This window comes from Lemur catta, chromosome 23, assembly GCF_020740605.2.
Source record: "Lemur catta isolate mLemCat1 chromosome 23, mLemCat1.pri, whole genome shotgun sequence".
NCBI lineage: Eukaryota > Metazoa > Chordata > Mammalia > Primates > Lemuridae > Lemur > Lemur catta.
Window position 1 is genome coordinate 30017323 of NC_059150.1, and position 61896 is coordinate 30079218.

Sequence of the window (61896 nt, forward strand, 5' to 3'; positions counted from 1 at the left end):
GGCACCAACAAAATGCTTCTGGAATGAATAAGCCATTGGTAGCAAGGTTGCAGGATACAGAGCTAATATATGCAATCAATTGATGAGTTAAATATCAGCAATCAAGAGCTGGAATTTCAAATTAATACACAATGTGATTTAAGGTAGCTCAAAAAAGACATTCTTAAGTATGAAGCTAATTAAATATGTATAAGGTCCACTGAGGAGTGGGGAACCTTGGGGCCACATGTGTCTTTCCAGATCCTTGAGTGTGGCCTTTTGACTGAATGCAATTTTACAGAACAAATCCTTGGGATTGGTCACCTAGATTTGGGTCCTTGGACACAACACACAAAAGCAAAACCCATGAAAAAAGAATTGATAAGTTCAAGGCCACGGTGCATCAGGAGGAAGGACAGAGTGGGGACATTGGGACCTCCACCCTGAGTATTCTGTCCTCTGCTCCCGCTGGCCAGCCCTGATCCTGTCGTGGCCATAAATGTGACGTGCAAACCAGGACAGCTGGGTGAAGAGCCACATTGTGAGTGGAGTGTCTTGCGAGCTGGCACCTGGGAGCAGCTCAGAGTCCTGAGGGCCTGTGGCCACTCACCTGGGCTGAGCGTGCGGGCGAGGTGCTCTGCCAGCCTGTGCCCCTCCGTCAGGTGGTCACGGAGGCCCTGGCCCTGGCAGCTGTCAGGATTGTCCTGGAGGAGGATGGCCTGCAGGTGCTGCTTGAGGAGAAATGAGCCGTCTCTCCCCTCTCACAACACCTGCCTCAATCGGGTCAGCTCTCGGGCCTGCTGGTCAATGAGCCTGTTGGCTTCCCTATGGTGGGAACAAAAGCAAATATGAAAAGGCACAGTTGACAATAGAGTATATGCACAGTAGCAGACAGTTCTGTGAAGGTGTCCCCAGGAAGCCTTCCAAGTGCAATTCCAGCACGTATTTGGTGACCTGCTTGTGGCAAAGAGAGAGAAGAATGTGCAGGGAAAGCCTCCCGTGCATCACAGTGTGTCCCTGTGAGATCCTTGATGCTCCCTTCCTGTTTCCTTCTGTAGAGGAGCCAGGTGTCTTCCTGAATCGGCTTCACAACGGTGTCGCTGGGGCCAGTTGAAAGCATGAAAGACAGAGGATAACCAGGCCAAGGGGACAATGTTCTTTGGGTAAGAGTCTCAGAAGCCACATTCAGTCAGGGTGAGTGTGATTCACAGTGAATGGGACGGTGACTGCACAACACTGTAAAGTTTTAATTGTATGTCTGTGACGGGTCCAAGTGCAGTGTTGTCACAGGGATATATTGCACAGTGTGGAGTCGGGGCTTTTAGTGTTTCCATCACCTGAATGCGCAGTGTGACTACACTCAATGCTGCTGAGTTGTCACTGTCCTTTGGTTACCTTTATGTTACGTGACTTTCACCCTAACAACTTCTTGTTTGGAAGGAGAAAACCTGGCTCTGAGTCACAGTTGTGGGCCAGAATACATCCTTAGTTTTGTTTTCATCTTGTTTTATTAATATCTGTGAAAAACATGCCGGCCTCGTGCATTCCTGCCATTGCCCTGGCAAGGTGGGCTCTTAGATGTCCCAGCTGAGCTGCCCACATCAGAGACTCACACGTCCCCCTGTCTGCCCCACACACAGCAGCCTTACCTGAGCTCGTCCTCCAGGGTCAGCATCTCTGCCCACTCCTCCTCCCAGAAGTCCAGCCTCACCCCCAGCACGGACTCCAGGACATCCCTGAACTTGCCACACTCTGAGAAAGATACACACGCTGGCCTCAGTGGGAAGCTGTGGCCACTGCCCACAGGGGAGGTGGCAGGGTCCCTCCAAGGGACCAAAGTGTCCGCAGTCCCAGGTCTTATGTGGGGATTTCTACACCTTTAATTCTCACCCTCCCGTCTCCATGGCATTGAGAATTCCTATTGCAAGATGAGGAAGGAGAAGCTGAAAGGCACATAAAGGTACTTGGCAAAAATCGAATTGGGATTTAAGAGTTCTCTCCCCCAAGGTCTGACTCTGATCACGGGCCTCGTGACCAAGCTGCAGCCTGTGACAGAAATCACTGAACTGGGCACGATGCAGTGACACCTGCACAGCTAGGAAGGCCCTGAGGACCCCACGATTTGTGGGTCCCTCGTGCTGGGAATGCAAAGAGTGCACCAGCCTCTCACAGGTGGAAATCGCATCTGGATGCGCCTGTGGGAAACATCAGGCGTTAGACCACGAGGACCCGAGAGAAAATTCCCACACGCTAGTGAGGCTCGGGTCACACTGGAAGTGAGAGACCTGCAAGCTCACAGTGGCTCCTCTTGTCAGGCTCTGCTGTAAAAGCGACACAGGAATTAATGAATGTATCATTGCAACTCCAATTAATAGGTGATACAATAGCACCATGTAAACAGAGGAGGAAACTGAGGCACACCATAGACAAACAACTTGCATTGGTGCCCGGAGACATTCCCAGGGTCCCTGCTGTACACGTGGTCTTCAGCCTTCTTCCATGTTCTTCCTCTTCACAGTATTTCACATGCTTATGTTATGATTAGATGGAAAGGTGTTAATAAAACACAGTTTGTCCTTTCCCAGAACTCATCTCTTCACCTCCATAACAGGCTTCAATTTTTAATCTTCTCTTTAATTCCTTTTGATTAAAAATAATCCTCTGATTTATTGGAAAATAATTTGGAGGAAAAGGATGCAAGCTCAGCCTCAGAGTTGCGAGGTTCCTTCCAATCCTGCTGCTGTGCGCGTGCCCTGCTCCCAGGACCCCTCAGTCGCTCAGGCTTCTCTTTCTGGGCAGGACAAGGGCTGGCAGTGGCCAGGCGCACTGGGGTGGGGGTGGGGGCCCATCCCACACACTGCTTTGCTTGTCACAGGGGCTGCTGCTGTCCTCCTCGTCCCTTGTTCACACGTGGGCCAACATCTGCTAGATCAGGCCATCATGGTCCACCTGCACCTGCTGGCTGTCCTGTGTCCCTGAAGGTTCCCCAGCTCAGGGGACACACAGAGGTGGGAAAGTGTCCCTGACATAACCAGAAGCACCATCTACCTTCCAGCTAAGTTTCAAATCACTTTCTTGGACTCAAAGTAGAACTGGTGTCCCAGGATGCAGAGCTTCTCTCCCACCAGGGTCAGCCCCCTGGACAGGGTCACTAAGGATTGTCACAACTGCCATTAGGAGCACGCTCCTCTGGAAGCTCCTCTGAAGCAGGGGCTGTGTCCATCCCAACCTTCCCCAGGGGGCAGCTCAGTGCTTTCCTGTTGGGCCTCACCACAATTGAACGGAAGCTCATCAGTCCCAGAAATTACAACCACAGTGACGTTATGTGACTGCAGGATTTTGTGCAGTACACAGGCTCCTAAGAAAAACAGGTGTAGCTTGTGCCCAAATCACAGGCACTTCCTTGGCAGCTGCAGAAATAAATAACTGACATTTTACCTCATGCCCCACCCTACTCCTCACCTGGAATCATGGCCAAACTCTGTGTGCCTCAGTTTCTCCATCCTCAGAAAAACAGGGTTAAAATACCCCCTTTTCCCTTCTTGGGAATATAGCAGGATGAAATTTATTTTGATAAAGGGAAGAGAAGCACCAAGTCTAGAAACTTTATTTCCTCAGAGAGAATACACACAACCATCTGTCACTGAACATGGTGAACCTACAGAACTTACTGTATTTCCGCAGCTGGTTGGCCAGGGAGAAAGCAGTTGATTCGGAAATGTCCAGTTTCTCCCTGAGGTCCAGAACCTGCTGTTTAGCCTCCACCAGCTGGGAGCGCAGTTCCCTGTTTTGTTCCCAGATGTCCATCTGTGCCCTCTGCCTGGACAGAGAGCAGAGGGACCCTGCCATGCTGGCCGCTGTGGCAGGAGAGGCACAGCCTGGGACTGGGGAGAAGAAACCCAAACACACGGTGGGTGAACAACAAATCAAATCCAATAGGTTTCATCAGGACTGAGGGAGGACCAACACTGGACTTCTTCACTTACTATTGGAAAAACGTGATCCACACCCCACAGCACTCAACAGTCCTTCACTTTGTAGTCAATCAGGCTCAGGACACCGGAGCTCAGAGCTGAAGTCACTGACTATAGCTCAGAGCCCAAGAAAAGTGAGCCAGTGGAGCTCAGCGAGCCACGTAACGGTCTTCAGTCGCCATAACAGAATTCTGTGCGGGTGCACGGAATGTTAGGAGCCCTGCCCCCCAGGTGCCTGGGCCATGCCGATGCACAAGCCAGGTGGTCTGGCCTAAAGGGGACACCACTGATGGGGACACCCCCTGAGCAGCCATGCTCCAGAGTGGTGTAGACACGTGCTCATGCCACAGACCCCTTCATTTCTCAGTAAATCTCAGCACGTTTCCTCTTGTCCATTCCCATGTCTGTATGGAAATATCTAGGTAGGAACAGTTTCCTCCCCAGTTTTATTTCCTTCATGGTTGTGTAGTCACCCAACCATTTCTTTACCATGAAAACAGATCTTATGACTTTTCCTAAATTAAATAACGTCAAACTTTTGCGATGTAAAAATGTAAATCTCTCGTGACTTTCTTCTCTGCATCTTCTCCCATCCCTCCAAATCCATTAGAAAGTATAGAACAAAATTCTGTCCTGTCTGAGTGTCCCTGCTGCATTCCAGGGTTACGTTGGCTTCAGTCGTCTCACAGGGGGCTGTGTCTCTCCTTGTACCTGCGTCACGTGTGACCTCCCACCACCTATGTCCTCCTGTGTGTGGGGTGCTTTGGGTTGTTACTTCCTCTCACTGAACATTAAACTTCATATTTGCTGCTAATGGATTTCTTTCTACTCCCTTGTGTTCCCTTTCCCAGCCGTCACAGTGATTAAACTAGTTCATGTGCAGGTGCTTGAATACACGACGTGACCATCTCTATTGAAAAGACTTGTCAACCTCATGGCAGGTTTTACATTTTTGGTCATTTCATTCACATGCTGCACAGGACAAGGATCCAGAGCACCTTTATGAAACCTTGTTCTGTAGCTCTGTGTGTTGACCTGAAACGGTTGAGCTGTGGTTGTGTTCCACTAACTGAACATGGGAAGGTCAAGGTCATGACTCTGGCTGGGGTGATGAGCCTCCATGGTGCCCACATGCAATGTGGTTTAGGGACACAGCAGGTGAGGCTGAGCTGAGAGGGACAGGCAGGCAGGGGAGAGGGACCCCTGCGCCACCTCCTCACATTCTTGGCTTCCAGTCCCACCCAGGTCTGGTGAGCCTGACACCTGGGAGACGCCCTGTGGCCCAGGTCTCTGCAGTTCACCTGCTGGACCTGCCTGAGTTGAGGGAGGAACTCATGTCATCGCGGGCCCCGAGCGTTCATGTCAGAGTGAAGGAAGGAGGACTGCTCGGCCACGTTTGACAGTGTCTCCCTCCACCCTAAAACACCCCCACACTACACTGTGGATGATGTCAGTTATGAGATGTATGTTAAGCCCCAGTGGCCACTGGGTCCCCATTTCAACCAAACACAGTTTTTGAAAAGATAATATTTCTGTTTCTCTAAGCAGCTCACTCACAGCTCCACAGCAGGCAGCCAGTTCATGTGCTGTATTGTGGCCACTGTGCTAAGTTCCATCTGCTTCCTGCTGTGTCATCCCCAGGAGACCCATGTCATTCCTTGGCCGTAGAAGCAGAGCCATTTTCCCAGCTTATTTGCTGCATTAAAGACCTTCTGTTCTGGTGTACAGGGCCACCATTTGGGGCAAGTGGAGAGTGTTTTTGCTCCTGAAGTCACCAGGTGCTGCGAGATGCAGTCAGGTGTCTCCCACCACAGGACACTGGACCCGGCTCATCCGTGTGTTCCGCAAAGCGTCACTTTCTGAGCAGGTTCTTGACCTTTGTAGAGACCCGTTGCCCAAGCAGACATCGTGCAAGGATTTCCAGTCCGTCACTGCGCTGCTTCTCTTCTTGCTGCTACAATCTAGACATGATCTGTGACGTACACACATGGAGAGGAGCCATGCTGAGGATGTGTGACACTACTGTGACACAGGAACCTGGGACACTCTCTGCAGGACGTTCTCCACATGGTGTGGGCATGAATCAGGAGGAGGGGCATAAAGCCCGGGGCTGTCCCTGCTCCGCATGATCCTCTTCCTCATCAGCAGGGGGGCGAGGGGGTGAGCTGTTGATTCCCCACCTACACACACCCCTGGCTGAATTCAGAGCAGACAACTCTCAGCTCCTTTCAGTGGGGACCGGAGCTCCTGTCCTCTGCCCCCCAGTGTGACGAGCACAGGACACTACCCACAGGGATCAGGAACTGCCCTCGCTGAGCTCAACTGACTTAGCTCAGCGTCCCTAGGTGAGCACAGATGTCGGATTTTTCAGACAGGGACAGGGTGGACAGACAGTGAAACAAGGGTGTGGGACATTTCTGTGTCTCTGAGCACAAGAGTCACGATGTTCCCCGAGCCTGTGAATGCAGAAAGCCAGTCCAGCCCCAGTCCCTGCGTGTCCCCTGCAAACACGGAAACAGCTTTATTCCCTCCACACTCGTTCTTTACTGCGAGATCTGAGAGTAAATTATGAGCTACTGAAATTCTAAAAATAGAGTCATCGTTTAATTAATTTTGATGGGATGGGAGATTAGGAAGGTGTGGAAACATGTAATTATCCACAAGAACAGGGACCAGCGTCACCTTTCTGGCAGACATGGACTTAAGGGTCCCACTGAACTGGCCTCATGGTGTCTCCAGGTGCCCATGACGGAGTCAGCAGTTCCCCCTGGAGACCTTGGCTCTGTTGACCTTGACACGACCTGGAGGCAGATGCTGGTGGTGTCCTGGGAGGTCAGGAGTGTTGTGTCACCCAGGGCCCACCAGCTGCTGGAAACAAACAGAAGGGGGACCAGGACAGCCACTGAGGTCACCCCCACACCCCATGGGACCCTCCCTCACCGTGACCACACTTGCCACGATGCACGGCCTACCGGTCTGAGAGCTCCGTGGATGCTGGGACACGGTTTCACCAACTCCGTGTTCACGGTTCCCACTCAGGCCCGGCACCAGGGGGCTCCCCGCAGTGGTCGTCAGTGACTGAATAAAAGTGGTTTCTGACTCCAGCACCCCGTCTACACTCCTTCCCCGAGTGTTCTGTGAGGGACACCCTCCTTCCTGCCAGGGAGCTGCACGTCTCCTTCTGTAGAGAGACCCCTGCCCTACAGTATCAGAACTCAGGGACAGTCCCCTGTGGGGGTCTGGTGACACCGGGACTGCTCTCAGGAATTCCCTTCCTGTTCACTGCGTCATGGGGATGACGTGTCTGTGACCTCTCCGCCCGTTCCCTGGGCTGCCACCAGACCTTTCTCAACTGAAAGGCACAGAGAATAGCCAAGTGTCACTACTTCATGTGCAAGGGTCCCCTGTCCCCGGGTCACTGGCCTAGAGCAGCATGTCCACCCTTCTCCTGCTCAGCCCACCCTGACCTGGAGGGCGTCCACTGCCAGGGCAGCCCCAAGGACGAGGCTGCTGGAGCTGGGCAGGGTCTCACGGTCACTTCTTCCTCCTCTTGGGGTTGGTGCTTCCCTCAGTGTGAACCAGCTCTGAGTCCAGCCTGTGGGTGTCCTTGGCCAGGTGCCCAGGACCCCAGTGCCCTGAGCTCCTCTCCCATCCCCACTGCTCTGTCCAGGCTGGCCCTGGAGGGTTTGGGTGATGACAGGCATCTCTCAGTGACTCCTGATCTCTAAACCCAATTTGTCCTCATTCTCACCCCGTGTGTGTCCACCTGCACCACCGTTCCCGTGTCCTTGTTTCGGTCATTCTCATCCCCCAACCTGCCGGCTCCCCTTCCTCCATCTGCTCCCTCAGTTCTGAGTTCTCAGGGTGTGGCCTCAGCTCAGGGCCCTGCAGGAGATAGTCACAGTAGGGACCAAGGTCAGGTCTCCACTGCGGGTCGCAGGGCACCTTTACCACAGCTCTGCCCACAGAGACTCAGAGCAAACCCGGCAGGAAGGTCCCTGGGAGAGGTGCAGTTGGAACCTTCACTTCCTGATGGGGAAACTGAGGCCCAGAAGGACTAAGAGATTCTCCCCAGCTCCCTCACCCCTTGCTGGCAGCAGGGCCACCTCACAAGCCTGGGCCTCAGCTTCCCTGTCCAAAGCACCGAGCTCTACCACCAGGAACTCACATCTCTGTTTCTGGGATTTGGGATCCAACATGGCTATTTCCACTGTTAAAACATCTCAGATGTCTCCATCCTGGGACATATCTTTTATCACAGTTCTATAGTTCTTAGCCCTATATTTTGTTCTTTAAGAAGAGGGTCTTGCTGTGTCGTCCAGGCTGGCGTGCAGGGCCATGAACACAGCTCACAGCAGCCCCAGACTCCTGGGCTCAAGGGATCCTCCTGCATCAGCTTCCTGAGTAGCTATGACAACGGGTGCCCACCAGTACCCAGAGCTCATTTATTATTATTATTGTTAATATTATTTGTAGAAATGTTGTGGTATTATGTTGCCCAGGCTGGTCTTGAACTCTTGGCCTCAAGTGATCTGTCTCCTAGACCTCCCAAAGTGCTGAAATTACAGGCTGGATCCACTATGCCTGATCCAGTTCTATTATTTATACTCAGTTTTCAATCAATGACTGGTCTCAGGTGACAAAGAAACACAAAGGATAAATTATATGTAACAGAATCACAAAAGAAGTATATTAGGTGATTATCTATAATCTCTTCAGTAGGAAGATGATCTTCAGCAGACCAGGGACTCTGTCCGCCCTGGTGATGACAGGTCTCCAGTGTCCCCACAAGCACCTGCTACGGTAAACAGTCAGTACTAATCAAGTGAATCATTCCCCGTCACTAAGAGTCATTCACTTTTACCAAAGACCTCTCATCCCAACCACCGTCCCAGCCAAATTCCATCCTGGGTCAGTGCGGAAGCAACAGCAGCACAGCCTCGGCTCAGCAGATCTGAGATTCAAATGCAGCTTCTCGCAGGCCAGGGATGCTTCAAAGGAGAATTTCTCTACCCTCTTTGAGGCTATAATCCTCATGTGGAAAATAGGGCAGCAGTCACCACTAGGGTTTGGGATGGTTAAATAGAATAACATGAATCTGAAAGGCATCCCGGACTTTACTAGACACAGGGCTAAAGAACATGCATGTGAGTCACTGGGACACTTGTTAAAACATCTCTGGAGATAAGGCCCAGGAATCTATTTCAGAGAAATATCCCTAGAGATTCTCACGTAAGAAAAAAGGCCACCATTAAATGCACATCCTGGGAAAAGGTCCCCAGAACTCTGATAGCCACAGGAACAACTCAGCTAGAGCAGACCACGTCCCATGTCCATGGTGGCCTTCCTTTGGGAACTGTCCCCTTTTCCACATAAGGTGTCCCACCTGGTAGGGGACACAAGTGGGAACCCCACTTCCCCAGCCTGGCTTTTAGCTCCTCCATTCTCCTTTAGGTTTCTCCCTCTGATTTAATTGCTGGGGAACCTCAGCTCTCATGTGGGTCATTGTTTTAGAAACATCCCTCTGATTTTCTCCCCCTTGGAGATAGCCCGGGCAGAGATTGGTTCTGGTTCTCTGCAGTCCTGGACTTTCCCTTAAACCATCCAGGTGAGGTGAAAGCAGTCGGGACTGGCAGAAGTCAGCTCAGCACAGAGGACCCCGAGGAGCCTGAGACCACGAGGGCAGCCCCCACGGGAGACAGTGGGAACCATGCCATGGTCAGTGTGAGACCAATTTGGGTGGGAAGCATGTCCCAAGCCATTAAGGGAAGGTGCTGTCGTGAGGATGAAGAGGAAGAAGCAATGAGTGTGAGAAGAAAGAGAAAAGTAATGATTCCAATGAAGATGAAATATGTGCAGAGCCAAGAGCCCAGAGGCAAAGCCCCACGTCACAGAGGATTCATCCAGGCTTTGACCTCAATCAAGCACTCACGCAACTATTGATGCTGTTTAATTATAGCCGTCCTAGTGGTGTGGACTGGGGTCTCATTGTTGGGTTCTTCCATGTTTCCCTTATATCTAATGCTGTTGACCGTCTACCATGTGCTTCTTTGCAATTCATGTATCTTGTTTGGAGAAATGTCTATATAATTCCTTTGCCCATTTTAGTTGGATGTTTGTGTTTCTGTACTTGAATTATAAGAGTTCATTATATTTTCTGGGTATAAAATCCTTAATAGGTTTATCATTTGCCAGTATTTTCTGCCATCCCATGAGCTGTCTTTACAATCTCTTGTGAGTGTCTTTTGAGACAGGAAAGTTTTTAATTTTGTTGGTGCCCCATTTATCTGTTTTTTTCTTTCTTCTTTTACTGCTAAAGCTTTTGGTGACATGTTTACAAAACTGTCAAATCCAAGGTCATAAAGATTTCCCCCTACATTTTCTTCTAAGACCTTTAGTTTTAGTTCTTAAATTTAATTATTGTATCCATATTCAGTTAATTTTTAATATTTTGTTTGGTTAAGATCCACCTTGACTCATTGATTGATAATTTTACATGTCTACATGTGTAAAGAGATCTTCCAGTCAGTGGGATAAACTTATATTTGTTTCTTCTACGAAGTTTTCATTATTTCCAAATGATTTAAAGCATAATAGCAAGTAAACATTTTTTTAAAAATTCTCTAAGACAGTAGAAGTCATTCTGAATGCTAGCTAACCTGTAAAAAAAGTATTGAAGTGGAACAATGGCATTGTCATAAGCAGTCCCACACTGCCCTCTGGTGGCTGCATGAGAAAATGGCAAGAAGCCGAGGGGCTCCCTGGTTCTGCTGGCAAAAGGGGAAGACACTCAAACTTAGATACCCCCATGTGTTCTGTGTCACCTTCCTGAGAGCTCACACTGTGTCAGACTCTCGTCATCGCCGCCTGGATTCCCCAGTGTCCTCCCGACTGGGACCCTGATGCTGCCACCTCCACACTGTCAGTCCCTCACCGGGCTCAGCCCCCACAGTCCTGCTCTCACCACGTCCTGCTCTGCCTCCAAGACCTTCCTCTCCACGGCCCACGACACGACGCACGTCACCCCCCCCACCTTGTGGTCCTGCTCACTGTGGCCCAACGTTCTCACCCAACCTCACTTCCCCCCAAATTGTCCTTGTGCAGATCGTCCCCTGGGGTCAGGCTGTCCCCCCCAGCCCTGCACCAGGGACCTTCTAGCATCCAGGTCTTTGTGCACAGGCTCCTCCCTCGGCCTGGTGGCCCCCATAGTGACTGAAGGCGCAGTTTACCACCGTGAACCGTCACTCCAGTGGGACACTCACTAAGAGCTGGTGAGAGTTCCTGCTGGGCTCCTGGGGAAACATTTCCCCCCGACACGCCTGTCTGCGGAAGGAACTGTGAAGCCCAGGGATGAGCGTCGCACACTCGGCGGGACTGAAGGGCACTGAGGCAGGAATTTCCCCCAGGACCCAGCACGTCACCTGGTCCCTTCTCTACTGTCCCTCGAGGTGAACTCACTCCCTCCCCACCTGCCTTTCCCTCCCTGCACGGTCGTGGTGGTCTGGAACCTTCCTGGGAACGTGGCCAACTCCTGACGCCCTGAAGTCTCCTTCACGTTTTTACTTATTTAGCCTCATGATTGTCACAAAGCTCATCTCCCCTCGGCTCCCTTAGGTCATTCAAATATTTGAGCTGGGCGTCACCGCACTATGGTGTCGAATGTCAAGGGTGATCATTGTCAGGTTTCTCCTGTGTCCAGCCGTGTGGCCCTCACGGATTCCGGACCCTCCTCCATAGACTGTTAGACAGGTGTCCCTAACCCAACCTCGCCCCGGGGAGTCTTGTCCTCCCGCCGGGACGTTCCATTCGCACCACTGCAGACGCAGACTGAGGGGCTGTCCACACAGCCTGGTCTCGCTGGTGGCCCTGAGCTGCGTGGACCCCCTTCCCGCCCTCCCCTGAATGGCTGCAGAGCCAGGTCTCCCCAGCCTGGTCCCACAGGGGACGGTTACAGCACGGCTGGGCACGTGGCACGTTCCTGCTGCTGCCCGGAGCCTCCTCCCTCCGGGCGGAGCCTACGCAACCCACGCTGCGGAGACGCTGTCCCAGCACAGGGCGAGGGACAGCGTCCATCACACTCCCGAATTCTGTGCCTGGTGTTGCACAGCTACGTGGAGAAAATCCTTGCTAAAACATCCACGTGTCATTTAGGTGACATTCGTGCTGTGTCTGCCGGGGTTCTCCCTGCAGGGGGAGGGTGGGCGAGGCAGACCACCTGTGCCACCGCTGCCGGGCCCGGCTGGGCACTGCACACACACACGGTTCACACTATCGCAGGGAGGCCACGCAGGAGGTGGCCTTCTGTGATTGTGACCCCACTGCAGACGAGAACTGGCCTCTCCTGGCCCGTGGTTAGTGACGCCTGGCAGGGCCGTCCCCTCCCACACTCAGCTCCCTTCTGAGACCTTTGTCTGAGCATCTCCCGTCCTGCTCACGGGAGCCCAGGCCTGGCGGGGTGGTTGTGCCACTGAGCCTGCAGCTTTCCAAGGGCCCCAGGACAGCCAAGGTGAGAGCAGAGACCCTGGGGACAGGGCAGGAGAGACAAGGACCTTGGAGCCCCTGGTTGATTGCCAATGGGTCTCATGGAGCTGCAGCTCCACCTGCAGAGTGGAGGCCCCGCCCAGGACATGCAGGGGACATGAGATGCCACTCACAGGGGAGACTCGGGCAGACCCTGCTGTGCACATGCTGCAGGGGCTGGGACCTGCCTGTGCATCTGCGGCCTGCACAGGGCAGTGGGGGCCGGGCTGGCAGAGACACGGCCAGGTGCTGGGAAGACGGCAAAGCTCTCAGACCCACCTCCCCTCTGTGCAGGAAACTCTGCCCAAGCACCTGACAGGAACCAACAGGGTCTCCTGAGTCAGCCTGCAGGGACATCGCTCAGCCCAGGCAGAGGACTGAGCAGAGCGAGGCCACCTGGGATGCCAGTGAGACTGACCAGCTTTATCACGGGAAGACTCACCTGCTCCATCCAGAACAGACTGGACCTCAGGCTCGGCAGACAGGGAGGCGGCGCTTCTGATCGGCTCTCGGCAGTCAGACAGGTCAGCACCACCAGGAGGGAAACCCTGCTCCATCAGTGCCTGTGACAGCCCTGCCGTCCCTGCATCCTCCTGCAGCTCACTGGGCCCACTGGGGAGAGGAAGAACCAAAGATGAAGGTAGGAGGGGTGAGACCCCTGAGCACCCCGTGGGGCCTGATGGGAAGCACAAGGGGGGGTCCAATGGCCTGTGGCCTCCCTTCGCAAAGGAGACAGGACACCCCTCCTCTGCCTTGGGCACAGCTTGGCTGCCTTGGGCATGGGGGTGACTGACAGACAGAGACAGAGAGAGAGACAGAGGTCACAGGGCAGTGCAAAGTGCACTGACAAGTGAGGAGCTAAGGAGGAAGAGATCCCCCCAGACGCCCTGTCAGGTGCAGGCAGGACACACAGCACACAGGGACCCATAACCCTGGGTCACCCCACGGCCCCAGGCAGCTCTTCAATGGATCCTGCATCATGTTTGCTGAATGTGCAGCAGTTTTTCTGAAATGTCTGCAAAGGTAGGTTTATATCTGGGGCATCGTGTGCCTAGTTGCTGTGCCTTCTTGACATGAACTTTCTTTTGTCTAGTTACGTTTCTTCCTGTGGAGACCCTGCCAGCAGGCTGGGCCGCAATGAGGACGGCAGGGACGCCTCCTCCCTGTTTTTTTTTTTTTTTTTTTGAGGCAGAGTCTCGCTCTGTTGCCCGGGCTAGAGTGCCGTGGCGTCAGCCTAGCTCACAGCAACCTCAAACTCCTGGGACTACAGGCATGCGCCATCATGCCCTGCTAATCTTTTTTTCTCTATATTTTTAGTTGTTCAGCTAATTTCTTTTTTTTTTTTTTTTTTTTTTTTTTTTTTAGTAGAGATGAGGTCTCACTCTTCCTCAGGCTGGTCTCGAACTCCTGAGCTCAAATGATCCTCCCGCCTTGGCCTCCCAGAGTGCTGGGATTACAGGCATGAGCCACCACGCCCGGCCCCTGTTGAGCTTTAATCAGTCATTTTTTACTCGCATTACTCAAAAATGCCTTAACTGATATCCTGGCCTCTAGCCTTATCCTCCCTTCAATCTGTCCTCAACATAACCACCTGCTACATGACTGATGTCAAGTCACAACCTGACCACGTCACTCACCAGCTGACCCCACCCCGCCACTGAAGTGATTCTCAGTCTTGGCCGAGCATTAGAATCACACAAGAGAACATGTAAAAATCCTGATGCTTAAACCATACTTCAGCCCAGTGAAGTTGGCGTCCCTAGAGGTGGGGCCTGGGATTACAGTTTCCCATGCATCCCAGCGACTCTAGCACCCAGCCCGCACTGAGAATCCGTAACCTACAGGAAAAAGTTCCAGATCCTCGATTAGGGCCACTGGCTGGCTCCTGCCTTTCTTCAACCTTCTCTCCTGCCACTCCCTCCCCCTCACTCCCTTGCTGGCTCACTCTTACTTATACTTTGAAAGTTTGAGCTCAGCCATCACCTCCTCCTGGAGGCCCCCCGAGACATGGGGTGGGGCAGGCCCCGCTTCTCTGTTATGCCAGGGGCCTGCACATCTCTCAATCGCTGCATCAGCCTCACAGGATTATCATTATCTTTTGATTGTCTCCCTTGAAAGATGGTTTCTTGAGGGCAAGAATTGTGATTAATTTTTGTATCCTAGCACTTGGCAAAGAATAGGCACTCAGATATTTGAATGATTAAAAAGTGAATACCCAAATATGTTCGGTAATATTTAAATAAAAACTCTAGTAAGGGACAACTACATAGCATTTCATCAGTCGCCCACATTAGAGTTATTTCAAGTTATTTTTACCAAAGCAACAAATATAACAACGAGGCATGTTACAATCGAGGCATGCTCAGTTAGCTTCAGAAATAAAATGACTCCTGACTGCACAGCTCCATGACGCCCCACCTGCAACTGCCAACATTCCAGGATGCGCTCATCGTGCCGTTACATGTGGCCCAGGCCCAACAGAACCGGCATGTTGCTGACAGAGAGTGAAAAAAGGCCTGTTCCTCCTCCTTTAAGCGAAGGAGCCCAGGAGACTGTGGCTCTAAGGGCAAACACTGGCTGAAACCTTGACTGCCCCCCCCCCAGTCGAGCTGGTCTCCCGTCCCTTTCATCGCTGTGGAAACCATCCTGGCCAGAGGGCGGCTTTCACCGCAGCCACGGGATGTGACCTGCAAACCCGTAAGTGGCGGTTTTAGGTTGGCAGGTGCAGAGAGAATATTCTTTGACCAAATTGCTCCTGAAAATATTAAAAGGTGATATTACTGAGCTAGAGAGTAAAAACACGCAGATGAAAAGTTTATTAATGGAAAGGCTTTTACCTTATTCAATTTTGTTAAGTATTTTTCTTGCACACTGTACAAAAGCCTCTTCCACATTCTCTCATCAGCGTACTTGTCTCCAAAAACATCAGCTCTGAAATTGATATCAAACAAAATACAACACCACATTTAGAAGATGAATCATAGTTTTCACTTACTAGGAGCCCATTTAGCATTCTTAGAACAGCAGACAAAATATGACATAAAACTATGTAATTCTGTAAATACAAAATCAACATGTGTCAGTTATGTTTTTTAAAATGTTAGAAGCATTCTAACTTTTTCTGAAAAGCAGCTGCCATCTTGTGTTAGCACTTAATCCACTGGAGAGACGGAAGGAGCAACGAGGCTTCTGCAGCCGGCACGACTGCCCAGCGGGAGAAGGCACCGGCCGCACGGCTCTGCCAAAAGCAGCAATTTCCTTCTTCAAACAATCTGTATGTTACCACAAGTACAATCTACACGTCTTTGTACTTTCTAGGGGACTGTATCGCAATTTGTCACTCTGCCCGTGGAGAGGCCTTATAGGAATGAGCGCTCCTTTTACCCAGCAGAGGGACTGCCGGTCCTCAGACAGGCCTGTTTCGCTGCTCTCCAGGCAAACCACGACCTCTCCAGCCTCTTGTGTCCTCACTTGTAAAGATGTGGACATTTCAGTCACATGAAAATTCCTTTTGTGCTTTTAACATTCTTAGCTTCTGTATTTCTAAACAGATCTTTGAAAACTGTCATGACTCTGGCTTATGTGTTTCTCTCATGTTTATTTTCTTAGCAAGAAACTAGTCAGCTTCCAAGAATGTAATACAGTAGTCCTAGAATCCCATCAAACACCGATATTAGGATATTGTAGTTCTTCATTGGTTCTAAAACTTAAAGTTATTTAAAATGTCTGAATTTTGGCCAGGCACAGTGGCTCACACCTGTAATCCTAGCACTCTGGGAGGCCGAGGTGGGAGGATTGCTTGAGCTCAGGAGTTCAAAACCAGCCTGAGCAAGAGTGAGACCCCGTCTCTACTAAAAATAGAAAGAAATTAAGCTGAACAACTAAAAATAGAAACAAAAAACTAGCCAGGTGTGGTGGCGCATGCCTGTAGTCCCAGCTACTCAGGAGGCTGAGGCAGAAAGATTGCTTGAGCCCAGGAGTTTGAGGTTGTAGTGAGCTATGATTACGCCACTGCACTCCCGCCACTGGACGCGTGTGTGTGTGTGTGTGTGTGTGTGTGTGTGTGTGTGTGTGTGTGTGTGTGTGTGTGTGTGTGTGTGTGTGTGTGTGTGTGTGTGTCTCCATTGCCCCCCCGCATATATATAAATAAATAAATTTCACTCTGCACTCCCGCCACTGGACGCGTGTGTGTGTGTGTGTGTGTGTGTGTGTGTGTGTGTGTGTGTGTGTCTCCATTGCCCCCCCGCATATATATAAATAAATAAATTTCACTTTAACCCAAGATCTCTAATATTCAAAGATCTAATACTAAAAAGTCATATGAATGTTAATAGATTTGCTTTTATCATCATAGTAACTTTTGTAGGCAGAATGCAATATACTGAAAATACACTAAATAAGTCTAAATTTATAGTAAAAACAATCTCAAATTCTACATTTCCTAAATATAACCTTGAAACTCCAATAGATGTTTTAAACTCAAAGAAATGTTGTTACCCCCCAAATTTGCCATTTGAAAAACAGTAAGAGATAAAAGGTCACTTGCCATTTTCTTGAGCAAATCTGGAGGCTTCTATGAACGTAACTTCGCGATCTGCATCCAGGTCCTTCTTGTTTCCACAGAGGATGATCACAATGTTCTGACTCGCTAGCGTTCTGGCATCTGTTAACCAATTAGTAAGTGCATTGTAGGTTTCTTGGCTGCATAATATAAGATTGTGAAAATAATACATGCATTTTATAAAGCTAGCAACTCTTTCTAGTCATTCTCACTACTCACACTGCTTTTCAACGTTTTGAGGTAATGGCAACAACACCTTTAAGGTAACTCAGATTACCTGAATGCACCAAGTACATGACACACTCCCAGGGTCTCTTTCATTTTGTTTCCAGAAAAATGAGACAATAAGCCAGAGAGTTTGTTGTTTTTTGTTTGCTCAAGCAAAAGGAAACAGAATTTCCTTCCTTTTTTTTATGAATATCTGTTGAGCTCTTAGTATGTGCCAGGCACGGTCCAGACACTGACTGGTGAGCAAGATGACAGCTGATGGCTGCCACCGAGTCAACCCTGCAACGTGCTGGCAGGGTTGTTTTGTAGGAATTTATCACACTGACGCTTTATAAGGACTCTGTGATGGACTGCTATTACCCCCCTTTTCCATGAGAAACCTGAGGCCCAGAGAGATTAATTAAGTTGCCTAAAGTCACACAGCAGCCAGTGGTAAAGCCAGGACCTTGCCGACTCCAGGACCCACTCTCAAACCTGCTGTTTCCAGCTCTCATGTGTCTAAGGACAAATTTCTGACCATGACACTTTGATACCCTGATTGATGACTTCACACTTTGGCAAGCTGAGCGTCTCACCAGGCAAGCGCAGCGCGGGCTGGGCCAGGAGCTGCCTGCCTTCTCGCAGAGCACCCAGCTCCGAGGACACGGCCTGGAGCAGGGAAGCAGCCGGGTGATGTCCCCTCACTGAACTGGTTCCCACCTGGAAGGAACCCCTGATGATACCGTTTAGACGACACCTTTCTAGGTCTGTGCTGGCAAACACTGAGGTCAGGGTTATCTGACGGAATTTCTTCAGGGCAGGAATGTTCTCTAACCTGCCCTGTCCAACACAGCAGGAACCAGCCACACGTGGCCACTGAGCACTTGAAACGTGGCCAGTGCAACTGAGGAACTAAATTTTTTACTTTATTTAATTTCATTTAAATTGCCATATGTAGCTAATAGCTACAATATAAATGTTTCACGTTAACTTAATTTAAACCTCCAATAACCTCACGAGGATGACATGATTATTATCACCTTCATCTACGGACCAGGGAACCAAGGTCCAGGCAGCTGAAGCACCTGTTACCAGCTAGTAACGGGACCAGGACTGGAACCCAGACAATCTCCGCCCAGAGAAACTCACTTCTAAGAACTCACCACACAGAAAGCTTCGTGAACCTTGAGGAAAGTGTCCAGGCATCATGTTAAGAAATGTAATGAAACATGAAGAATTGCTTTATCTACCTAAAACCTTGTGAACATGTTTCTCTACGTGGTAAAGTAGTGGTGGGGGCTCGTTCCAAGACCTCTCAGACCCAGATGGAAGTAAGGGGCTTCCTGGGTGACGGCCGCACCACCTGCCCCGGGCACCTGGGTGACGGCCGCACCGCCTGCCCCGGGCACCTGGGTGACGGCCGCACCGCCTGCCCGACACCTGGGTGACAGCCTCACTGCCTGCCCGGGCACCCACAGCACACGGCACACACGGCACAGAGTGTGCCTTGCCAGGGCCGGGCTGCAGACGCGGTGCTGGGCGGCCTCCTCTACCCTGGGAGCTGGCATCACCTGGTGATGTCGCAGACAAGGAGCGCCCCGGCTGCGCCTCTGTAGTAACTTCTTGTCACGGACCTGGAAGAGTGACACTGGCTTTACTTCCAACCAGCTGAGACCCTCACTACTAAATACCATCTTCCCACAAAAACACCCACGTTTGCTTTGTGAACCACAACACAGGGCAGACGTTGTTCTAATATAGAAACGTTTGAAAGACACTGAACACACGTGTGGGGAGCTGTGCTGTCTGAAACCAGGTCACAGGAACGACAGGAGGTGGGGAGGCCGGCCTGGGACAGGAGGACGCTCTCTCAGGGCCGAAGCAGCCACGAGTGGACCTCGCCCTGAGACTCCTGAGGAGGGCGAGGCGTCTGCAGGCAGAAGAGCCACCGCCAAGCCCAGGCGGGCTCCCCAGAGTCCCCTCCGCCTCTTCTAGGGAACAGGGATGTCCTCAGATGGGAACCGCCTCGTCTCCCGGCCAGGATCCACGGTCACCGCTGTCCATCACCAGACAGGAGACCGATCCCCGGCCCCGTGCCCTGCGCACACTCGCGGGACTGTTCTCTCTCAGTAACACGCTTTCTCCCCGCATTACCCATCTCTCCCCCTTTGCTGTATCTTTTTCCTATCAGCAAAATAGAGGTGGCCCTGGCACCTACCATCCTAAAACACCAACCAAAAACATGCTGGCGGTCCTTCCGGCTACTCTCCCTCCGGCTGCCCGGAGTCCTCAGCCCTGCCTCCGCCGCCTTCTCTGCTGCGCCCGCCCTGGGTCCGTCTCTGACACTCTCCGCAGCAGCCTGCCGAGGTCCCCCAGCTCCGTGTGCCCAAAACTAGTGGGCACTCCTGTCCTCGTCCACCCCGCCTTTGCGGCTCGTCGTCTCCGGGTCTCGCACCTGCCGGCCACCGCCACCCCAGCGCCGGACCCTCTCAATCTGCCCTGTGGGGACTGCAGCTCCACTGCGTGGGTCCTGGCCTCTCTTTCCTGGTGACATTCGACTCAAATTTTGTCTCCAGCTCAGACTGCTTCACTAAGACCCCACTGATGCCCCCACACGGCCATGAGACTGCCTGATAAACACGGCAGACTTCACATTTACAAGACAGAATTCCTTTTGGTCCCTCCCTCCAGGCCCATGCTGGCCTAGGAAGGGGCATCACTTCCCGCCCAGGCTCCACAGCAAATCACCCCCACGTTTATCCTCGACTCCTTTTTGTCCACCTCCACGTTCGATCTCCGGCCAAGTCCCATCCCTCACACCCCACACATTCTGCTCCAGGCATGCCTTCCCCTGTCACCTGCACCCTCCGCACCCAACCACCGCCAGGCCTCTGCCCCCACGCTGCGGTCGCCTGGCAGCTACCCCGCTGCCTCGCGGGCCTTAGTCCTTCTCCAGGACAGCCCAAGTCCTCAAAGCCAGCCCTGTGCTCAGGCTGTCCCCCCGCCGACTGTGCCAGGCCACCGGAGACTTAACCTTCCTTGGTGAGTCACTTCATTTTTTCTGGTTAGCAAAGAACTTGCGTTCTGCTTAGCACAGTAACCGAAGTGTTTAGGAGAACACCAACTCCCTCTCCCTTTCACTCCACTGCCGAGCCCAGCCCTCACCCACGATCCTGACTCACCACCACCAAGCCCCACTGCTGCCCAGCTCATTGTGTGGCCTGGAACATCCTGCTCCATGGTCCTGGCTCCCTTGTTCGCTCCTCCTTTTCCAGATCAAACACTCCCTAACCTTGGCTACCTTCCCTCCCCACATTAAGCTCCAATAGTCTGTTTCTTTCCTGACATTTGGCCCAGCCCTGTCACTCTGGGACAGTGTCTGGCTCTGCTGCCCAGGCTAGAATGCAGTGGGTTCACTGCAACCTCAAATTCCTGGGTTCAAGTGATCCTCCTGCCTCAGCTTCCTAAGAAGCTGGGATTACAGGTGCATGCCATCACACCTGGCTAATATTTTTTTTATTTTTTGTAGGGGATGGGGGTGGGCTCTTGCTATGATGTTCAGGCTGTTCTTGAACTCCTGACCTCAAGCAATCCTCCTGCCTTGGCCTCCCAAAGTGCTGAGATTTCAGGCATAAGCCACTGAGCCCTGCCTGTTTCTTAAGAACTATATTCATCATCACTCAGAGGTGAACCCTATTCAACTTCTCATGATATTCAGATGGTTACAGGCAATTGAACTCAAAGAATAGTGCTGTTAGGATTATGTCAGCAGGATGAATGGATAAACAAAATGTGGTATATCCACACAACAGAGTACTATTCAGCCCTAAAAAGGAAAGAAATTCTGACACATGCTACAACATGGATGAACCCTGAAGACACTGTGCTAAGTGAAATAAGCCAGTCACAAAAGGACAAATACTTAAATGAGAGTCAAACTCACAGAGACATAAAGAAGAACTGTGGTTGCCAGGAGCAGGAGGAGGGAGAGTGGAAAACTGCTGCCTAATGGGGATGAGCAGCAGTTTGGAAGATGAAAAAGCTCTAGAGGTGGATGGTGGTGACATCTGTACAACAATGTGACTGTACTTAATGCCAATGAACTGTACACATAAAATGTATATTTTATGTTACCTATATTTTGCCATAATAAAAATAAACAAACAAATAAATAATGCATGCCAGGCTTAATCATTTTCATTGAATACTTTTACAACCCAAGAAATTGAAGGGAAAATGGTCAAGCTCGTCAGACTAACAAGAATATTGGAATTTCTTTTTTTTTTTTTTTTTTTTTTTTTGAGACAGAGTCTCGCTCTGTTGCCCGGGCTAGAGTGCCATGGTGTCAGCCTAGGTCACAGCAACCTCGAACTCCTGGGCTTAAGCGACCCTCCTGCCTCAGCCTCCTGAGTAGCTGGGACTACAGGCATGTGCCACCATGCCTGGCTAATTTTTTTCTATATATATATTTTTTAGCTGTCCAGATAATTTCTTTCTATTTTTAGTATAGATGGGGGTCTAGCTCTTGCTCAGGCTGGTCTCGAACTCCTGACCTCGAGCGATCCTCCCGCCTCAGCCTCCCAGAGTGTTAGGATTACAGGCGTGAGGCACTGTGCCCAGCCCAAATATTGGAATTTCTGAGTTTTGTTCAATACCCTCTTCTATTTAAGAAATAAAGCCCAATACATTGTATAAGTTGTAAAGAGAAGAAGAAAACCAGGTCAAGAAGCTGGCAATATGTAGGCAATAGCAAGTCTTAAGAGAGAAAAAGAACAATGTATAACACAGTTTAAAGATTCAAGTGTTTCTGTACATAGGTACACAGAAAAATGAATTTCACAAATCCGTGTAATCCTGGAACTTAAACTATTCATATAGCTAAGCATGGACTTTAAGAAATATTTGTTCCAGGCCAGGTGTGGTGGCTCATGCCTGTAATCCTAGCACTCTGGGAGGCTGAAGTGGGAGGATCGCTTGAGCTCAAGAGTTGGAGACCAGCCTGAGCAAGAGTGAGACCCCATCTCTACTAAAAATAGAAAAAATAAGCCAAGTGTCGTGGTGTAAGCCTGTAGTCCCAGCTTCCTGGGAGGCTGAGGCAGGAGATTTCTTAAGCCCAGGAGTTTGAGGTTGCTGTGAGCTAGGCTGATGCTACAGCACTCTAGCCTGGGTGACAGAGCAAGACTCTGTCTCATAAAAAAAAAAAAAAATCATCATTTTCTGCTATGGTAATTTTGCTTAAATATACTCTATTATTATTACTATCCAGATTGCATCATAGTCTCAACTAGCCAAAGGGTAATATATTTATTGAACTGTACCTTCCTGGACAAAAGATATATAATTACCATATTTACAAATATGTCATGGAGCTCAGGCGGTGATGCGGGCACTGGGCAGTGATGGTTTGCTGCTGCAAATACAGATGGAGCTTTGCTGGCTCTTCCTCCAGCCAATCACCTCCTGCTGTGTAGCCTGGTTAGTGACAGGCCACATTCCAGTACCAGTCCATGGCCCAGGGGATGGAGACTGCAGTTGTAGCTCAAATGTTACACATTATATGTTTGTATCAAAATATCACATGTATCCCATAAATATGTGCAACTGCTTATTATATATCCATAATAATTAAAAATAAAAACTAATAAGCAAACAAAAAGATAATTATTTAGAGTAAATATAAAATCTTTTGGTTTGAAAACCTTTTGGGATCAAATATTAATACATAAAAATGCTAGATAAAGTATATCATACTTTAAAAATGCATAGCTGAGCTTTTAGGAAATCTTCAGACGCTTAGAACAGAGAAGAAACTGAAAAAAGCAATGAGGGCCTTGGGTGGGGGGCTGCTAGACTGAGATTGGCTTTAGTGTCAGTTTGGGATGGGACAAGAGCTGGTGTCCATGTGACAGAGAGAGTACGGAACTGAATCTGAGTTTTCTTCAGGGTTAGGCCCGAAGTGAAAGGGTGAGATGAAAAACAAAAGCACACTCACTAGCTCAGGCAGGCAAGGAATCTTCCCTGACTCTGCCTGCTCTCTCAGCAGAATGGGATAAACATTCCCCTTTGAAAATTAATTATGGGCTGGTACCACAAGTAAGCTTGGGATTCAAATTTAAATAACCATGTGGACAATGAACCCCCAAGTTAGGAAATTAGCAAAAATAAAGGTGGCTCTAGAAAGGAGTATCACTGAGATGCCCAGAAGAAGCAAACGCAGATCACTCTGGAAGGACATATCCTCACCCAACACACACAATCCCCACATGCACAGCTGCTTCAAAAATAAACGTAAGACCACAAAACACTCAAGGAAACAAGCCACCAGGAGTGAATCAGCCAGACTATACTTTAATCCTTCAAGATTTCAATAAAAGAACAACTCGATAGGCTGGGTGTGCTGGTTCACACCTGTAATGCCAGCAATTTCAGAGGCTGAGGCAGGAGGGTCACTTGAGGCCAGGAGTTTGAGACCAGCCTGGGCAACACAGCAAGACCTTGTTCTACAAAAAATAAAAAAAATTAGCTAGGCATGGTGGTGCACACTTGTAGACTCGCACCTGTAGACCCAGCTACTGGGGAGGCTGAGGCAGGAGGACTGCTCGAGACCAGAAGTTTGGGGATGCAGTGAGCTACGATAGTGGCACCACACTTCAGCTTGGGAGACAAAGACCTTGTCTCAAAACAAAGCAAAACACACAAAAAAGAACAACCTGATAAAGTATCTTCAATATGATCAATACCATAAAAAAGGAAGTGAATCCTAAAAAAAAAAAGAATAGGATGTCTTGAAAGAATTAATAGATTTCTATTAATAGAATCTAGAATATCTACAAATAAAAATTACAGTAATTAAAATTACTCAATGGATATGTTAGAAAGCAAAGTGGGCAAGACTGAGGAGAGAAGTAGTGAATTAGAATAGAAACTGGAGGAAATTACCAGGCACCAGTATAGAGAGTTCAAGATAGAACATATGATAGAGAATTTAAGAGATGGGGAGGATTGAAGGAAAGGGTCTAAAAGACATTTTGGAATTAAAAAAAAAAATAGGAGAATGGGAGTAGAGAGACAACATTAAAAGAATTAATGGGTGAAAATTTTATAGAATGAAAATGAAAGGATTGTTGGAATAAAAAATAACTCTGAATCATGTGAATAAATAAGAATCCATACATAAATACATAATTGTGAAACTGCAGACCAAAGACAAAGGCTGTAAAAGCAATTTAAAAAAAAAAGGAAAAATTCCCCACAAAGAAACTCGGTGTCTAGACTCCAAAGGTCAGAAGCAATGGGGCCCTATATGCACAGGCTGGGGGATGGGGGGCACGAAAACAACCTAATGTACCATTTGATGTACAAAAACTACCCTTAAAGCCAAGGTGGACTTCTGCTTCCAGGACGATGGATAAGTAGTTTTCCCTGTTTCACTCATTAAGTACAACTAAAAACCCTAGACACTATATATGTGTGTGTGTTTATATATTATAGAGAGTTGAAGACAGAACATGTGAAAGAGAGTGTAAGAGATGTGGTGGATTGCACATATACATAAAAAGATGACGCTGCATGGGAAAGAGAAAAAGGCAGCCGGGCCAGGGACTGCACAGCCCGAGGGATGCTATGGTGGTGAGTTCCCTGGGTTTTCCTTTTGCCTCATATATCTCAGACTTGAAGGAGAACAAGCTGGTAACCGAGAAATGCCAATGGGTACAGATGAAAAAAGGGCCAACAAAAGCCTGCTCTCTCTAGAAGCTACAGGACCAGGAAAGGGGCAGCTGAACAAGAGAGAAAACTCTTACACAATAACCACTCTCCTCTATCCAAACATCACAGCAAAAACTATGGCCCACACCAGTAAAGGCCAAATGGGTAGCCTAAACTTCCACCCTGGCAAGGCTAACAAGGCACACCAACACCCCCACAGAGGGGGTGTCAGAGAAGACCAAGTAGGGCGCTGGGGCTTTCTGCTGACTGGGTAGTGAGCTCTTCTCCTGCCCCTGCTACTGTGTCAGGGGAGACCACGGGGAAGGGCACTAGAACATGTTCATCCCCACCCAGCAGTAACAAGAATCCCTCTCACCTGTCAGTGGAGGCCGAGTGAGGAATCTGGACTTCTACCCCCACCTGCTGGTGATGAGGTAGTACCCAAGAAAGGAAGCCAATTAAAAGAGCTAAAAAAGATCCAAGTCTTGTAATGTAATACAAAAATGTCCACGTTTCAGTTGAAAATCGCTTCTTATACCAAGAACTAGGAAGATCTCAAAATGAAAGAAAAAAGATAATCAATAGATTCCAACATCAAGTTGACAGAAATGTTAGAATTACCTGACAAAGATTTTTCCTCACAGTTGATCAAGAGAAAATAATTATAGCTACTCATGTGTAGTGTAGTAGCAGCTGCAGCAGCAGCAAGAGTAGGAGTAATTGTAATATTTCAATTTTAAATTTTTTACAAAAAATTATGTGGTTCCAACCTGGTCTCCAAAGTCCTCTGGGAATTTCCACAAAACCACAGGATCTGTAAATAATTGACACACATCCTTAAACAGAGGCAAAAGAACACATTTAAAGCAACAGTCCTGGTTAAATACTCTTAAAATTGTCAAAGCTACTTTAATTATAATTTTTAAATTTCTCTTGAAACATTTACAGTTGATGAGGTTCACTTCTTTTCCTTGATTGAGTTAAATATGTTGACTTTTAAGGGTTTTAATGACCTTTGGAATATAACAAATGAAATTAGTAACTTAGGTCATCAAAAACCATTACTGTATTTCTTTTAGCAACTCACTTTTTTATTTACATGTCTTAAAGATTCTGAACTTTGAATTTTCAATTTTAACTATGCTTACAAAAATATTGGTTTTAATTTGAAAAGAAAATTTTAAATGTGGTAAACATGTAATCACACACATTATAGCCCTCAGGGACTAGACTAAAATATACAGCTTAAATTTCCATTTAAAATCCCCAATAAAAATTTACAAAAATTGTAATAATGTTTGCTTCATATTGGCTTTAAGAGTCCTAGACTTTGCAGTAATAGGTGAGTTGGCAGGCAGGTATAAGGCAGCTTATTTAAAATACAGTTGGTATTTGCAGGACAGTTCAGAGAAATTTTTCTAATATAGCTAGTAATTTGGTAATTTATATAAATCAATATTGCTTTATAAATATTCACATCAGCTTTTCGTTTTCTTTATTTCTCACAATACTTCTCTTCTGTTTAGCATAAGAAAGTGAAGTTTTAGTTGTAATAATCACTAATAAATATGTTGGTCATACACTTATTTTTTAATTTTGTCAAAAACTTCTGAATACTTTAAATGTCTCTTAAAAGGATAGTGTTTAATAATAGATTATTACTTCTGACAAAAACCTTTGAAAGCCCAAGATAAAATATGAACAACAAGTATGACCTATATGACAGGGTTCGAACTCCACTCCAAGGAAAAGGCCCTGGTGGACCAAAGATCCACACTCCAGGTACTCAACCAATGGAAATCTACAGCTTATTTCTACTACTCCATATTGCTTTTTAAGAAATATTATTTAAGGATGTATAATTTCAAAAGTTTTAATTCCAAACTTTAATAAATGTCTAGCAACATTTTTAGCATGAGCTAGTTCCTGTGTTTTTATTTAACAGAATATTTTTCAAATATTTTAACTTAAAAAAAAACATGCTTTCTAGAATTAAACTTTTTACTTATTAAGGAGTAAAAAGTTCCCATATAAGTTAACATAAATAAATCATTTAAAACATCTTATATGAAAATAATATATTACAAACTTATAAAGGTAATATTAAATGATTATGTCCTCATGTAAAACAAAATGTTTCCATTTCTAAAATAAATGTGAAATGCATTATTCATCACCATAAAATACTCAAACATTAATGTCCTGTGGATAACTATGTTCCCAGTTGGAAAAAATATACATATGTGGCAATTTTAGCAAAATGGTAGCTGCTAAGATCTAAATCTCATAAGACAAAAGTATATGATGGAATCTCCATCAAATAGGAAACAAAAGTTACTACCTTGATAAATTACTACAATAACTAATAGCCACGTAAACAAATCATCATGCAGAAATGTTGCATAATGTTCTCATAAACAATGGAATTAAGAGGTTTCACTGTGAATATTTCAAACAACCCTTCTAAACAACCTCAACTTTGTAGTTCTCATTTGAGAAAATGTTTGTGACAAGTTTCTTACACGTTGCTGTGCAGCCCTTACCGTCTGCCTGTACTGTTTGCAGCATTTACCTAAGTGTGTTTTCCTGTCTCACTTTTCCTCATCTCTTACTCCACCAGTTTTTTCTGTACACTCTGCTTTTCCACACAGGGAAAACAAGTAAATACATGAAAATAGCATCTACTGGTTTCATCACAAAGTGGAAAATATCCTTTTCTTCTCATTAAATGAATTTTATCCTTCAGCACTCAAAACTTTATTATAATCATGTGCATCCATATTTTGAGATGGATTAACTTGGTTCCTGCCTATGTGATTAGATTTAGAGCACATCTGATGCATCTTTGTGGCAACTTTTCAGAAGTACTGCAAAGGAAGAAACAAAAGAGCTCTGAAAAAAATAATCCGATTCTACAACTTTATGCACAAAGACCGAATTTTCTGTTCCCTGAGGATTACTTTCCAGATACTCGATCTGATCTGGCAATGTTAGGTCAATTTTATGCTGATTTTATGAGTGAAAGGATGAGAACCACTGGTGGGAATCATGGCTGCCAGTGATGACTGATACACACTGCGTTTCCTTCTTGCTAACGTCTACTAGTAATTCAAAAGAGACTCCATATTTTAATTTAAAAAAAAACTTTGCTGCCAACAATCTAGAAACCAAGGAACGATAAAAATATATAACTTCATTTTGACATAAATGTAATTTCTTATTTTAATAAGAAATGTTACAGTGTAGTAAAAAAAATACAAATTTTTATTAAATTAGTAAATTTGGAAGGTGAATATTTAAAGTATGATTTGTGTGCCACCATCACAAAGATTCCAAATCCATTAAGGGTTTTTTAAAATGTAAAGTAAGATAAATTCAGCAGTATTTTCTTTTCTTTCCCAATCAGATATTTCACATTTTCTGGCCCTTAATTAAAAACAAATGTTAAAATTACTTAGAATACTAATGTGATTCTACTTCACTATAAAATTATGCAGGAAGAAGTTTATAATTTTCATAAGTGAATAATATTTATTTAATTCTGTAGAATTCAATGATGAAATATACAATATCTTTAAAATCACACATTTGTAAAATTGCAAATCAGAGACTACTTTTGAAAAGGTAGAATGTATCCTATTAGTGTTTTGCATGATTATAGCTTTCTGTACTTGATTTACCTACATTGTAGAATCAGAACTTTAGTGTGAGGAAATTAAAGTCAAAACAATGAGGAGTTTGTCTTAGCCATACAGCTAGCTAATGTCAGAGCCTGGAGCTTTCTTAATTGAGATGTAAAGAATACTTACTTTAAATAATTTCCAATAATTCATACATTTTTGTGGCACATTTAACTTAAGTTCAATTTATTTCATTGAAAAAGCTATGCGGTACTAAAGAAACGGGAAAAGTCCCTGCCGGGCACTGACCTACGACACCCATGGAGGAAACCTAGTTGTTCAGAGCTTTGTCTCAGGCACGGTTATCAGGTAGAAACATTTCAACTCAACTTGAAAAGTCACCGGCTTAATAATGTCAAAAAACACGACTAATGAAGGAATGAGGTCTCCTAAACATAAATGAGCAGAAATCATTAAAGAAAATGTGTGATTTTTGTTCTTTCACCTGTAGGGATACCATGGTGAACAAAGCAGAGTCCTTACCACTCATAGAAAAGAGGAGCATCAAAACATATAATACAGTAAAATTTTATGGTACTAGCTGCATAGGATGCTGCAGGAGCACATAATAAGGAAATCTAACCTAATTTAGAGAGCCACTACAGGACTTCAGAAGGAAAGGACAGGAAAATTGACACTCAGGTTAGATAAGAAAATGATGATTTGTGCCATACAGTGGGCAAGGGAAAATGCTACTGAGTGGAGAACCAATATGCGTGAAGTCTTGGAGGTTACGGGAAAACAGAACACATTTTAGAAACTGAAAAAAAATCTAATGTATCTAGAATGTAGATTGGGAGGGAGACAGCGTCAAGAGATGAAGCCGGACTGGCAAGGAAAGCCACCGAAGCAGACATGGCACAAACCAGGTGAGGAAGAACCACCAGAAAGGTATGGTGAATGCAGCTGGAGTGTGTGTTGTCACGAAGTCAAGGGAACAGAGTGTATCTAAAAGAAATCTTCAAAAATACTGCAAACATTGAAAAGTGACAACTGAAGAACTGCAACTGTATTTAAAGAGATAAAGCCACAGTCAGATGGGTTTCAATTAAAAGGCAGGAAGAAGGATGCAGATTTAAGATTATGGAAAGAGTGTGAGGAAAGAGAGACTGTATGGAGGCAATTTATTTAAGAAAGGCTATAAAAAGCAGAAGAAAGTAAAGGTGGGTAGAAAGGTTAAGTTTGACAGATTTGTCGTTGCTTTTTAATTTTAGACGGGCACAGACTTGCACATGTTTAAAGGCTGACAGGAAGCAATGAGCTAGCAGAGCGCCAGAGAAAGAAAGAGCCTAAGATCCCCGAGAACAGAGCCAGGGCTGGAATCCTGGTCAGGACGGTGAGACGAGCCTTCGACAGAAGCTGGAGGACGTGTGCCATTGTTATAGGAAAAACAGAAGAGAAAGCCATAAATCTAAGTAAATCTGTCGTGGTACAAAAATAAGAGTTTTGTGTAAAAGTTGCTCATTTTTTTTGTTTAGTAGGAAGCTCTCTGCCAGGAGAGGTTGTTGGAGGTTTCAAAAGGAGGTGTGAGCAGCTGTCTCAGGAAAGCTGAGTACCTGATTTAGGTACAGGTCCAACCTGGCATTTAACTGCAACAGCCTGGACAGAAAAGATAACTGGTGGATTCAGTCAGGGTTAAGGTTTCCATCAGTCATGTGTGATGGAAAGAAAATTTGAACAGAATAGTTATAGATATGAATTACTTATCTAAACCTAATCAAGTAATTTTTTTCCATAAAATCTATTAATATTATGTTATACCAAAACATGCAAATACATTTTAAAACAGCTATTTTCAGTTGAAGATATACTACATATATATGAAGACTGTAGGATTGAGAAATAAGATGAAATAAATAAATGGAAGCATAAGTAGAATTATGAAATTAGGCAGCTTAAGTTCTGGTCTTCTACCTATGAGTAACACAATGCTTTCCATCTGTGATCAGACGCAGGTATTGAAAAATAGTGAATCAACTTCCTTCTCCACTTCTCTAAGTTGATTTTAAAAGAACAGTGTCTCATCTGCTTATCCAAGTATCCTATGTAACTATCATTTTCTACATGTGCTAGTATATGAAAAAGCCTGAAAAGCACGAAGTTTAATAACTACAGTTAAAATTATAATTTTTATTACATCTGCCAAAGTAGTTTTCAAACCCACTAATCATTGTAATTTTATATTCAGCCTGATTGCAAAAAAGGATTTCAGGAAGTATCTCAATCATTTAGGGCCACAAATGACCTTGGCGAAACCAGAAAGCCAGAGAACCAACACCATGCCATTTTTCCTTGCATGTACCCCAGCAAAACACAGATTTACAGCATTGATGGAAAAATATCACTCATTCTGACAAAGCAGTAATAAAAAAAACACAATATTACAGACTGCACAACATTACAAACGTTAAGACTACAAGCAATAGTGAAAACAAAAACAAATTCATTGCTGAAAAATCTTAAATTCAGACTAAAAATAATCTTGATAAAACATAATCAGATGTGTGTACAAATTATTTTAAAGCTAACATGTAGATGAGAATATAGAATTTTAGTATCTTTTTAAAGGTCTAGTTCAGCAGTTCTCAAACTTTAGCATGCAACAGAAATGTCTACACATCCACACTGTTGAGTCCTACTCACAGAACTTCTGAGGCTGGTCTGAGAACATGCATTTCTAACATGTTCCCAGGTGATACTGACACTACTTGTCTAAGCACCAGACTTTGAGAGCTAATAGCATAGATCATGTATCTCTCACAACGATTACCATTATGTGTCACATGTTAAGGAATTTAATACTTCCTGATTGTAAATATTCTTTCTAATATGGCAATAAATAATTAAAAATTCTCTTTATTACATATTTTTTTATTTGACAATAGGTAGATCTTCACAGGGCCAAGAAGAAACACCACCCAGAGCAATTACAGCAGGAAATATTTTTAGAAAGAAAGACACTACCAAAATGTTTTTAAAACCCTTTCTGTGCTAGTAAGTCTACTAATAGGATAATTCTACTTCCATATCCCAAAGAAAAGAATTTTATTTCAAAATTGAGTGTTTTATGACACTGGACCTATATAATTGATGGAGAACTTTAGTTATGTGAACATAAAGATATACTGGCTATTCATTTCCTCTATGTACGCCACATACAGACACATTGACAGTCCATATCTAAACAAGACAGACATCTGTCTGTACCTTTCCATGTCAGATATGTGAGGAAATATTTTTTGCTGTGGTTTCTTAGAATGCTTTGCTTTGTAGAATTTAAGCAATTAAGTTCCAATTTGAACAACAGAAGGGTAAATGCACAGTAGGTGTATCTGTGAATGTAAAAAAATTTAAGGCTTTTTTTTATTTTGTATTTTCACAAAAAGTTTCATTATATATGGATAGAATCTTAGAATTTTCTGAATGAGAAAGGACCTTAAAGGTACGTTTTACCACTCGGACTTAGGAAAGTTATATTTCATCCTGCGGTTCTGGAGCTAGTAACTATCGAAGCCAAGACTGGAATCCAGGTATCCCGGCTTCTAGCAGGACATCCTCTCTGAAACACGCCGCTACACGTACAGCATCACACAAGTAAACCCAGTTTGCTCTGGTTGGTTACCTTTGACTTTAATGGTCATTCACTGGACACTAGTTTAAAGTACATTCACACTTAATTATCTACAAGAAGATATTTTCAGCAAAACAAGTATTTAAATTTTTTTTTGTAAAACAATGGCCTAAATCTTACAGACTTCCTCTGAACAATACTTGGAAATCTGTATGTGAAGAAACCTTGTAAAGAATATTAATAGTATTCAAATTAATATCCTCTCAATCTGGAATTAAAATAATTCTTCATATAATCATGTTAAGTTTGACTTACATGCACAAAAACCTTATAGAAATGAAAACATTATTTCAAGATCTTTTACTTTATAACCAGTTGCAAAAATAGAGATCACACTTCTATTTGTTGCTTTACATGATGTACACATTTAAAAGCAAGCAAATTTGGAAATTTGTCCATTTGTTCACCATCCTAAAAATGTACATAAGCAGTGATAGAAATAAAATCTAATGTAATGATCCCATTGTGATTATTTTCATTCTAAAGAGTCATCTGGAAAATCAAACTGCTTCTACTACTGTAAAATAATTTTGGTGCTTTTGAAATGCAAACCATAGAAACAACTTAATGGATAATTCTAGTCGTTCTAAATATTTCTCCCCAGAATAACCTAAAATTAGCATCACAACTCAAAATAAGGAAGCTCTTTTTGCTCATAGATTAGCAAATTCTAACTAAGGTAATGAAAATGAAACTTCTAAGAATCTTATATAATCCATACCGTGTTAGATATATCATTTTACTACTTCCACTCCTTTTAAATAAGACCTATTATAATAAAATGAAAACTCTCATCAATCACCTGATAGAGTAATTCCAAACTTAACCAAACAGGGCTAATGGGTGAGAATTGAATTGAAAACACCTTGACAAAGAAAGCAATTTCTTTTCTTCTCACTCCTCTGAAGCTGTGGGTGATCATGGTAATCGAACCATCAACAGTGAGGGGCCATCTGTCCCAAGGGCCCTTCGTGAGAGTTAAAAAAAAAAAAAAAAAACAACAAAAAAGGGAAAGAAATGCTGTTCCACAGATGTTCAATTTTGATTAATCTATGACAAGGAACTTCCAACTGAGAATCAATGTTTTGACGTTTTTCAGATATCAATCATAAAAAGCCAACACCAAGTTTTTATAAGAACACAGGGGAAAAAGAAGTTAATAGGTTGCCTGCAGAAAGACGATCTGTCATACAAAACCTGATACACCTTTTAGTCAGCTAAGATGTGCATCCTATCCTAAAGCAATAGCTTTTATTATGATTCCCTTAAAGAGGAAGGAAGACAAGAGGCCATGTTTTAATTTAGCATGAGACAGTGTTTTTTAATAATTCTTCCTACAAGTATGTGATTAAACAAAAAGACAACATGTATTTTTATTCACAATACCCCTTATATTTAACTCTTTGAACTAAAACATTTTAAAGAAACACAGCCTTAGCTTGAAACTTCAGAAATGTAAAATTAACTGACCCTCTCATAAAACAGTTTCATTTTATTCATAACATTTAATTTTCATATTACACCAAAAAATAATTCTGTGTAGAAATGCAAACTTAGTGAAGGCTTTTCCCGTTTGACATAAAGATAGTTTGAAGTGCAACAGACTCCTGGCACTCCTAGATATAACACACAGTTTCAATAATTTGGAAATAAGCTAATATTTATGAGTAGAATCATACCTACTATTAAAATGACTCAAAGTTTACTAAGATGAAAATATTTGTAAGCTACATTAAGAATTACTAAAAATATTTTAAAATGAAAATACAATAAAACAAAATATTAAAGAACCAAATTAAGCCGTGTCACATTTCTTTCAGAATACATCCAAGTTAGGATCAAATTAAATGTAGAATATACTTAAGACTCAACAAATAAATTCACTAAGAAATTTACTGTAAATGCAATAACTACTTATCTTTTTATCTACAAAGCCTAGGAATTGATTTTGTAATCCCAGAGAGATCTCATATCAGGCACAGGACAGAGGCAAATATAAATATCCTCTGGAAGAAGAAATACTCAACTCAGGTCTTGCCAAACATAAATTTGCAATTCAAAATTACTATAGAAAATCTAAACACCTGTGATTATAACCCATCAGAAACAGAATTAAAATATTTTGTTTTGCTCCTGCCTCAAAGGCTTTTGATATTAAAGTTATCTGAAACAACATATATAATAAAAATATCTAAAATGTTTAAAAAAGAAAATAAGGATTCCAAGTATGAGCAAACAATAAGAGATTTTTAAAGACAGATTTTGAAAACTAGAACTTCAAAAATATAATTTTTGAAATTAAAAGCTCAATGGATAGAATAAATAGCAAATCTTATAAAATTGAGAAGAGAAATAGTGAAATAAATCAGACACAAAAGATAGTAAACAGAATGAGGCACAAGGATAAAAACAGTGAGAAACCTAAAGGAGGTTAAGAAAAATGGGGACCAAAATAATAACACAAATCTATTTAGAGTTCTAAAAGATCAGACCAAAGAGAATGGAGTGTGTGTAATGGGTGAGGGAAGAAAATAATATTAGAAGAAATAAAGACTGATTTTTCCAAAACTGGCAAACAACATAAGCTTCAGATTCAGAAAGCACAACAAGCCCAAGCTAGAGCTCAAGAAAGACATTTGAGGCCTGATAACGAAGTTGCAAAGCACAAAATGATGTCGATAACTTTAAAAGTATCCTACAGAGAAAAGAGATAACTAGAAAAATAGACACGTTATTACACTGACAGCAGACTTCTCAATAGCAGCAATGGAAGCCAGAAGACAGTGGAATAATATATTCAAAACCTTTAAGAAAGTATCCTTGTCATTTAAAACCGTGTAAACAGAAATGTAGGCAAAATAAAGATATTTTCAGAAAGACAAAAACTAAAACATGCACCAAGAACAGATTCTCACTAAAGGAGTGTCTAAAGATTGTAACAGCAGGAAAAAAGAATAATTCTCCCTAAGGAAAGTGTAAAATGCAAGAAATCATATATTTCATGTATGCAGACCAATATATACAACAATGTTTATTGAAGCACTGTTTGCAATTGACAAAGTTTTAGAAATAACCTTAAATGTCCATCAATATGAAAATGGTTATATTATTATTATTCTATGACATACTATACAGCCCTGAAAAAGATTACAGTCTTGAAAAAATTACATTTGCTCATATGAAAAAAAATGTACAAAATACAGTATTAAATGAAAAAAGGAGACTAGATGAAGCCAGAAAGATAAGAGGAAACAAGGAGAACATAACCTTAAGAGTCATAAAGAAGAACTTGCCTTGAACTCTGGGAAAGGAAGCCACAGAACAGTTTGAGCAGAGAGGTAACATAGTCTCACATATTTCAACAGGATCACTCTGGCTTCTGTGTTAAGCATAAACTGAAAAGTGACAAAATAATGAGCCCAGGTATGAGGCTACTGAATAATTCAAATAATATTTTAAATGAACATCCTGGGAAAAGAACTTTCACCTTATAGATACTAGGACTAGAATTCAGACATATATTGACAATCTGTGGTGAAATAGCAGGGAAGACAGCAGATAATATAAGATTTATAAGATGATCCACCCTCCTGAGACAGAATTCGTCCCAAGAGCAATAGAGGCCTACGAGTCAGAGGGAAACTCTCCCAGTGGATTACAGCGGGTGTTTATGAACCTGATCTAACTCAGGGACCTTGTCAGCAAGCGGGCACTGTGGAAAGTGTTTCATAGAATGACTAATGAGCTCTAGGTCTGCAGAACTTCAACACAGACCATGAGAAGCCGCCTCCCTACTCCGCAGGGACTGGACTCACAGTGCGGGCTATGAAGGATCAAGTGGCGCTGAAAGTACAAAGCCCCGGCAACGCCATCACGAATGGCAGCCCAGGTGACAAGAGCAGTAGCAGTGACAAAGGGTGCACTTCAAACAGTGCTCAAAGGTGATGGCACGCGTCCCTGCCAGCACCAGCCAGCGTCACCAGCATCATCCTGGTGGAGCACCAAGCAAGGTCTGGAGAGACGACTGCGTCAGTCATACGGAGACGACTGCAGGGACAGGCATGAGGCACAGCAGCTGAGGGAGACGAGCGATTCCTCCACCTGTGAGACGCCCCTGGGGGACCACGGACACAGGAACCAAAGTGAACACCTCAAACTGGACTAAGACCCAGAAGGCGCTCAGATAAAGGTCATCAAGCTGCAACAACTGAGTCTGAATTTCAATGTGTCATCTCCACCCTCAAGTTAGTGATGCCTACGGACTTGTGGGCAACACTTTTAAAATATCTATGATAAAATTAAGAAACTTGTTAATGACAAAGTACAATGATAAGCAAAACAAGCATAACCCAGGTATTATATTTCAGGTCTCTCTTGCTATACTATGAAAGAAGTAGAGATGTGAACAAATATTTCACTCTGTTACTAATTAAGCATTTTTTTAATTCTAAAATCTTCCCTGATAGCATCTTCCTTAGCTAATAATGAGTTTATACCATTAACCTTTGAGGTCAATATTATGATTGGTAAATATAACACTGATATTGGCAAAAAGAATCATTTCCTTGTAGGGACAGAAAGCTGTTAGTCTGAACATGCTTACCAATTATTAACTCCTAGAATAATTTTCACTCATTTTTCTTAAAACACATAATATCAAGTTATTGGGAATTATATTAGAAAGACCTTGCTAGGTATTGAGAATAGAAAACAGTGATCTGGTTTTGAGGCCAACTAGACTGAATTCTACTTCTATAATACACAGACTGCAAGAGCAAACACAATTTCACACGGATTATTTGTCACGTGAGTTTACCTATGAAAATAACCACGTACTGGAGATTATAGGCTAGAGGGGTCACAAGAGGCCTTGTTCCCTCTCCCTGCGTGTCCGGCTCCTTCACATTACACCAAACTGGGTGTATCCATTTACACTCCGCACACACACTACCACGAACCTCCCAGCTTCCCTCCTGCAGTGTCCAATAAATCTAATGGTTCAAAGTTCTTCCCAGTAGGATGGTCTGAGTGCAGTGGTATTTACAACTAATTGATCACAACCAGTTACAGATTCCTTTGTCCCTTCTCCACTCCCATGGCCTCACTTGACCAGTCTTAAAAAGTTCTTCCCAGTAGAACAGACACTGGAGACTCGGAGGGGCAGGGGGGTGGAGGGTGGGAGGTGGGAGAGGGGTGGGAGATGAGAAATTACCTAATGGGTACTAAGTACACTCGCTGGGTGAAGGTGACATAAAAAGCCCAGACTTCACCACTATGCAATATGTCCATGTAACAAATCTGCACACATACCCCACAAATCAATAAAAATTTTTAAAAAATAAATAAAAATTCTTCCCCATGTCCAACTAAATCTCTCACAAGAGAACTTAACTCTTTTCTCTCTTGTTGAAAAGCTGGAACATCACCACATGTAATTTAAAACAAACCCAAAAGCTGTTACTGAAACTCTATTTCCCGTATCTCACAAATTATTTCCTCTACATAAATGTGGTGGTTCTCAACCCTTTCTGTTCATTAAATTGCCTAAGGAACATCATTTAAAAAAGAAAAAGGTGGCCTCTTTACCCTATCCCATACCATACTAAATGTCTGCAATTAATTTTTGTTTAAAACTCCCCAGGTGATTCTAATGTGTAGCGTTGGTTGGGAACAACTACCTCAATCTTTCTGGAAAAAAAAAAAAAAAATTTCAGCCTTTTTTCAAGCTTTAGGTGTTTCAAACTAGACTCAAAACTACAACATAATACATAATTCCACATGTAAAACATTAGTGTTTTTTATAGATGTTCATAAGCATAAAGCAAAATTCTGAATCTTAAGCCAAATTTTTCCAATGACTTCATTACACCATTCCCTTAGTGTCTAAACTGATCATACCCTTCTCACTCTACTAATGAAACCCAGGCACCAAAGCTGAAAATCTCAGAATCAGCCTTAACACACCTTCTTCATCCTCTACATCTAATCGGCTGCTAATCATGTTAGTTCTTCCTTTGAAATGTAGTTCTCATCCATTCCTCTTCTGTCATATTCTAACCCTACTCTAAATTCTTACTAACTAGTCTGGCTGACACTTAGCTCTTCTCATCCCACTGCCACTAAATTAATTCCTTAAAATAGTGTTGTCCTTTGTCTTGCTTTTTAGAAACAGGGTCTCGCTCTGTTGCCCAGGCTGAAGTGCACTGGCACAATCATAGCTAACTAGAGCCTTGAACTCCTGGGCTCAAGCCATCCTCCTGCCTTGGCTTCCCAGGGTGCTGAGATTATAGGTATGAGCCACCCCACACCCAGCCTAAAATAATGTTATTATGCCCCTGTTCAAAGAAAAATATTCAGTGGCTTCTCACTGCTTACACTGAGAAAACCCAATTCCTCAATCTATGTTGGTATTTAATACCTCAAGTAGAATATTCAAATTTTAACACAATAAATAACTCTACATATTAAGACCAGTCAATGTAGCAAACTTGGCACTTCTGACCCAATTCCATCCTACCTAAAATTTATTTCCCTCTACATTCCAATATAAATTTTCTATTCAATCCAGGCATCCAGTCTTTCACATACATAAAATGACAAATTCCAAGGATTTACTCATACTTCAATACATGCTGTACCCCCTTCCTCAAATACTATGTTCACTTTTATCTGTATCTCCAAATTCTTTGCTCTGTTCTGGACCACTGCTGTGAGGCCTTCCCAAAACACTGCAACCTCACGGACGGTCTCGCTTCCAGGCAATACATATCACCTAAGCCAGTTATTTTGAAATATGTTATACTGCCTTACACTTCTACTTAACTATTTTATATTTCCTCACTTAAATAAAGATCCTGAAGGCAGAAATCATGTTTTTTATTTTTTCTGTATACTTCATAAAAGCAGTCTTTTCAATTTTTTTCATGGAATTTATTTTTCATTCCTTCCAGCCAATGGAAATATATAATGCATATAAAATTCTTCCCTATCATATCACTTTTTTCAGAGTAAATCTCATGACATTAATATACTTATATCAATGTGATTTTAAGTAGCTAGCCTACTTTAATATAAGTCTGATCAATTCTGATTTAAAGGCAATATAATGAATCAAATACTTGTTGATATCAACGAGAGTCAAGTGTTCCGCCCTTATATGTTTTCACTAAAGATAACAAGCAAATGAACAGGGTAAAGCCATCACTAATTAAGAAAGCACCACACTTCAAGAAATAAATGGTCAATTAAACAGTAATCACATAGAATAAATAGTAATTATGCAGAATTGTCCTTGGACATTGGCCGCTGATGTGTTTTAGTTAGCCTCCATAACGTTGAACACAAGTTCTCAAACTTTTTGGTCTCAGGAATTATTTATACTCTTAAATATCACTGAGGTCATCAAAGAACTACTGTTTAGGTGAGTTACTGCAAATGATGTTTACTGTCCCAAGTACACACTTCATCAGTCATTGGAGCAATAACTTCATCCCAAAGCCTATAGAAAAGTCCACCACCTACTTGTGAAAATGGGAGTAAAAAAGGCTAATAACATATCAGGATTATCATGAAAATAGTTCTGACCTCACAGAACCCCCGAAGGACTCCAGGGGATCCCCACAGCCCCCCAGACTCCATGTGGAGAAGCACAGGCATAACACAAAGAATTTAGAAAACAGCATAAAATCATGTTTAAATGTCGCATAAAGCTTTTAAAAAATTAAGATCTTCTTTAAAACCTATGAAAAAGTCGAGGTATAATTATTTATTTGTTACATAAATATATTCCCTCTTTATAGGTAGAAGGGAGAAAAAGATTTCAAGGTGAAATGCCTTTAGAGCACACAGGTGTACCCACACATATAGATGCAGGTGGTGTAAATCAGTGCAGTGAGCCTGCAGGAAACAACACAAGGATGCAGTAAAAAAGAGACCCCAGACCCCTTCTCAAGAAGGCAGCATCATCCAGCTCCAGCCACGTGGAAAGTGGGCCCAGTGTTGACAGACACTGTGATTTTTCAAGAAAAGCTAGAATTTTTATGAAAAAAAAAATCACCTAATTTTATATTGGGAAAAATAATTAAACATTTCATGAATACCATGTGAGCCTACATACACACATTGCCTAGAACAGTGCCTGACACTTCGGAAGCCTTACGTCATTAACTATCATCATATTCAGTACTGTCAGGCAAAAGGGGGAAATGCTAAGACACAGATGCAGACATTTGGCCATGGTGAATGGAGATAATGCATGAGGCAAAATGACTGGCTGTTATTTTTTCTTTATCTTCACATAAATCTACCTCATTCCACCCCCAGGACCTTCCTAAGTCTGGTCACTTGTTTTACACCATCCTTGCGTACTTCTGTCTTAAGGGATGATTCCTTATCAAATTTTCATCAACTATTTATTAGCTGAAAACTTAGAGTGCTGCACAGTAGCTCACCGCCCACTCCGACCTAACGTGTACATTTCACGTGTTTCACCTCTTGTCTCTTTCCTTCAGCTCACTGCCACCTTCTACTTTCTACCCTTTTTCTTCGCCCTTACCTCTTTATCACTGGATAGCCAGCACAATCTCTAGCCTCTGTTTCTCCCCCTCTTTCTCCTTTTCTGTTTTTCAGAGTAAAAGTGAAAGGAGGCAACCACGGGAACAAGCGCCTCATACTACCAAAGGGAGTCAGAGCAAGAGGAGAGTCATTACACGATGACACCACAGCATCCTGCACCTTAGAACAGCCGCAAACAATACAACACAAGCAGCTGCTCACCCACGTCTACACGTGGTTACTCTCAGGAATAAGTTACATACATGAACACAGCCAAGCAAAGAGCCCAAGTGCAGAAAACCTTAATTATTGTTCAAGACTGATATCTGATTGACAGGAGAAGGAGAAGCAATTGGTCCAGATCGATAGGTCCAAGCCAGCAGGTGACACAGGGATTAGCAACATAATTTCCATCAGTTCTAAATGGATAACTAAATTCTCAGTATTGATAACATTAATATCAATATAAGATCAGACAGAAATCTCCAAATTCTTTTTACACTAGAACTACAACCATCTCCTACCTGGACTTGTATACTATTTCATAACAACACTGACCACCTGAAGACCTGTATGTACTAACAGAATAGGCACCAAAATGCCACAGACCAAATGGGAGTCTTAGTATGTACCAGAGACGTGCTGTACCCAAATTTTCTATTTCTGCAGAGATACACGATCATATTAAATAAGGAAACTGGGGAAAAATGAATAAAAAGGATCCAGATTTTATTCTTGTATAATGAAATAAATATTCATACCTTGACAAAAGTCTGTAATGCAGCTTTTTAATTAGGGAAAAAGAGCAAAAGACAAACATTACATATCTATTGTTTCCTGCATTTATAGTGTGGTCTGCAACATATACTTTCCAAATTAAGAAGTTTAAATATATGTTTAAGTACTGTAAGTCAAAAGACACAGTTGGAAATACATGTGTATTATCAGAACTCAAGTATCCATCGCTGACAGTCATCTGCTTGACCTGTTTTCACAAACACAACACACAGACCTCGATGAGTGTTTCTCCTCCTGCTCTTCTACCTTACCCAACACTTTTCCCCTCTTACTGGCTTATTTTGCGGTCAGAGGTTAAACTGTTAACCCTTCACCTTCCAGGAAAGTTTTTTTTCCTCTCTTTATAAAAGGTTTTTCACAGTGTGCAGCAGTGGGATTAGCTCCTCTCTTGGAGAACAAAAGCTGTGTCTTTGTCTTCCTTGTTTGTGCCTGGAGCCCTACATCAGAGGAAGCTGCTCCTACTCAACACGCACAATGATGAGATTGTGAGGAAACGAAAGCCTGGCCTCTCGGTGTCTAGACTCTCACCCAACCAGCTAGCCAGAGAAAATCCTGTCAAGCACTCAGCTGAAAATTAACTAAGGTATCCTGCTGAGAACCTGATGAAGATGTTATTTGACCACACGGTAAAACTTTCTTTCCATTGTTGCACATAAAGATAAGAGAAAAACCTTTAGAACTCAATGCTTTAACAATCTTGGTCACCAGTTCACACATGGGTCAGTAAATGTATTTTACTAACATACAACCCCTTCCTCTATACGCTCTCTTAAAATAATGCACAGGCTTATTTATGACATTCTAATCTCCTGCACTTAAAAATCTAACTAAAGGATACATTCAAAAATATTACAATAGACCATTTTTTATTTGCAGTTTTTATATTAGATATTTCTCATTAGAAAGTTTACTATTGTGTTTATCGCTGCAGGAACTGGTCAAAATGCAGAAGTCAAAAGAAAACTGTCATATCTTTTCACATCCCTTAATATTTATATATTTTACAAGTTTTTAATATTGAACAAAAAATAGTAAACCAAAAGCAGATATTCAATTAAAGCTTTAAAACAGAAGTAAAGTCATACATAAAACAAATCATACTTATAAAAACTATTTGTAAATTTTTTTAACCTGTAAAATGTTAAACACATTAAACAAATTTAAATTTGGTCATATGATGTCAGTAGAAAAACAATTCCCTTAAGTATGTTAAGTTATGGGTGAGTTCATGAATATTTACAATGATTGTGGGGAGGACTACAGTTTTTAAAATATAACCTTATAATTCACATCCATGGAAACAACTAATGCTGAAAATTATTAAGTGAAAACTTATTATATATGATTATAATCATATTAAATAAGCTCATAGTGAAATCTGAAACAAAATGCACAAAAATAGATATTTTTATGTTATTGGTATAAAAAGAATAATCTTTTTCCTTTTTTCAAAATTGTCCATAATATTTAACATGAATAATGTAAAAAATAAACTGTGCAGAATAATCAGAATAGTTCAAAAGGCTACAATGGATAGGAATTCATGAGAGGTAAGAGTGCAACCACTGACTATAGTATTCAGAATTCAAGAATAAATCATGGGTTACATAGTTCATACAGTAATATAAATTGATTCCCCAAATTTTAGGAGAAATATAAACATGCCCTTTTTTAACCTATAATGATGATTAGCCTGACAACTTCAAAAGGTCATGACCAACAAACTTCACAAAAGAAATAAATTTATTCTTATGAGGAAAAAAAAAATCAATGCTTATACATAGCAGATGTCTGATTTGGAGAAGTATGTGCTATTCTTTTAAGAGTCACATGAAAATTGGCCGGGTGCGGTGGCTCACACCTGTAATCCTAGCCCTCTGGGAGGCCAAGGCAGGTGGATCGCTCGAGTTTAGGAGTTCGAGACCAGCCTGAGCAAGACCCTGTCTCTACTAGAAATAGAAATAAATTATCTGGACAACTAAAAAAAAAGTATATATAGAAAAAATTAGCTGGGCATGTTGGCACATGCCTGTAGTCCCAGCTACTCGGGAGGCTGAGGCAGTAGGATCGCTTAAGCCCAGGAGTTTGAGGTTGCTGTGAGCTAGGCTGATGCCACGGCACTCACTCTAGCCTGGGCAACAAAGTGAGACTCTGTCTCAAAAAAAAAAAAAAAAAAAAAAAAAAGAGTCACATGAAAATCTAAGCCTGGCAAAGAACACCATTTAAATTGAGGACTCTGGAACAAAATGCATAAGCAATGACTGGCAGGAAATGTTAAATATTTCATTCCTACTTCTGTAGAAAAAAAATGTATACAAAATTTAACAAAATTAAAACGAACATTTGATAAAACAGAAAAATATAAGAAAATAAATTTAGTTAAATCTATATATGTATAATAGTTAACAGAATGGTACAAAACCTAAGATTAAATAGATCTATCATGCCTATCATTAAATATCTTTTCTGTCCATGAATTATGCCTAAGTAAAATGATGGAAAAAAGACAACCAATTAACCATGACTCTTAAAAATCAATATTGTATGTACGTTCAAGACATGAAGGAAACATTTACCAATGGTAATTTCTAGAATATGGGATTAGGCATGATTTATATTTTCTTGTCTATGCATGTCTTTATTTTCCAAATTTCCATCAGTAAGTATGCATATATACTCATAAATATACTATATATTAATACATCCATCAGCATTAGACTACTATCACAGTTAATAGAAAAATTAATTATTTTATAGAGTAACTTAACTTTGGAAACAAGAATGCTTTATAACAAAACATTCTTATTTGAAAGTACCTCTGTATAGTCACTTCCTCCAACAAACCAAAAATCAAGAATTTCAATGCTTCCTTTAAAAATTTAAATTTTATCTGGCTTATGATAAAATATATTAACTTTCCAACTTCTAAAAATTTAAGAAAGCTTAATGTTAGAAATAAATCATTCTGAGAATAAATGAAGCACAAGGGAAGAAAAGGAAGAAGAAAATATGGGAGAAACATAAAGGAAGGCTACAAAAGAGAATGCTATGGCATGATGGAGACCAGTCAAGGTTTTTACTGTAAGAACTAATTTTTAGCTAATATGTGACACTTTTATGAAGCTTGTTCACAGTTTTAAGTGCTTTTCTACTACAAATGTAACTGGCCATTTTTGGCCAGCTGAGCTAGAATTAGCACAAAGAGTAACTCCATTCCCACCATTCTTCCCTGCTGTCTCTTTTTAAATCCATTGATACGTACAGAAGCTTAAGTTTAGAAATTAGATAAGTAAGGGTTTGCATCAGAGGTGAAGGATGAAAAACAAAAGGAAGAACAAAAAACAAGTTTGGGCCAATAACGTATCCAAGCTGCTTGGACTGGGGTGAGCTCCTAAGATCATACAAGATGCCGATTCAGTACAGGCATGAGTGGCCAAACAACCGTTGATCTACTTAAATGTTTTTTCCCTTTTCCCTCAGCACTTGGTCATAAAGTTAAAGATGACATTTTCCAATCTCCCTTATACCTAAGTAGTATCACTGTGTGACTAAGTTCTTAGCAAGAAAAGTGACGTATCAAATTTTCCCCTACCTTGCCTAAGAAATTTCTTCCCTTAAGTATTTCTCTTGCCTGTCCTGTGGCTTAAACTTGGACACAGTTAGTGACCCAGCTTTGAATGCAGATGAAAATAACAGTCTAAGGGCTGGGTATAGTGGCTCACATCTAGCACTTTGGGAGGCCAAGACAGGAAGAGTGGTTGAGGCCAGGAGTTCGAGATGAGCCTGAGCATGCATGAGACCCCATCTCTACAAAAAACAGAAAAATTACCCGGGCGTGGTGGCACGCACCTGTAGTCCCAGCTACTCAGGAGGCTGAGGCACGAGGATCACTTGAGCCCAGGAGTTTGAGGTTGCAGTGAGCTATGATGATGCCACTGCACTTTAGCCTGGGCGACAGAGCAAGACCCTGTCTCAAAAAAAAAATAAGTACTGACAGTTAAATAGGAATATTCCAATAACTTTTTAAATAATTTCTGCACTTTATCCATTTAAGATTTAGCGATAAAACAGAAAATTGAGAAAACATTACATAAACACTCAATTCAACATAAAATTTTACTTTTACTCTTACTTACAGATAGCATTATTTTTAGGGCACAAAAAGTTGTAACTTGTTAGACACTAAAATATTAGTTATCATACTACTTAAGTCCTTCTTCAAAAGAAGAAAGGTTACTGGTTTTTGCATGGGTGAGTTTAGCTTTTAAAAAAAATCTTTAGAATTTTGTGCCAATTAGCCATATAGAATGTATTAATCGCAACCTAGAGAAACCAAAATTGCTTACTTTAATCATTTATTATATTTCAAATTTTACTAAGCTGGATAAACTTAAAATACACATGAAGATGTTTCTAAAAACTAGTGATTTAAACAGTAACAGCAGAAAGACAGGACAGTAATAAAAGCATGGCAGAAATAGAAGATACAAACTGGAATGACTAGTTCATGAACAGCAGGAAAGAGTGAAGGGAGGAAGGAGGGAGTAAACCACTCACAAGTCTTTATGAAAAGGTAACAACCTCTCTTACTCGTGCATAGATGGAATGTTATATAAGGCAGACTGATCTATCTTTCAAGATCACTTTAGCATGAATTTAAAATTATGGAAAATCCACATTTTCTAAATGAATTTAGCCTATTTTACCAACATCAGGTGAGCATTATTCCACACACCTTAGGTAATGCTATGATTATTTTCAAGATTAATTCATAACAAATACACTACAGAATAGATTTAAACTGGAACTGAAAAAATAATATATCCATTTGAGTACCCATTCTGCAAAGAGGACTTCGTTGGGCCTGGAAAGAATGCAAATGGACAAACTTTACTCCATGTAGGACAACACAAAATAACTTCTTTAATCAGAGAATGTTCCCTGCAACTTAGGATCACTCTCTGCCCGTGGACATACCTGACAACAGCAGCAGTTCAAATAGGCCAGAGGTGCAGCAGGCAGGGCTGGTGGAGCCAGAAACGTGGGTGACTTCCTACCTAAAATTAGCTGTGCCCATTTCACCACAGCTGGGTGGGGCTCCTCTATTTTAAGGTGTACAGCTCTAAACTGCTTAAGAGAAGATAATTGCTGGCTGGTTTCTGGAGATAAGAGTGTCAGTAAACTTTCCACCAAGGCTTTAGGATAGCCCACTAGTCTCCACAAAACCCCACACTTAACCATCATGCTATCCAGGATCTGAGTGCACTACAAGGAAGGTCCTACACTGGAGATATCCATGAAGATGCACCATGCAAAGAAATATTAGAAGAACAAGCAAGGAGACATTCTTCATTCTTGTCTGCTACCCATGCCCACACACACACATGCACATGTACAATATAGCAAATGTGGGGGGAAATTATAACAATCATGATATTAAAGTACTATACTCTCATATTTTCAGGAAATCATACAGAACTGACAACTGAAACCCTTCCAAGTAATGTGACGCCATTGTTTCTCTCTCTCTGAAAGTGCTATGCCACTGAAGTAAATCCAGCCCAAGGGGCTACTCAGTCTACATTCTGCATTCCAGAAACATTAGAAGGGAATTGGTGTAGCTTCCGTTGATACTGGCAGAGAATCTGCCTTAATGTTTTTAAAAAGATGCTAAATTTTCAAACACAAATGAAAGAAAATGAAAAGACAAACCCTTTCCCAAAACTAACAGTAACTTTATCAATGAATCATGGTAAAGTTGAGTTGTAAGTTATATGGGCTTAACACACACCTGAAATTCAAGCTTCACAGATAACATTCATGATTTCTATATCCCCAAGGCAAAGACCTAGCATCTATGTTACTACCAGAAACCTGAGACACTCAATGCAGAATACACATTTAGTACTATTATTTTCTGATACTATCATGTTCCAGTACTCCACAATGTTAACACTTGCTTTGACAGACTCAATCAGTTATTTGAAGAATTTACAGAACACACATACCTTCATTTTCAGAGCCATGACATTTCACTTTCAATACCAAGTCAAAGGTTCTTTCTGGATTGGCCCTAAAAAAAAAAAAAAAAAAAAAAACTTTGTTATATTTATTTCCTATAACAAATAAGCATCTCCATAAAGCTTGTATTTTCTTAATTCTAAGACTAATCTTGTTCTTACCTCTACATATTAAATGTAACTATATGACTACAGTATAGCAGAAATAACAATGAAAATGTTTCTCAGATTAGAAATTTAAGATTACTGATATTTAGGAGCTGAGATCTGAGACTTGGGGCAAAGCATTTAACCTCTGAGACTATTTTCTTACCTTAAAAAAAAAAAATAAAGTGCCTTGTCCACCTCACAGAATAATTGTATTACAAGTCAAATAATATATGGGCAATTACATTATAAATCAAGTGCTGTATAAATGCAAATCATCGCTTTTATCTTATTGCATCCAAAATTGGAAGGCCAGTGTGTCCCTAAGTGTTTTTAGATCCTGCCAATGGAGCTTAACACAAGCTCTCAGCCTTTCTTCCAAGGACTTGCAATCTGAGTGTAAATGACGAATACCTGGCTCCACCTGCCACGTTCTATTAATAGATCACCATAGGACATTTGTAAAGGTCCACGAATGGGATACTTTGCATATACTTTCCTTGAGATGTATTTACGGTACTTAGGCATGTTTAAAGTAGCAAACTATTCAGAGACTCGAAAGATAACAAAAAAAAACTTCTTTCATACCAATTATCATTGGGGAAACTGGACATCAGGCCCCAGATTAAATTTTCCCGCTACAAACTGTAAGGCTGATTTGCATCAGTCAGAACTTACTGTTTTTACTAACTTGCCACACGCTTAACCTATTCATTGGTTAAATTTCAAATTGTAAATTGAAATCTATTAAGACACTTTTTTTTCAAAACAGAGTTCTGTTTTCTCTCTCTTTCCATCAGAGGGTAAAAAAATAGGCCTAGTCTGATACCACGAGTCCAAAGTGTTACCATCTTTCAGTTATTCCTGCTGACGAGACTTTAGTGTCTCTGTATTACACATTGGCTGTTTTTAACACGTACCTCCTTCAAGAAAATAAAGCCAGCTCTGACTTCTAAATAAATACTGATTTTTAGAAAATTTTTGTTACAAGACATGATCTAGAAACATAGAAAGTGACAAGCCATATAAATTAATTCACAGATACACATTTCCTCAGCCCTCCCACCATTAACCGGTTTCAGTGGGAAAAAATCTCAACTCTGATTCCTTCTGCAGCCTCCCGGGTGGACTTACTCCCCCTTTCCACCAGCTGTCAAACAATGAAAACAGTTCCAAATGACACAATTTTCCTATTTGCCTAATGCCCTTTAGTACCTCTCTTAGGGGTAAAAGTTAAACATTGGTTCAGTCATGCTTCTGTGAGATCCGAAAGGCCGTTCCCAGTGACGGGAACACACGACGCTGACGGGGCGCGGGCGGCGGGAGGCGGCGGGGAGGGGGATTCTCCCCGGAGTTTCAGGAGGGAAATGCGCAGCTCACGCCTCCGAGACACCTAGAAACAAAGTCACCATCGTTATTAAACCGCTTTTCACCCAATCTCCTGAAGTAACATAGCCACTGACGGGTACTGTAGCGCACACACAAAGTGCCGTCTAGTCGCGTGGCATTTGCGGGCACCGTGCAGACCCGGCGCCTCGTCCACAAACGCCAGAGGCCAAGTTAACGAGAAGAAACTGCAGAAGGAACAGCCGCGACACACTGGTCAATGCAAGTCAGAAAGACACGGTGACCTGGATGCTCAGAAAGCGCTTCAAATAGCGACCGCTCCACCTCAACGCTCCTCCCTCCCGGAGCCTCACAGGGCAGCGACCGTCCCGCCGGACACACCCGGGACGGGCCGGTCCCCTCAGCGGGCGGCGCCGCGGCCGCCCCTCCCCCCCGACGCCGCGACACCGGCGCTCCCACCGCCGCGCCAGGGCCCGGACGCGAGGCTGAGGAGACGTGCGGCCTAGGCCGTCCCGCCGGCGGGATCGGGGTCGGGCGGCACCCGCACCCCGCCCCGCCCTGCCCGCCGACGCCGGCGCCGGCGCCCGGGAGCCGCCGGGCGTGAGGGGCCGAGCGGGCCGGGGACGCGGGCCGGGAAGGGGCCCCCGCGGCCCGCCCCGCGCCGGCCTGGAAGCCGCTGCCCCGGGCGCCGGGGTCGCGCCGCCGGGCAGGGGGCTCCTCACGGCCGCGGCGGTGGCGGTGGCGGTGGTGGCGGCCCACGTCCGCTGCGCCCCCAGCGCCTGCCCGCCCCCCGGGCCCCCACCCCCAAAGCCTCCGCGACAGCAGCCGCGTGGCCGCCCCCGCCCCCGCCGCCCCCGCAGCCGGCCTCGCAGTTCCTGCGCCGGAGCCGCGGCACCTTCTGCAAACCAGGAAGTCGCGGGCGGGCGAGGGGCGCGCGGGGACGCCCGGCGGCTGCACCTGGGCGGCGGCTGCGGCCGGAGCCGCGGGGAGGCGGGCCGGGGTCCCAGCGCCCGGGCGGCCGAGGGCCACGTGCCCCCTGCGACCGAGCCGCACCGCCAGGGCGCCCCGCGTCCTCAGCACGGGACCAGCCCTGCTGTCCCAGGACAGCCCGAGCTCCAGGGCCTCGCGGCTCCAACCGCCCCACAGCAAGTCCCCGGAAAAGTCCCGGGACTCGCAGTGTCCCCACCACGCGCCCACGGACCGGGTCCTCCCGTGTCAGATGCGAAGTCCCAGCTCGCGCCGCTGCTCGGCTCCTCCTCGCTCCCGCGGGCCGCGGCTCTGCGGTCCCAGAGACGCGGCGCCTGCTCGGCAGGGACAGGGCTGCGCCGGCCTGCGCCTGTGGGCGACGGACGTCACACCCCGCACACCGCGCTCGCCACGCAGTCAGACGCCACGCACCACACACCGCACACATGACACTCATACACCACACAGTCACACAGCCCGCACACATGACACTCACCACACACCACACAGTCACACACCCCGCACACCGCACTCACCACACAGTCACACGCCACACACCACACACATGACACTCATACACCACACATCACACACACCACACACCACACACCACACTCATACACCACACACTACACACCCCGCACACTGCACTCGCCACACAGTCACACATCACACACCACACACATGACACTCATACACCACACACTACACACACCACACAGTCACACACCCCGCACACCGCACTCACCACACAGTCACATGCCACACACCACACACATGACACTCATACACCACACACTACACACCCCGCACACTGCACTCGCCACACAGTCACACATCACACACCACACACATGACACTCATACACCACACACCACACACACCACACACCACACACATGACACTCATACACCACACACCACACACACCACACACATGACACTCATACACCACACATCACACACCACACACACCGCACACATGACACTCATACACCACACAGTCACACACCCCGCACACATGACACTCACCACACACCACACAGTCACACGCCACACACCACACACATGACACTCATACACCACACATCACACACCCCGCACACTGCACTCGCCACACAGTCACACGCCACGCACCACACACATGACACTCATACACCACACATCACACACACCACACACCACACTCATACACCATGTTTTTTATGAACTCGTTATCCTGTTCCATAAGCAAATCAAATCAAAATACAATGAACTGGATAAAAAAATATCGTAATGCATGTAATAGACACAGAGCATAATAGTTAAATGGCTTCTAAAAATCAGTCTAAAGGAGTAAAATATACAAATAGACATTTCATAAAAAGATATATAAAGAGATCTTAAACAAATGAAAAGTTACTTAACCTCTTAATGTGGGAATGAAAATTAAAAAAAAACACTGAGCTACCAATTCTTACCTATGAGATTGGCAAAAATCCAAATGTTAACATCACACTCTGTTGGCAAGAATATATTGTTGCTGAGAAAGTAAATTTGTATGTTCTTTAAAGAAAACTGTTTGGAAATACCTGTCAGAATTACAAACACACAGCCTTTCACCTAGCAGTTTTTCTTCCAGGAGTTTATAATAAAGTTAAAATTTTACATATTTAAAAGACCTATGTATAAAATTTTTTATTGCAACCCTGCATGGAACTGCAAATAATGCAAACATATATAAAGAATCATCAATAAGTTACCAGCTAAATACATTTTCAGAACTCACTTAATGAATGACTGTGCAGTTCCCCCAAACAGTGAGAATACTCTTTATGTACCCTTACAGAGTTTTCTTTAGATACATTGTTAAATGTCTCCCTGAAGAACATTTGCGAATGTGTGGGGAACATTTTTGGTGTGGTATCTGGGGAGAGAGGGAGGGACTGATACTAGTATCTAATGGGTAGAAGCCAGGATGCTACTGAACATTCAATTAATATGATATGCAGGACAGCTCCCTGCAGCATAGAATTGTCCAGCCCAAAATGTTCATACTGCTAAGGTTGAGAAACTCTGCTTTAGAACGATGATCAGAAACTGATTGTATCATATACCCATTGGGCTACGGGTTAGGGAGGGCTAGAAACTCCTCACTGTATTCCATTTCCTAATTGTTGAATTATGTTCCTATATGTACATACACTATTCATGCAAAAATAAATAAGTAGCACTATCATCTACTTTTTTTTTAAAGTCATTGTTGAATCTCTTTACAAAGAAGTCTTTTAGGAGGTGTAAAGAACAATCTTTGATTTGACTTGTTTGTTTTGTTTCTTCCCTATGGCTCCTTGTTCTTTTGAAAAGCTCAAGACATCTATTTATACACGAGTTGTTTCAACATGGAAGAAGTGTTCTTTCCTGGAAAGGTCCTCCAAACAATAGAGTAAAATAGGGGCGTGGAATTTTGATGTATTGTATCTGACCAAACAGGCTTTGGTCCCAGCAAACACTGGAGAGAATTGTAACCTAAATTACTAGAAGTTATACACGTGTAAGCCAATGTTTTCTCAGGGCCAAGGACAAACATTCTTATAAAAGGAACTGATAGCATAGAGGTGCCTTTTACTGCTGACACTGGTGACTTTCTCTAAGGACCTCTAAAGATTTCCCTGGAATCATTTCATAAATTTACTGTAAATTTTCATTATTAGTGGTTCCTGTTCTGTTTCCCCACTGGATGTTAATATTAACAGAAAGGCTGTAGAATGTATTTACCATTAAATCTCTACTATCCTTCTTAGTTACTACTGCGCCAAAACTGCTTTGCCAAGATAGAGCATTCACTGGGTCCTTGAATGTGCCACAAGCCAAAGTCATTGTGATCAAGGTGGGGCTTTGCCCAGAGTGTTCCTCATGGCTTTGCCTGGCAGAGTCATTTCAGGAGTCTGTGCTCTATACTTCCTCTTTCATTTTAGTATGGGCTCTTTCTCTAATAATCTTTTTCTCTTCATTTCAGGGTTTTCTTTGAAATTTCAGTTATTGTCCCTCCCTGTCTCCAAACAGTGACATCAGCAAGGAGCTACCTGTATTATCATGGACAGGGTGAGAATAAATACCAATTACCCCCAATCTACGACCATTCACTGTGCAAGCAAGTAGCCCCATATGTTATCATTAATCTTTGTTTTTCCTTAAACTAGTATGTGAATTGTACAGTTAGAAAATTTAGGGAGTGAATCTTCACCTTCCAAAAATATCAGCTTTTTAAAAGAACCATTGTAAGATTCCTTCACATAGTTATGAGCTTTCAGCCTAACACATATAAAAATGAATCAATTCCTAATATTTGGCTTCCACCAAGACGATGTATCTTGAAGCTGACAATCAGCTTTGTTCCTTCCCTAAATTCAGGAAACCTGGAAAAAGCAGCACACTCTCAATAAGAACAAAAATTTAATGCACCCTGAAAACTCATAAGAACACTGGTCTTTAGAATTAACTGACCTTCTGTCAAGAAATAAATTCATCAAGAAATATAAGCAAGCTGTCATTTGTAAAGACCATACGTACTTTGAGAGTTTTTGTTTTCCAATTTGCAATGTTTAGCAGTGCCAAACCATGCATACAAATTTTTATCCAAATTTGTGATTTTGTGATTTTTGCTTCTACACCGGCATCTCTTTATTCCCTTGCCCTTCCAAGAATATACGTGCCTTCCCAGAGCACAAGTAGGTCAATGATACCCCAATTTAGTTGGGAGAAATTGATATCTTTAGATACGTGAAAACCAACTCTTTGGCTGCTGTGAAACGAGTTTAACGGGCATGATTTGCAGGCATTACAAAATTTTGTCCTTACTGTGAAACTGAATAGAGGTAACATTGCTGGTGAAAGTTGGTGCTTTGTAAAGTAGCGTCTTCACTTTCTCAGCATCTCCAAAATGCATTTTATTGATGCCACATAGGATTTGGGCTTTTGCAAGCTGAGGGTACGTTGTGAGTCTATATAGTAGGATTCCTATTTTTGGCTGGCACTATGGGTGTTCCTAGCTATAATGTCACATTTCAGAATTTTTGTTATTTTCAACACATTCATAATTGTTTTGAAAATCATGGAATGTCTCTTGAATTTATTGAAGGGTTTGCTAATCCACATGCCAGACATTATAAATGTGCCTCAGAAATCAGGGATGGCCAGGAGAGGCCTGGAGCCAAGCCCCAGAATTCTTGGCCTTGAGGTTTAAACATGCTCATGTATGGACCCCCAGGAGCCCTTTGATTTGCGTGTTCCCATTTCTGTGCTTGTGCACGTGTGCCATGATGTGCGCAATTAATTTGGGAACCACTTCTTTGAGCATATAGTAAACTCTTAAATAAGTATGGTCTGATGAATGGATTTAAGAGAATTTTAGTGCTCATTTTGTTTTTATTTATATAAATTTATGGGGCACAAGTGCAATTTTGTTACGTGCTTTAGGGTATCATATTTTCTCATCATCCACTCTCCTCCTCCCCCACCTTCCGAGTCTCCGTTGTCTGTCATTCATTGTTCATTGTTTATACTATTCATTTCCTTAAAATATTAGCCTATGTAGTCTCTTAGCCCAAAAAGAAGTAAGAATCTATGCTATGGCTTATCCTAGCATCACTAATATAATTCCAATCTAGAGGGCCAGGAAGTCTGGGTCATTTTGTATTTGTGAGATAAACCTTCCAAATAAATAAGATTACATGAAGGATCATCTCTATAATTTGTAGGACTCAGTGACAACCGAAAGTGTGGGTCTCTTTGCACAAAATTTACTAAGAATTTCAAGATGACCCAACAATGGATTGTGTCAATTTTTAAATATTATTTAGTTTACAGTTTTCCTTAGATACTTAAAATGATGCAATAGGAAAGGAAATTGTTAAACTATAAAAAGGTAAAGGGAAGTGATTGTGATATATTAGGAAAAAAGCAAGAAACTTCTAGTCAGAAAGTTATAAGTTTGAATCCTGGCTCTTAATAGCGGTGGAAGCTCAGTTTTCTTATCTGAAAAATGGGACTTCATTTTTTTGACAAATATTTATTGACAAACCTACTTATTCTGGAAGATTTATATTATTTAATCCTCACCATAACATCATGAGCAGGTGGTATTCTTTTCCCCAATTAATAGATGAGAAAATCCTGGCACAAAGAGGTTTAAAAACTTGCTAACGTGTTCATTAGTATAATAGTAAGTATCCGAAATGGGGCTAGAGCCCAGGTGTTCTAGCTCCAGGGCTCACACTCAAAATCACCCTGCCTGACTACCATCTTCTAATATATGTTATTAATGCATCATTGGATTGTAGAATAATAATAATGATAACAAAAATTAAAACCCACAATTCAGGCTCAGAATCAAGGCTCTGTTACTATACGATGACTCTTCTGGCACTTAGAGTTTTCTAGGTCTCTGACATTACAACCCCGGAACTTTCTCATAATTGGGCAATAATACAAACCAGGAGATAGGTAATTATTTCTGTTGTTGTTTAAATCTAGACAACTGATTACAAGAAGCAACAAATCAAATAATACTCTTTTGGAGAGACACCATATATGGCATTTTACTTACTGGAATTCCTTATGAAAGGAGTTTTCTTCCCAGATGGCCCCAAATGTGGTTTTACGGTTTCCTCATAAATGCTCTTCTGATTATCACCAATCAAAAAAAGAAAAGAAAAAAAAAGAAAAAGAGTCCAATGAAATCACCAAGGAAGCCATGGAAGGTACGTAAGGTTAGAGAATAACAGATTACAAATAAAATCGCCAACATCCATTTAATGCTTCATTTTGATAAAGAGAAATCAGACTGGATTTTCATTATCAAATCTATTAATGAATTATATAGTTACTCATAACTGTGAATTTGCAGATTTGATCTAAGACTATTTTGCAGTTCCTACAGAATTGCTATTAGAAGTCAGGGTTAAGCCAGGCACAGTGGCACATGCCTATAGTCCCAGCTACTCAAGGAGGTCTGGGGGGAGGACCACTTAAGTCCAAGAGTTCAAGGCCAACCTGGGCAACATAGCAAGACCCCATCTCTTAGGGGAAAAATAGGGGTGGAGAGAGCTCAATGACCTTGATTGCAAACCAAACTTCTCAGAAGTCCATGGAGCATACGGGGGGTGGGGGGTGGCATGGGGTGGCGGACTGCATGGGAGATCTACCATAAAGGCTTAGATCTTTCACATTAGAAAAATCCATGAGTTCAATGACTGAGATCTAGAAACCTTTAGGAGCCAGAGGAGTCATCATCTAGTAATTTAGCATCAACTCTGTGGTTTAGTGGTGGTCTTTTCATGTTCAAGAAGGGGAATTGTTCAAACAATATATTTGTTTTGAAATGTTTCCAGGACCAATGCAAACACCAAGTGGGCTGCCCAGAAACCACACATTGTTTCCTTCAGACAAAAGATAATGATGCACTAACGAGTTTACCCTTTATTGCCCTCTCTGGAACACAGCCTCAGGAAGAAAGCCCACAAAACCAAATTGTTAGTCCCAAAATTTACAATATTTTCCAATGATCCCTACCCCTTTTTCCTTAAGTGCTAGTACTGTGTTAAGTATTTGTGTTGTTTAACTCATAAATTCCAACCTCATGTAATCTCAAAAGTGCCCTCCCAGAGAGAGAAAGGAAATGAGTGAATGAGGAAAAAATAATAAAAGCCTCACTGATACAGGGTACTTCCAGGAGACTTACAGCACTTCTGAGATGTTATCTAATTCTGATGTATTTCGGCCTCATTAACAGGGAGGACAGTAACAGATTAATATTTTAAACCATGGAGAGGGATAGTGAGGCAAAAAGGTGCTGGACTAACACGGCCATTTAATAACAATCATTTAGTAAAATACTCAAGACTGTGAGTGGAGGAAGTTATGATCCAATTGATTAGACTGGGGAGAATATGATATGTTTGAGGACTTATAGGATTCGTTGGAATCATCTGTGGTTGTTTCATTGAAAAACAAGATTAACAGCACAACTGCAGGACTTGCGCTGAAATAATCCACACCCCTTCCCTAACCTCACCGTCTGCTCCCCTCCCCCTTCCTGCTACCCTTTCAGTCTGCAGCAAAATTTCCAAAAAAGTGTCGCTTATAGTTACTGAGTTACTGTTCCTACTTCCATGCCTCTTGTTCTCTCCTCATCCTCGTTGAGAATGGCTTCCTTGTTGAACATCACTGAAGTCACTCTTGATAAGTCCACCGTGACCTCCGTGTTGCTAGATCCCTCAGCCATTTTGTCTCTCCGCCTACTTGATCTCAATCACATTCCAAACAGCTGCCCAGTCTTTCCTCTAACACCTTCTTCTCTTGGCTTATGTGACACCACTCCCTCCCCGTTTAACCTATTCACTTCTGGCTGTTTCTTCTCATTCTTCTCTTCTGGTTCCTCCTTCTCTGTGTGACTTTTTAAGGTTGGAGGGCCCCAGAGCTGTGTCCTTAGCTCTCGTTCTTCTCCAGTTCTGTCTAAATATGTTCATCTGCATCCCTAACGTTAAACATTGTTGCTCACCCGATGTTTACATCTCGCTCTCACCTCAACTTTAGACTTATATTCAACAACTTACCTGAGTTTTCCACTTGGATATCTGATAGACATCTCAAACTTAATGTGGCCAAAATTAAATCCTTGATTTCTACTCCAAACCCCCTGTTCCTCTAGTCTTTCTTACTTCAAAAACTTTGCTTCACTCTCACATCTAATGGAATATTCATCCTGTTCTTTTATCCCTGAAAAGTGTCCTAAAGGCATTTTCCTCTCTTCTTCTCCACTGTTCTCACCCTAGCCCAATCCACCATGACTCTTCATTTATAGATTATTCCAATAGCCTCCTAAATGGTCTTCCACTTCCATTCTCACCAGTATACCTTCCTTTCTCTGTCAAGCAGTAACTGTTCTAAGTTTTCGAGACATAAAATTAGATCATGTCAATTTGCTACTTTAAACCCTGTAATGGCTTCTCACTAAACATACAATAGAATTCAATAGAATTCAAACACTTTATCATAGCTCAGTGGGCCATTCATGAACTGGTCTCCATCTGCCTCATTCTCATCTGGTACTGTCCTGCTAGTCCACTAGGCTCTAGCCACATTGGCCTTTGTCTTCTAAGGGCTGGACAAGTTTGTCCCCATCCCGGTTCATCCCTATGCTACCTGTTCCCTCTTCCAAGAAATCATCCCTTCTTGCTATTGGGGTCTCAGGTTGTATCCTCCTCCTTAGAAAGATGCCCCCAACCTCTCAATCTAATGACTTCCTAGCCCAAATCATTGTCTCTCCCATTATCTTGTTTTATGTTCTTCATAGTACTTCCTGCTACCTGAAAATATCTTACTTTTATGTCATTTACGATTTTATTATCTGTATACCATTATTAGAATGTAACTTCTAGGAAAGGTGGGGCCATCTCTGCTGTATTCCTAGTGCCTGCAACATACCTGGCACATGGTAGGTTCACAATAAGTATTTGTTGAGAACGAATTAATTTATGTCTAGTTGGAAGTGCTGAAGCGGAGTACTTTAAAATGGAGAGCTCAGGAACAGTGATTGGGATTATAGAGAATATTAAATGTCTACTAATATGAGGGCATTAACTTTTCAAATTTTAAGGGAAATTTTTAACAAATTCCTACCAACAAACTGAACTATGAATGTGTGTTACATGAAAATTTTATATGGAATGATTTTTAAGACTTTTTTATATATAGTGCTTAAAACATGTAGGATATCAGATGTTATACGGCTTTTATCATTTTTCTATAAAATCAATGTCTCAGGGAAGTAAAAATGTATTTCATTTAACGGAGAGCAAGTTGTGTTGAATTATTAAAGTCTTATCATTAAAGTCCTCTGTCTATGTGTCATGTAACAGAAAGCTCATGTACAAAAACCCAGAATTATTGTGAGGGCTTGTTAAAAACCAGATTGCTGGGCTCCAAAGCACCCTATCTCCTTCTCAGAGTTTCTAATTCAGTAGGTCTGGGTAGTGGAGTAGGAGGGAGGGTGCAAACATTTGCATTTCCTCCCAGGTGATGTTGATGCTATTAGTCAGGGAACCTCCCTTTGAGAAACTCTGATCAAGATTAATAGCAGCTGTGAAAGGAGGAAAAGGGCCTTAGTAGTAGGAAAACAGGTGTAGTTATTACCTCCAGAATTATTCTACTACCTTGTTCCTAAGTTATCCAAACAAATCATTTCTTTACATTTTATAATTTTGTATTAATATTGAAGGATATTATCCTATTTGATGCTAAGACGTTTCCCTAACTAGTAGGTATCTATTTCACACACCGTCAGAGGTTTTCATCCTAATGCTCTATTCACATGTGTTCTTCATTCTGCACCAGCAAATTCTTCTCTGTATTTATGTTGAGAAGAACCAACCTCACATAACCTTCCTTTGCCTCTCACTGATCCCCTGCATTGAAACAGCAACTGGGTCTTCAGCAAAAATCTATTATGCTTAAAAACCATTTGCCTGAGCAAAGATCACCATGAAATGGTTGGATAGGTGTCCTGAGAAGATGGAAAGCTGATCAATGCTCTTTTCTCTGCCGCTGCTCAACTTCCGTCTGGTTTGCTGGCTCCTCCACCGGATCAGGAGTTTTGAAGCGTCGGTTTCCACACTCATTCTTATTAGGGGCTGCAGCGGCTTCCTCATCCGTCTTTCCCTGGACCACGGACACTTGATTTCCCAAACAGATACAGTCGCCCCTAAGGATCCAAGGGCAATTGGTTCCAGGATCCCCTGCAGATACCAAAATCCACAGATGCTCAAGTCTCTAATATAAAATGGCGTACATTTGCATAAAACCTGTGTACATCCTTCTGTATACTCTGTCATCTCTATATCACTTATAATACCTAATACAATGTAAAGGCCACGTAAATAGTTGTTATATTGTATTCTTTGCATTATTTTTATTGTTGTATTATTTTTTATTGTTTAGCATTTTTCCCCAAATATTTTTGATAAGCTGTTGGTTGAATCCACTGACATAGAACCCATGTATATAAAGGGCCAACTATATTCAAACTGACTAAATATTAGAGTTCAAAGGTCTCTTGGTGACAAACTAATTCTACTTCTAGTTACCTATCTTATTGCAATAATGTAAAATGAACATGTACACAAGTTTCATAGCAGTATTCCTTATAAAATTGAAGATTAGAAGCAACCTAAGGAAAAGAATAGTTAAGTACTCTGAACACACATATGTGTTACATTGTATAGTCATTGAAAGTTGTTTGTATTTCTCATTAATGTTTTCTGATTTCTCTCCAAATGTTCTACAAATAGCAACAGAAATTTTGTAACAAAATTGAAATTATTTTAAGGAAAACAGATTAAGTTTTTTTAAAAGAAAAGCAAAATCACTTGGATCATACTATAGTGCCACTTTCCACCCAATGCAGATGTCTCTTTTTTCTCTCCTTGAAGAATAATCACAAAACCTTCATTGACATATTTTCTCAGAGATAATGAGCCTAATAGGCTATGAATCAATCCATGCACTTTTTTGTTTATGAGAATAATGTTTGATTTTTATTGATTTAGACTTAACCACGAACTGAATTCACTCATCAAATAGTTTTAAATCAAGTAGAATTTTTTTAAATCTCCATTTCAAATGATTCCTCTGCTAATTCATTTCTTTTAATTGAGGTGAAATTCACATAACATAAAATTAACCATTTTAAGGGCACAATTCAGTGGCCTTCAGTACCTTCACAAAGTTTTGCAACTACCAGTTCTATCTAGTTCCAAAACATTTTTATTGCCCCCAAAGCAACCGTGTACTCATTAAAATGAGTCATTGCTCCTTCCTCCCTCCACCCCCAGCCCCCGCCAACTACCAATCTGCAATGTCTCTGTGGAGTTATGCATTCTGGATACTGTTCATCTTCTGTGTGTGTGTGTGTGTATGTGTACGTGTGTGTGTGTGTGTGTGTGTTTTAAATTTATTTGATTTTATGTTTAAATTTTTAAAATTTCTTTTAAGTTTCAGAATATTATGGGGGTACACACACTTTGGTTATGTATATTGCCTTTGCATTGCCCAAGTCAGAGTTACAAGTGTGCCCATCCCCCAGAAAGCGTGCACTGCACCCATTAAGTGTGATTTACCCATCCCCTCCTCACCCCTCCCACCTGCCTGACACCTGATGAATGTTACTTCCATATGTGCCCATAAATGTTGATCAATTGGTGCCAATTTAATGGTGAGTACATGTGGGGCTTGTTTTTCCATTTTTGTGATACTTCACTTAGAAGAATCTCCTCCAGCTCCATCCATGATAATAGAGTAGGTAGTTCATCATTTTTTATGGCTGAGTAGTACTCCATGGTATACATAGACCACATTTTATTAATCCACTCATGTATTGGTGGGCACTTGGATTGTTTCCACATCTTTGCAATTGTGAATTGTACAGCTATAAACATTTAGGTGTAGATGTCTTTATTATAGAATGTCTTTTCTTCCTTTGAGTAAATACCAGTAGTGGGATTGTTGGATTAAATAGTATTAATAGTTCTACTTTTGTTTTTTTGAGGTGTCTCCATATTGCTTTCCACAGAGGTTGCACTAGTTTGCTGTCCCACCAGCAGTATATGAGTGTTCCTATCTCCCTGCATCCAGGCCAACATTTGTTGTTTTGGGACTTTTTGATAAAAGTCATTCTCATTGGACTTAAGTGATATCTCATTGTGGTTTTGATTTGCATTTCCCTGATGATTAGAGATGTTAAGCAATTTTTCATATGTTTGTTGGCCATT

General features: G+C 42.7%; 1 protein-coding gene and 1 long non-coding RNA gene across 8 annotated transcripts; both read right to left on the reverse strand.

The window, feature by feature from the left end:
* Positions 1-632: 632 nt before the first annotated feature.
* LOC123626816 (putative neuroblastoma breakpoint family member 5) lies at positions 633-15401 on the reverse strand. 5 transcript variants are annotated; one of them, XM_045536052.1, is made up of 5 exons: positions 15311-15401; positions 12916-13085; positions 3651-3863; positions 1629-1731; positions 633-804 (listed from the first exon to the last, which is right to left on the reverse strand). In XM_045536052.1, the coding sequence occupies exons 2-5, from the start codon at positions 13028-13030 to the stop codon at positions 741-743; spliced, it is 495 nt and encodes a 164-aa protein (XP_045392008.1). In that variant the 5' UTR covers positions 13031-13085; positions 15311-15401; the 3' UTR covers positions 633-740. The 5 variants fall into 5 exon arrangements, 1 of the variants encoding a protein (XP_045392008.1); XR_006731022.1 differs by lacking the exons at positions 633-804; positions 1629-1731; positions 3651-3863; positions 15311-15401 and adding exons at positions 6536-6778; positions 6926-7031; positions 7705-7838 and having other exon boundaries at positions 12916-13004; XR_006731024.1 differs by lacking the exons at positions 633-804; positions 1629-1731; positions 3651-3863; positions 12916-13085; positions 15311-15401 and adding exons at positions 6536-6818; positions 6926-7031; positions 7705-8426.
* A 1620-nt stretch (positions 15402-17021) lies between these two features.
* LOC123626818 lies at positions 17022-50425 on the reverse strand. Of its 3 annotated transcripts, none has more exons than XR_006731026.1 (5): positions 50326-50425; positions 48993-49170; positions 47619-47683; positions 25719-25762; positions 17022-17136 (listed from the first exon to the last, which is right to left on the reverse strand). It is a non-coding gene; the product is annotated as an uncharacterized LOC123626818 (long non-coding RNA). The 3 variants fall into 3 exon arrangements; XR_006731027.1 differs by lacking the exon at positions 50326-50425 and adding an exon at positions 49261-49555; XR_006731028.1 differs by lacking the exon at positions 50326-50425 and adding an exon at positions 49257-49555.
* Positions 50426-61896: the final 11471 nt, after the last annotated feature.

Bases quoted from the DNA above. Each gene is read 5' to 3' on its own strand.
- LOC123626816 (XM_045536052.1), bottom strand. From the start codon at position 13,030: ATGGAGCAGGGTTTCCCTCCTGGTGGTGCTGACCTGTCTGACTGCCGA. The intron at 3,864-12,915 runs GTGAGTCTTCCC...TCTTCTCCCCAG, and splicing joins GTCTGTTCTGGATGGAGCAG to TCCCAGGCTGTGCCTCTCCT. The intron at 1,732-3,650 runs GTAAGTTCTGTA...TATCTTTCTCAG, and splicing joins CAACCAGCTGCGGAAATACA to AGTGTGGCAAGTTCAGGGAT.